The sequence below is a fragment of the Oncorhynchus kisutch genome, linkage group LG9 (genome assembly GCF_002021735.2).
Source record: "Oncorhynchus kisutch isolate 150728-3 linkage group LG9, Okis_V2, whole genome shotgun sequence".
NCBI lineage: Eukaryota > Metazoa > Chordata > Actinopteri > Salmoniformes > Salmonidae > Oncorhynchus > Oncorhynchus kisutch.
Window position 1 is genome coordinate 41783936 of NC_034182.2, and position 68557 is coordinate 41852492.

The window sequence follows — 68557 nt, forward strand, 5'->3', positions numbered from 1 at the left end:
GGTTAAAAAAAACTAACAATGACTAAATAGCTTGTAGCTAGTTAGCTGGTTAGCTTCTGGAGGTTCTTGAGTGTGTTCAAAAAATAAATAAAAAATAATAGCGATTCCGTATCACATTGGGTGAGGCAGGTTTCCGGAAGGTATAAACAAATTAAAAGTCAAAAGAGATAGAAAGTAAATATGGGTCCGGTGAGCGTTTGAGACGCGGCGATTCAGGCGGTTAGCAGGCCTGTGCTAACAAGCTAACAGTTTGTAGGCCCGGGCTAGACAAGGTAGCAGGATGAGCCATCCTATGGTTCAAAATGGCAACAGTTCGCCCACCGGACGGGCAGGGCAGCTGAATCAGCACTCCATCAGTGACATGAATAAGTCAACTCAGAAAAAAAAGAAATGTCCCTTTTTCAGGACCCTGTCTTTCATAACCCAAATAACTTCACAGATCTTCATTGCAAAGGGTTTAAACACTGTTTCCCATGCTTTTTCTATGAACCATAAACATTTCATGAATATGCACCTGTGAAACGGTCGTTAAGACACTAATAGCTTACAGACGGTAGGCAGTTAAGGTCACAGTTATGAATACTTAGGACACTAAAGAGGCCTTTCTACTGACTCTAAAAAACACCAAAAGAAAGATGCCCCTGCTCATCTGCGTGAACATGCCTTAGGCACGCTGCAAGGAGGCATGAGGATTCCAGATGTGGCCAGAGCAATAAATTGCAATGTCCGTACTGTGACACCTATGACAGCGCTACAGGGAGACAGGACGGACAGCTGATCATCCTCGCAGACCACGTGTAACAACACCTGCAAAGGATCGGTACAGCCTATGACAACAACAAGTGTCCGAGTTACACCAGGAATGCACAATCCCACCATCAGTGCTCAGACTGTCCCCAATAGGCTGAGAGAGGCTGGACTGAGGGCTTGTAGGCCTGTTGTAATGCAGGTCCTCACCAGACATCACCAGCAACAATGTTGCCTATGGGCACAAACCCACCGTCGCTGGACCAGACAGGACTGGAAAAAAGTGCTCTTCACTGATGAGTTGCGGTTTTATCTCACCAGGAGTGATGGTCAGATTCACATTTATCGTTGAAGGAATGAGCGTTATACGGAGGCCTGTACTCTGGAGCTGGATCGATTTGGAGGTGGAGGGTCCGTCATGGTCTGGGGTGGTGTGTCACCACATCATCGGACTGAGCTTGTTGTCATTGCAGGCAATCTCAACGCTGTGCGTTACAGGGAAGTCATCCTCCCTCACGTGGTACCCTTCCTGCAGGCTCATCCTGACATGACCCTCCAGCATGACAATGCCACCAGCCATACTGCTCGTTCTGTGCATGATTTCATGCAAGACAGAAATGTCAGTGTTCTGCCATGTCCAGCGAAGGTCAAAGGAAATGTCCGGAGAGCTCCAAGACAGGATTGTGTCAAGGCACAGATCTGGGGAAGGGCAACTACAGATGCCCATAAATCCACAGTAACTAGGGTTCTCACACCCAGTTCTGACGAAAATATGACAAGGCCTTTAGCCTGGACAAAAAAATACTGACTAGTCAACGCTTGTAAATGCCTCGGACACTACACAGGCAAGCAATGCCATCTTGACAGGAGGTGGTAGAATGAAAACACTGAACACTGCTGTTGTCAACGAAATGTCAGTGCAACTTTCCCGGCCCTTAGTATATATTTATTTCTATTTTTTTATAAATGTAACATTAAAACATACAATCTACCTGCAGTGAAGCCACTCAACATTTACACCACATTGTCATCCAACAGACTCCCATCCAACAGAACCAACAAGGGTCAACAGCCTGCTCAAAAATGGGGGCCCGAAACAACAACCTATCAGCCACCTGCCAAAGCTCCCAACCGCCAGGCCACCAGACATTCAAGATCCCACCCACAGTTCCCGAGAGCTGCCACTCTATCATTCAACCCCCCCCCCCACAGTCCCCAAACAATACAAAATGATACAATTAAATAATTCAACCCCCCCCAAGACCCCCACAAGCCCCCGCAAGCCCCCGCAAGCCCAAAATGCACCAACAACCAGCAAAATGAACCAAAAAGAAAATAGAAATAGACAAAGACAAAGACAAAGGAAAACCAAAAACAACATTGCAAGAAAAATAGACATCAAAGGAAAAAAAATCATAAAAGCAACCCCCCCCCCCCCCCTTTCTTCTTTGGACTGCAAGGCCTGGCACACTTCCGAATCATTTTGATAGCTCATGCTGACCAGTAGTGTGGTCCACAGAAAGTGAAGTTTATTACTGGCCACCCATTCCAAAATAGACCTCAACAGATTGTTAAGCGTTTTAGCGACTTCATAAGGAAAGTGAAGTAAGGAAATTTGAAGGAGGGGGGGGGTTCGGCAGGCAAGAAAATGGCCTTGCCGAAGCCCCCCTCCCCCCCTTCTAATTTCCTTAATTTTGTCCCTAGAGTGAAATACTTTATGTGGCACACATCAGAGTCAATTACTTTTTTTGTTATAGAACAAACTTCACGTTAGGATAGGCAACCAAAATTATATTATATATCAACACATACACCCTGAACCATGGAATCGGTACATGGAATCGGTACGCCAACTATTTTGCAAACTGTATGGCACAACTGTCAACATCCTAGTCCTCGTGTGAAACTGGATGCTATTTTTATTCCTCCACCAGTTTTGTTCCTTTAAATTATGCAGACAGACCAGTTTCCTACCTCCTCCCACTGCCAGCTGCCTCCTCCATTTATAAGCAATGCTGTAATCAATTGGTTGCAATCTTAGATTGATCAGACCTTCACATACAATTCTGATAACTCCATGAAAGACGTAACTTTTCCATTCCAATTTACATATTACACATTATAATTAAAAAACAAAATACCCTTTTCAAAAGTATTTTCCATAAATTGTCATCAACATTTAGCACACAGGCAACAAGAGAAGGATTTCCAATTGTTGGATTGGACAGTCCCTAATAACACATCAATTCATCAATTTGGCAACAGACACTGCCATATCTACAACCTCTGCTTTAAATTCCCAATATCTCACCGGAGTAAAATGTCATGGTGTTGTTGATTTTTAATCTGTTTTTCAGAAGTCAACTATAGATTTGATCAACTCAAAGTCCAAAACTGCAGACTCTGTGAACACATAAAAAAATACGGTCTCCAACATTTTTTGGTATTTTATTATGATCCCCATTAACTGTTGCAAATGTAGCAGCTACACTACCTGGGGTCTGCACACAAAACATGAAACATGACTTAATACAAAACATTGATACACAAGAACAGCTCAAGGCACACGTAGCCTACATATCAATACATACATACAAACTATCTTGATCAAATAGGGGAGAGGCGTTGTGCCGTGCGTGAGGTGTTGCTTTATTAGTTTTTTTTATTAAACCAGGTTTGCTGTTTACTTGAGAAATATGAGACGGTAGGGAGTTCCATACTGGCCACCCATTCCAAAACAGATCTCAACAGATTGTTAAGTGTTTTAGCGACTTCATTAGCTGTGGTTGCTGATGCATATATGGTTGAATCATCAGCATACATGGACACCCATGCTTTGTTTAATGTCAGTGGCAGGTCATTGGTAAAATCAGAAAAGAGTAGAAGACCTAGAGAGATGCCCTGTGGCACTCCACATTTTACATGTGTGACATTAGAGAAGCTTCCATTAAAGAATGAGCTGGCAGCAAGCTTATAGGTCTGCTTTTAGAACCAGTAAGGGCTGCTTTACCACTCTTGGGTAGCGGAATTACTTTTGTTTCCTTCCAGGACTCTGGACAAAGACATTCCTCTAGGCTCAGATTAAAGATCGCAGATAGGAGTGGCTGTAGAGTCAGCTACCATCCTCAGTAGCTTTCCATGTAAGTCATCAATGCCAGGAGGTTTGTAATTATTGATCGATAACAATAATTAGTCTACCTCTCCCACACTAACTTTACCAAATCCAAACCTGTGATGCTTTTCATTTGTTATTGGTGGCCTATAGCAACAACCCAAAAGAAAAGGCTTTAAATGTGCCAAGTGAACCTGCAACCACAACACTTCAAAACACTTAAAATAAGATCCCGCTCCTTATCAGACCTCAGGGTAAGACCCAGATAAAGACAGTTCGAAGTGACAAAAGTTTATTACAAAAACAGGGGGCAGGCAAATGACAGGTAAAGGGCAGGCAGAAGTCAGTAATCCAGAGCAGAGTCCGAAAGGTACAGAACAGTAGGCAGGTTCAGGGTCAGGGCAGGCAGGCAGAGCTCAGTACTCCAGGTCTGTGTCACAAGGTAGAGGCAGGCTCAGGATCAGGGCATGGAGAATGGTCAAAACCGGGGAAAACAGGGACTAGAGAGAAAACCAGGAGTACAGGAAAAATGCTGGTAGGCTTGATGAGACAAGACGAACTGGCAACAGACAAATCGAAAACACAGGAGATATAACTCCAAAACAGAGCAACACAGTGTCACACCCTGATCTGGTTCACCTGTCCATGTGATTGTCTCCACCCCCTCCAGGTGTCACTTATTATCCCCAGTGTATCCTTGTGTTTCCTGTCTCTCTGTGCCAGTTCGTCTTGTTTGCCAAGTCAACCAGCATTTTCCCTTTCTCCTATTTTTCCTAGTCTCTCATCATTTCTAGTCCTCCTGGTTTTTACCCTTGCCTGTCCTGACTATGAACTCGGCTCCCTGACTACCAGCCTGCCTATCCCCTTCTACTGTTTTTGGACTTGGATCTTGTTTCTGACACGTGCCTGGCCTGACCTCGAGGCTACCTATTGTCTGGTACTGTTTGGAGTCTGACCTAGTTTATGAACTCTGGCCTGTCCCCGACCTGCCTTTGCCTACTCACTTTGTTATAATAAATATCGGAGCTAACATCTGCCTCCTGTGTCTGTATTTGGGTTTCGTCTTGTGCCCTTATAGTACAAACTGGCCATGACAGACCCAGCAGACTTGGACCAGCTCCGTCTCGTTGTCTCCCTGTAGGGAGCCCCCATTGCGAGGCTTGAGGTGCTGCTTCTGGACCTTTTGGAAGGGCTTTGTTCCCTGACGGAACGCCACGACCAACGGTTCAAGGCGATAATGAAGCAAATCAGTGAAGACGCTCATAGGCAGCACGCCACATCTGAGACCTACCAACCACCCAGTAACCTTCCTACTAGTGGTGGATTGGTTCAACCTACCCCGGCTCCCTGAGAGCCCCGATTACCTCCTCCGGAACGTTATGCAGGTGATTGTGGTACCTGCCAGGCATTCCTTTCCCACTGCTCTCTCATCTTTCGAACTCCAGCCCTCTTCATTCCCATCGGACCGATCGAAGATAGTGTATTTAATCACGCTAATGTCTGGAAATGCGCTCTCCTGTGCAACAGCTGTGTGGGAGCAGTAATCCTCTGTGTGCCAGTGCTTGGAGGAATTCATGGTAGCAGTGAGGAAGATTTTCGATTCTCTGGTGCCCGGGAGGGAGGTGGCTTGAAAACTACTGAAGGTTTATCAGAACTCCCGTAGTGTGGCAGACTATGCAGTAGATTTTCGCACATTGGCCGCCGAGAGTTCCTGGAATCCGGAGGCTCTGTTCGACACCTTCCTCCATGGACTGTCGGAGTTGATCATGGCTGGACACATGCCAGTTATAGCTAGCCAATGAAGAGCTATGTTTTATAAAGATCCTGTCGTACTGCATTTTATTATTTTGTACAAAGTGTGCAAAACAGAAAACAATCCCATCTCCAGTTACAAATGACATGTCTAAAGCTGAAACAATCAGACAGTAAGGATTATACTTGTAACCCCAAAACATCTACCTCAGCCCCAGTGACAAATCCAAGTCCTGCTACAATTGCATCAGTTGAAGCTCCTGCTTTTATAGGTACAACTAAAACCAATCCAGAGCCCACAAGCCCATTCAGAGTTTCACTGTCTGTGGCCGAAACTCCATTGACTGAGAGAACAACAGTTACTTGCAACCCCTATTACCTCTTTGACAAAAATCTCTGCTTTGCCCAAAATGGGGGGGGGGGGGGGTACTAAGCTAAAATATGTAATTGTTTTAAGATGGTGAGACCATGTATCATTTAGCTATTTGATTTTGAATTGTAAAACCACTTCAAATATAATTCAACGCGAGCTGCCCAGTGACACGAGCCTACCAGATGGGCTAAATCACTTCTATGAGGGGTCCGAGGCAAGCAACACTGAAACATGCATGAGAGCACCAGCTGTTCTGGACGACTGTGTGATAACGCTTCCGTAGCCAATGTGAGTAAGCTCAACATTCACAAGGCCGCAGGACCAGACGTGTACTCCAACACCATAGTCCCCTCTAAGCTCATCACCAAGCTAAGAACCCTGGGACTAAACACCTCCCTCCCAACACATCTTCGACAGTGATCCTCAACACGGAACACCTTTAGGGGTGCATGCTCAGTCACCTACTCTACTCCCTGTTCACCCATGACTGCATGGCCAAGCAAAACTCCAACAACATCATTAAGTTTGCCGACGACACAACAATGGTAGGCCTGATCACCAACAACAACGAGACTATAGAGAGGTCAGAGACCTGGCAGTGTGGTGCAAGGATAACAACCTCTTCCTCAACATGATCAAGACAAAGGAGATGATCATGGACTACAGGAAAACGAGGGTCAAGCACGCCCCCATTCTCATTGACGGGGCTGTAGTGGAGCAGGTTGAAAGTTTCACATTCCTTGATGTGCACATCACCAACAAACTAACATGGTCCAAACACACCAAGACAGTCGTGAATAGGGCACAACAAAACCTATTCCCCATCGGGGGACTGAAAATATTTGGCATGGGTCCTCAGATCCTCAAAAGGTTCTACAGCTGCACCATCGAGAGCATCCTGACGGGTTGCATCACTGCCTGGTATAGCAACTGCTCGGCCTCTGACCGCAATACCCTACAAAGGGCAGTGTGTATGTCCCAGTACATCACTGGGCCATCCAGGACCTCTATACCAGGCGGTGTCACAGTCATAGACTGTTCTCTCTGCTACGCTACCTCAAGGCAAGTGGTACCCGAGCGCCAATTCTAGGTCCAAGAGGCTTCTAAAAAACATCTACCCCCAAGCCAAAAGACTCTTGAACCTCTAATCAAATGGCCACCCATATTATTTGCATTGATCCCCCCCTCCCTCTTTCATGCTCTTGCTACTCTCTGTTTATTATCTATGAATAGTCACTTTAATAACTTTACCTACATGTACATATTACCTCAATTACCTCGACTAACCTATGGCCTCGCAAATTGACTTTGTACCAGTACCCCCTGTATATAGCCTCGCTATTGTTATTTTACTGCTGCTCTTTAATTACTTATTTGTTACTTATTTTTTTTTTATTTTTTTTTTATTTTTTAGGAAAACTGCATTGTTTGGTTAAGGTCTTGTAAGTAAGCATTTCACTGTAAGGTCCTGATGCATTCGGCAGATATGACAAATACAATTTGGTTTGCTTTGATTGGTTTGATTTGGTCCTTCGGAGATTGTTGAATTTATACATCAGGTGATGAAGGAACTGAAAAGAAGACTGGAGAGACACATTAATTTAGATGCTGACAACTTTACGTTTGCAATTTTTACTGGATGAATTTGTATTGTAATTTAATATTCATGCCTGGATTCTAGGACATCTGATTTGATACAATAGGTGCAAACTAACTGTGACAAAAGTAGTGTTTTTCATGTGTTACTTTTATATTGTATTTATTGATTGACAACCCTAATGTCACAATATGCTTTCTGTTTTGCTCTAGCCTAATGACTTTGACATGGATGTAGATAACAGAATTTGTTCTTAACTGACTTGCCTGGTTAAATAAAGGTGTAAAAAAAAAAGGACAGATTTGTACCTTGTCAGCTCAGTGATTTGAACTTGCAACCTTCTGGTAACTAGTCCAACACTCTAACCACTAGGCTACCCTGCCGCCCCTCCACTCTAACCACTAGGCTACCCTGCCGCCCCTCCACTCTAACCACTAGGCTACCCTGCCGCCCCTCCACTCTAACCACTAGGCTACCCTGCCGCCCCTCCACTCTAACCACTAGGCTACCCTGCCGCCCCTCCACTCTAACCACTAGGCTACCCTGCCGCCCCTCCACTCTAACCACTAGGCTACCATGCCGCCCCTCCACTCTAACCACTAGGCTACCCTGCCGCCCCTCCACTCTAACCACTAGGCTACCCTGCCGCCCCTCCACTCTAACCACTAGGCTACCCTGCCGCCCCCACTCTAACCACTAGGCTACCCTGCCGCCCCCCACTCTAACCACTAGGCTACCCTGCCGCCCATCCACTCTAACCACTAGGCTACCCTGCCGCCCATCCACTCTAACCACTAGGCTACCCTGCCGCCCCTCCATTCTAACCACTAGGCTACCCTGCCACCCCTCCACTCTAACCACTAGGCTACCCTGCCGCCCATCCACTCTAACCACTAGGCTACCCTGCCACCCCTCCACTCTAACTACTAGGCTACCCTGCCACCCCTCCACTCTAACCACTAGGCTACCCTGCCGCCCCTCCACTCTAACCACTAGGCTACCCTGCCGCCCCTCCACTCTAACCACTAGGCTACCCTGCCGCCCCTACACTCTAACCACTAGGCTACCCTGCCACCCCTACACTCTAGCCACTAGGCTACCCTGCCGCCCCTCCACTCTAACCACTAGGCTACCAAATCAAATCAAATCAAATTTATTTATATAGCCCTTCGTACATCAGCTGATATCTCAAAGTGCTGTACAGAAACCCAGCCTAAAACCCCAAACAGCAAGCAATGCAGGTGGAGAAGCACGGTGGCTAGGAAAAACTCCCTAGAAAGGCCAATACCTAGGAAGAAACCTAGAGAGGAACCAGGCTATGTGGGGTGGCCAGTCCTCTTCTGGCTGTGCCGGGTGGAGATTATAACAGAACATGGTCAAGATGTTCAATGTTCATAAATGACCAGCATGGTCGAATAATAGTAAGGCAGAACAGTTGAAACTAGAGCAGCAGCACAGTCAGGTGGAAGTTGAAACTGGAGCAGCAGCATGGCCAGGTAGACTGGGGACAGCAAGGAGTCATCATGTCAGGTAGTCCTGGGGCATGGTCCTAGGGCTCAGGTCCTCCGAGAGAGAGAAAGAAAGAGAGAAGGAGAGAATTAGAGAACGCACACTTAGATTCACACAGGACACCGAATAGGACAGGAGAAGTACTCCAGATATAACAAACTGACCCCAGCCCCCCGACACATAAACTACTGCAGCATAAATACTGGAGGCTGAGACAGGAGGGGTCAGGAGACACTGTGGCCCCATCCGAGGACACCCCCGGACAGGGCCAAACAGGAAGGATATAACCCCACCCACTTTGCCAAAGCACAGCCCCCACACCACTAGAGGGATATCTTCAACCACCAACTTACCATCCTGAGACAAGGCTACCCTGCCACCCCTCCACTCTAACCACTAGGCTACCCTGCCGCCCCTCCACTCTAACCACTAGGCTACCCTGCCGCCCCTCCAATCTAACCACTAGGCTACCCTGCCGCCCATCCACTCTAACCACTAGGCTACCCTGCTGCCCCTCCACTCTAACCACTAGGCTACCCTGCAGCCCCTCCACTCTAACCACTAGGCTACCCTGCCGCCCCTCCACTCTAACCACTAGGCTACCCTGCCGCCCCTACACTCTAGCCACTAGGCTACCCTGCCGCCCCTCCAATCTAACCACTAGGCTACCCTGCCGCCCCTCCACTCTAACCACTAGGCTACCCTGCCGCCCTCCACTCTAACCACTAGGCTACCCTGCCGCCCCTCCAATCTAACCACTAGGCTACCCTGCCGCCCCTCCACTCTAACCACTAGGCTACCCTGCCGCCCTCCACTCTAACCACTAGGTTACCCTGCCGCCCCTCCACTCTAACCACTAGGCTACCCTGCCGCCCCTCCACTCTAACCACTAGGTTACCCTGCCGCCCCTCCACTCTAACCACTAGGCTACCCTGCCGCCCCCCCACTCTAACCACTAGGCTACCCTGCCACCCATCCACTCTAACCACTAGGCTACCCTGCCGCCCATCCACTCTAACCACTAGGCTACCCTGCCGCCCCTCCATTCTAACCACTAGGCTACCCTGCCACCCCTCCACTCTAACCACTAGGCTACCCTGCCGCCCATCCACTCTAACCACTAGGCTACCCTGCCACCCTTCCACTCTAACCACTAGGCTACCCTGCCACCCCTCCACTCTAACTACTAGGCTACCCTGCCACCCCTCCACTCTAACCACTAGGCTACCCTGCCGCCCCTCCACTCTAACCACTAGGCTACCCTGCCGCCCCTCCACTCTAACCACTAGGCTACCCTGCCGCCCCTACACTCTAACCACTAGGCTACCCTGCCGCCCCTACACTCTAGCCACTAGGCTACCCTGCCGCCCCTCCACTCTAACCACTAGGCTACCCTGCCGCCCCTCCACTCTAACCACTAGGCTACCCTGCCGCCCCTCCACTCTAACCACTAGGCTACCCTGCCGCCCCTCCACTCTAACCACTAGGCTACCCTGCCGCCCATCCACTCTAACCACTAGGCTACCCTGCTGCCCCTCCACTCTAACCACTAGGCTACCCTGCAGCCCCTCCACTCTAACCACTAGGCTACCCTGCCGCCCCTCCACTCTAACCACTAGGCTACCCTGCCACCCCTACACTCTAGCCACTAGGCTACCCTGCCGCCCCTCCAATCTAACCACTAGGCTACCCTGCCGCCCCTCCACTCTAACCACTAGGCTACCCTGCCGCCCTCCACTCTAACCACTAGGCTACCCTGCCGCCCCTCCAATCTAACCACTAGGCTACCCTGCCGCCCCTCCACTCTAACCACTAGGCTACCCTGCCGCCCTCCACTCTAACCACTAGGTTACCCTGCCGCCCCTCCACTCTAACCACTAGGCTACCCTGCCGCCCCTCCACTCTAACCACTAGGTTACCCTGCCGCCCCTCCACTCTAACCACTAGGCTACCCTGCCGCCCCCCCACTCTAACCACTAGGCTACCCTGCCACCCATCCACTCTAACCACTAGGCTACCCTGCCGCCCATCCACTCTAACCACTAGGCTACCCTGCCGCCCCTCCATTCTAACCACTAGGCTACCCTGCCACCCCTCCACTCTAACCACTAGGCTACCCTGCCGCCCATCCACTCTAACCACTAGGCTACCCTGCCACCCTTCCACTCTAACCACTAGGCTACCCTGCCACCCCTCCACTCTAACTACTAGGCTACCCTGCCACCCCTCCACTCTAACCACTAGGCTACCCTGCCGCCCCTCCACTCTAACCACTAGGCTACCCTGCCGCCCCTCCACTCTAACCACTAGGCTACCCTGCCGCCCCTACACTCTAACCACTAGGCTACCCTGCCGCCCCTACACTCTAGCCACTAGGCTACCCTGCCGCCCCTCCACTCTAACCACTAGGCTACCCTGCCGCCCCTCCACTCTAACCACTAGGCTACCCTGCCGCCCCTCCACTCTAACCACTAGGCTACCCTGCCGCCCCTCCACTCTAACCACTAGGCTACCCTGCCGCCCATCCACTCTAACCACTAGGCTACCCTGCTGCCCCTCCACTCTAACCACTAGGCTACCCTGCAGCCCCTCCACTCTAACCACTAGGCTACCCTGCCGCCCCTCCACTCTAACCACTAGGCTACCCTGCCACCCCTACACTCTAGCCACTAGGCTACCCTGCCGCCCCTCCACTCTAACCACTAGGCTACCCTGCCGCCCCTCCACTCTAACCACTAGGCTACCCTGCCGCCCCTCCACTCTAACCACTAGGCTACCCTGCCGCCCCTACACTCTAGCCACTAGGCTACCCTGCCGCCCCTCCACTCTAACCACTAGGCTACCCTGCCGCCCCTCCACTCTAACCACTAGGCTACCCTGCCGCCCCTCCACTCTAACCACTAGGCTACCCTGCCGCCCCTCCACTCTAACCACTAGGCTACCCTGCCGCCCATCCACTCTAACCACTAGGCTACCCTGCTGCCCCTCCACTCTAACCACTAGGCTACCCTGCAGCCCCTCCACTCTAACCACTAGGCTACCCTGCCGCCCCTCCACTCTAACCACTAGGCTACCCTGCCGCCCCTACACTCTAGCCACTAGGCTACCCTGCCGCCCCTCCAATCTAACCACTAGGCTACCCTGCCGCCCCTCCACTCTAACCACTAGGCTACCCTGCCGCCCCTCCACTCTAACCACTAGGCTACCCTGCCGCCCATCCACTCTAACCACTAAGCTACCCTGCTGCCCCTCCACTCTAACCACTAAGCTACCCTGCAGCCCCTCCACTCTAACCACTAGGCTACCCTGCTGCCCCTCCACTCTAACCACTAGGCTACCCTGCAGCCCCTCCACTCTAACCACTAGGCTACCCTGCCGCCCCTCCACTCTAACCACTAGGCTACCCTGCCGCCCCTACACTCTAGCCACTAGGCTACCCTGCCGCCCCTCCAATCTAACCACTAGGCTACCCTGCCGCCCCTCCAATCTAACCACTAGGCTACCCTGCCGCCCCTCCACTCTAACCACTAGGCTACCCTGCCGCCCTCCACTCTAACCACTAGGCTACCCTGCCGCCCCTCCACTCTAACCACTAGGCTACCCTGCCGCCCCTCCACTCTAACCACTAGGCTACCCTGCCGCCCCTCCACTCTAACCACTAGGCTACCCTGCCGCCCCTCCACTCTAACCACTAGGCTACCCTGCCGCCCCTCCACTCTAACCACTAGGCTACCCTGCCGCCCCTCCACTCTAACCACTAGGCTACCCTGCCGCCCCTCCACTCTAACCACTAGGCTACCCTGCCGCCCCTCCACTCTAACCACTAGGCTACCCTGCCGCCCCTCCACTCTAACCACTAGGCTACCCTGCCGCCCCTCCACTCTAACCACTAGGCTACCCTGCCGCCCCTCCACTCTAACCACTAGGCTACCCTGCCGCCCCTCCACTCTAACCACTAGGCTACCCTGCCGCCCCTCCACTCTAACCACTAGGCTACCCTGCCGCCCCTCCACTCTAACCACTAGGCTACCCTGCCGCCCCTCCACTCTAACCACTAGGCTACCCTGCCGCCCCTCCACTCTAACCACTAGGCTACCCTGCCGCCCCTCCACTCTAACCACTAGGCTACCCTGCCGCCCCTCCACTCTAACCACTAGGCTACCCTGCCGCCCCTCCACTCTAACCACTAGGCTACCCTGCCGCCCCTCCACTCTAACCACTAGGCTACCCTGCCGCCCCTCCACTCTAACCACTAGGCTACCCTGCCGCCCCTCCACTCTAACCACTAGGCTACCCTGCCGCCCCTCCACTCTAACCACTAGGCTACCCTGCCGCCCCTCCACTCTAACCACTAGGCTACCCTGCCGCCCCTCCACTCTAACCACTAGGCTACCCTGCCGCCCCTCCACTCTAACCACTAGGCTACCCTGCCGCCCCTCCACTCTAACCACTAGGCTACCCTGCCGCCCTCCACTCTAACCACTAGGCTACCCTGCCGCCCCTCCACTCTAACCACTAGGCTACCATGCCGCCCCTCCACTCTAACCACTAGGCTACCCTGCCGCCCCTCCACTCTAACCACTAGGCTACCCTGCCGCCCCTCCACTCTAACCACTAGGCTACCCTGCCGCCCTCCACTCTAACCACTAGGCTACCCTGCCGCCCCTCCACTCTAACCACTAGGCTACCCTGCCGCCCCTCCACTCTAACCACTAGGCTACCCTGCCGCCCCTCCACTCTAACCACTAGGCTACCCTGCCGCCCCTCCACTCTAACCACTAGGCTACCCTGCCGCCCCCAGTAATGGGTAAGTATTTGAATATTCATTATATTAAGCCATATTTGTACTATTTTTATTTTTTTTCTTCTGTAAACTCACTTTGAAATACATTTTCTGTCAATCATATAGAAAAGGTTCCTTATGCATTATTTCAGTACAATACCTTTGAAATGATGCATGGTTATTTCATAGAATATGGTTTACCAAGAAGGTAGTGGTGCTATTATAACAATCAGTTGTGCTTTGCAACTGTTCTCTATTGAATTTACAAGGCATATTCCTAAAGTCATGACTGAGACCACACAGCCACTAAAGGACCGAAAGGCAACTAATTGCAGCAGTCAGTCCTAAAACTCAAACCCTCACTCTGCAAAATCAACACAAACCTGCATGGTTCCTAGACAAAAACGTTTTTATTTATTTTGTCATATTTGAGTTAAGGTTACAGGTAAAATAATTAAATTCAGTTCATATATTCAGTTCATATCTCATTTCCATATAGTTATGTGTATCGTAGCCTACCTTCTCTAGAGGAGTAGGATATTCTATTTTATTCAATAATTCAGATTATTAGACATTTTCAAGATGGGAATTGTAGGTCTAGGCCTAAAAATGTATGGTTTAAACTTGAATATAAATCATTTACACAAAATGCATTGGGCGCATTGGGCGCAAAATGTCGATTAAGGCAGACCCCCGCACCTCTCTGATGGAGCGGGGTTGGGTTAAATGCGGGGGTGGGTCGACTTTAGTCAACAGTCGGCTTCGTTAGCCTCACTACTCAGACACAGTCTTCGAGCTATGAGTAAAATAATAATACCCAGCATTCCACTGCCGCCTGCCGGAAAAGGAAAACGCATGGATGTATGTGTTTACAATCTTTCTTAATTAACAAGCTTAAATTCGCAGGTGCTGTTCGTCATGAAACAAGTGTAGGCGATACCGGCAAGAGAAAGTAATGACACATTTATTATTTGCTAATACTCATTTAGTATGATATAACAGTATGTATTTGTTTTGTACTTGTACAACAGGCGGGGTAGCCAAATAATCTGTCGCATCGTCAGGCCACCCACCCACCACCATATGCAGCAGTGATTTTTAAGAAGTGGGACAAGCGAACAGATGGCGCATCTAGGCTGCGCGCGACAGGGACACCTACAGTGTTGGATATGAACAAGGCAGCTAGTAAAGGCGTGTTTTATGTAGTCTACATCTATGCCATTTCTGAGTGGATTGGATAATATTACATCGCAGGATTTCCTCCTGAATCGTTGCTTGAGCCTGCCTACTCTACTTTGGCGCGGGTATTGGAAAACACGCAGTGACAGGGCCATCGCCACCGGTAGCTATAATCAGAGAGGAAGAGGCGAAGTGAAGCTTTTGCTATAATCTCCTATTTGACGCCTCTCTCAGTTGGTAAACAATGGTTGACAACCGTTATGCCACGGCTTTGGTTATCAGCTGTGTGCTCAGCGTGCTGGCTACGGTGTACCTGTCTGTAGCGGTTGGGACGCAGCACTGGTACCAGTACACTAGTCCCCCAGTGCGCGGCGAGGCCAACATATCCGAACTGCGGTCGCTGCATGATGAATTCATGGAAGGGGAATTCGATGAGAAGACCTACAGCGACACGCTCTTCCGTCTCAACGGGACCATAGGCCTCTGGTGGCGCTGCGTTCTGGTGCCATCTCATACCCACTGGTACAAGGAGTCAGGTATGTACAACCTAATCTCCTCCCATAAACTCAGTCACCACGGATTTCCTCAAAACAATTTGTTGATCCAATCCATGGTTTTATCAGGGCATGATTTATGTTTTTTTCTATTTCTCAATTTCTCCTCTGTTTCAGATCCAAAGATGGTGATGAAATGTGTTAGCTTCACGTTAACACAGCAGTTTACCCCAAAGTACAAAGAGCCAGGGAACCACAACAGTGGAGAGGACATGCTGCGGACCTGTAAGCCTGTATTGATTTATTTTGCAAATTACAATGTATTGATCTGTTACCTCACCCAGCTTCTGTGATATGCTATGCTATGCTATGCTATGCTATGCTATGCTATGCTATGCTATGCTATGCTCAATGCCTTATGCTATGCTATGCTCAATGCCTTATGCTATGCATGCTCAATGCCTTGTGCCAGGGGTCACCAACTCCAGGCCTGGAAAGCAATCGGGGTGTGCAAGCTTTTGTTCCAACACAATATGAACACAATTGATTCACCCGGTATCTCTCCAGAACCGTAGTTGGATCACCCTGTATCTCTCCAGAACCGGAGTTGGATCACCCTGTATCTCTCCAGAACCGGAGTTGGATCACCCGGTATCTCTCCAGAACCGGAGTTGGATCACCCGGTATCTCTCCAGAACCGGAGTTGGATCACCCGGTATCTCTCCAGAACCGGAGTTGGATCACCCTGTATCTCTCCAGAACCGGAGTTGGATCACCCTGTATCTCTCCAGAACCGGAGTTGGATCACCCTGTATCTCTCCAGAACCGGAGTTGGATCACCCTGTATCTCTCCAGAACCGGAGTTGGATCACCCTGTATCTCTCCAGAACCGGAGTTGGTTCACCCTGGCTTATGCCCACATTGTGATTTGCATTATGCAATGCATAAATAACTTATACCTGGCGTCTGTGATATTCAATAATAGACACAGTATGATTGTATGCACTTGGCTATTGCCTATTGAGTTCTAACTTGGATCCCTATCTGTGTGCAGACCTGTGGAGGTGCCAGTTCCTACTGCCATTAATCTCCTTAGGTCTGGTGGTGCTGGCAGGCTTGATAGGGTTCTGTGCCTGCCTCTGCCACAGTCTCACCCCCACCCTGGGCATAGGAATGCTCCACCTACTGGCTGGTGAGAGATTTATTAAACATTGTGTTGTTCTTATCATTCTCTTAAGCAATAAGGCCCATGTGGGTGTTGTATATGGCCAATATACCACGGCTAAGGGCTGTTCTTAGATACGATGCAACGCGGAGCCTTTGCCGTGGTATATTGGCCGTATACGACAAACCCAGAGGTGCGTTATTGCTATTATAAAGTGGTTACCAATGTAATTAGTACAAATAAATGTTTTGTCATACCTGTGGTATACGGTCTGATATACCACAGCTGTCAGCCAATCAGCATTCAGGGCTTGGACCACCCAGTTTATAATAAGTTGTACTCTTCTTCATTGTTTCCAGAAGGACATTTCAGTGCTAGGCACCATGGCTATTGACCACAACTTTGTTCTACTATAGTGGAATAGTGAATTCTATAGCTGTCACATACACTAGTCCAGCTTTTCCCAAACTCGGTCCTGGGGACCACATTGTTGTGCACGTTTTGGTTTTTGCCTTTGCACTACACAGATGATTCATATAACTGACTGTTCATCATCTATTTCTAACAGAAATGTGTTTCCTGTGGCACTAATTCCAAAACGTTTTGGGACACTGTAAAGTCCATGGAGAATAAGAGCACCTCCTCCCAGCTGCCCACTGCACTGAGGACAGGAAACACTGTCACCACTGATAAATCTACGATTATCAATAATTTCAATTAGCATTTTTCTACGGCTGGCCATGCTTTCCACCTGACTACACCTACCCCAGCCAACATCTCAGCACTCCCTGCAGTAACTTGCTCAAGCCCCCCCCCCCGCTTCTCCTTCACCCAAATCCAGACAGCTGATGAGCTGCAAAATCTGGATCACTACAAATCAGCTGGGCTAGACTTTCTGGACCCTCTCTTTCTAAAATTATCTGCCGAAATTATTGCAACCCCTATTACTAGCCTATTCAACTTCTCTTTCGTCTCGTCTGAGATCCCCAAAGATTGGAAAGCTGCTCCCTCTTCAAAGGGGGAGACACTCTAGATCCAAACTTCTACAGACCTATATCCATCCTGCCCTGCCTTTCTAAAGTCTTCGAAAGCCAAGTTAACAAACAGATCACCGACCATTTCGAATCCCAGGGTACCTTCTACACTATGCAATCTGGTTTCCGAGCCGGTCATGGGTGCACCTCAGCCATGCTCAAGGTCCTAAACAATATCATAACCGCCATCAATAAAAGACAGTACTGTGCAGCCGTCTTCATCAACCTGGCCAAAGCTTTCCACTCTTATCAATCACTACATTCTTATCGGCAGACTCAATAGCCTTGGCTTCTCAAATGACTGCCTCGCCCGGTTCACCAACTACTTCTCAGATAGAGTTCAGTGTGTCAAATCAGAGGGCCTGTTGTCCGGACCTCTGGCAGTGTCTATGGAGGTGCCACAGGGTTCAATACTCGGGCCGACTCTTTTCTCTGTATATTTCAATGATGTCGCTCTTGCTGCTGGTGATTCTCTGATCCACCTTTACGCAGACGACACCATTCTCTATACTTCTGGCCCCTCTTTGGACACCGTGTTAACTAACCTCCAGATGAGCTTCAATGCCATACACCACTCCTCCAACTGTTTTTAAATGCAAGTAAAACTAAGTGCATGCTCTTCAACCGATTGCTGCCTGCACCCTCCCGCCCGACTAGCATCACTACTCTGGACGGTTCTGACCTAGAATATGTGGACAACTACAAATACCTAGGTGTCTGGTAAGACTGTAAATGCTCCTTTCAGACTCACATCACTCATGCTGCCAAACTTACCCTAGTAAAACTGACTATCCTACCGATCCTTGACTTCAGCGATGTCATTTACAAAATAGAACACTCTACTAAGCAAACTGGATGTAGTCTATCACAGTGCCATCCGTTTTGTCACCAAAGCCCCATATACTACCCACTACTGCGACCTGTATGCGCTCGTTGGCTGGCCCTCACTACATATTCGTCGCCAAACACACTGGCTCCAGGTCATCTAAAAGTCTTTGCTAGGTAAAGCTCCGCCTTGTCTCAGCTCACTGGTCACCATAGCAACACCCACCCGTAGCACATGCTCCAGCAGGTACAGTGCCTTGCGAAAGTTTTCGGCCCCCTTGAACTTTGCGACCTTTTGCCACATTTCAGGCTTCAAACATAAAGATATAAAACTGTATTTTTTTGTGAAGAATCAACAACAAGTGGGACACAATCATGAAGTGGAACGACATTTATTGGATATTTCAAACTTTTTTAACAAATCAAAAACTGAAAGATTGGGCATGCAAAATTATTCAGCCCCTTTACTTTCAGTGCAGCAAACTCTCTCCAGAAGTTCAGTGAGGATCTCTGAATGATCCAATGTTGACCTAAATGACTAATGATGATAAATACAATCCACCTGTGTGTAATCAAGTCTCCGTATAAATGCACCTGCACTGTGATAGTCTCAGAGGTCCGTTAAAAGCGCAGAGAGCATCATGAAGAACAAGGAACACACCAAGCAGGTCCGAGATACTGTTGTGAAGAAGTTTAAAAGCCGGATTTGGATACAAAAAGATTTCCCAAGCTTTAAACATCCCAAGGAGCACTGTGCAAGCGATAATATTGAAATGGAAGGAGTATCAGACCACTGCAAATCTACCAAGACCTGGCCGTCCCTCTAAACTTTCAGCTCATACAAGGAGAAGACTGATCAGAGATGCAGCCAAGAGGCCCATGATCACTCTGGATGAACTGCAGAGATCTACAGCTGAGGTGGGAGACTCTGTCCATAGGACAACAATCAGTCGTATATTGCACAAATCTGGCCTTTATGGAAGAGTGGCAAGAAGAAAGCCATTTCTTAAAGATATCCATAAAAAGTGTCATTTAAAGTTTGCCACAAGCCACCTGGGAGACACACCAAACATGTGGAAGAAGGTGCTCTGGTCAGATGAAACCAAAATTGAACTTTTTGGCAACAATGCAAAACGTTATGTTTGGCGTAAAAGCAACACAGCTCATCACCCTGAACACACCATACCCACTGTCAAATATGGTGGTGGTGGCAGCATCATGGTTTGGGCCTGCTTTTCTTCAGCAGGGACAGGGAAGATGGTTAAATTAAAATTGATGGGAAGATGGATGGAGCCAAATACAGGACCATTCTGGAAGAAAACCTGATGGAGTCTGCAAAAGACCTGAGACTGGGACGGAGATTTGTCTTCCAACAAGACAATGATCCAAAACATAAAGCAAAATCTACAATGGAATGGTTCAAAAATAAACATATCCAGGTGTTAGAATGGCCAAGTCAAAGTCCAGACCTGAATCCAATCGAGAATCTGTGGAAAGAACTGAAAACTGCTGTTCACAAATGCTCTCCATCCAACCTCACTGAGCTCGAGCTGTTTTGCAAGGAGGAATGGGAAAAATGTTCAGTCTCTCGATGTGCAAAACTGATAGAGACATGCCCCAAGCGACTTACAGCTGTAATCGCAGCAAAAGCTGGCGCTACAAAGTATTAACTTAAGGGGGCTGAATAATTTTGCAGGCCCAATTTTTCCGTTTTTGATTTGTTAAAAAAGTTTGAAATATCCAATAAATGTCGTTCCACTTCATGATTGTGTCCCACTTGTTGATTCTTCACAAAAAAATACAATTTTATATCTTTATGTTTGAAGCCTGAAATATGGCAAAAGGTCGCAAAGTTCAAGGGGGCCGAATACTTTCGCAAGGCACTGTATATTTCACTGGTCACCCCCAAAGCCAACTCTTCTTTTGGCCGCCTTTCCTTCCAGTTCTCTGCTGCCAATGACTGGAACTAATTTCAAAAATCACTGAAGCTGGAGTCTTATATCTCCCTCTCTAACTTTAAGCATCAGCTGTCTGAGCAGCTTACAGATCACTGAACCTGTACGCAACAAATTCTTATTTTCAATGACGGCCTAGGAACAGTGGGTAAACTGCCTGTTCAGGGGCAGAATGACAGATTTGTACCTTGTCAGCTCAGGGATTTGAACTTGCAACCTTCCGGTTACTAGTCTAACGCTCTAACCACTATGCTACCCTCTTGCATCCCAGTATATCTGCTTGCACATCATCATCTGCACATCCATCACTCCAGTGTTAAGTTGTAATTATTTCACCTCTATGGCCTACCTCCCTACTCTTCTAAATTTGCAAACACTGTACATATATTTTTCTGTAGTGTTATTGACGTTTGTTTTTGTTTATACTCTGTGTTGTTTTTGTGCTGCTTTGTTTTATCTTGGCCAGGTCGGTCGCAGTTGTAAATGAGAACTTGTTCTCAACTGGTTTAACCTGGTTAAATAAAAGTGGGGGGAAAAACAACATGCAGCTTTCCTTGAGATCATGTTTTAAGACTCACCATTAATGCAGCAATGGTTGAAGGAAAAAGTCATCCTTGATTTCTTTTAGAAATATACAACAATTGCATATACCTGACCCCCCCCCTCTCCCTCTCTTCCTCCTGCTCTCCCTGAAGGGCTGTGTACTCTAGCCACAGTGTGCTGTTACCTGGCAGGGATGGATCTCCTCCACAGGGTCTCTGTGCTGCCAGACAAGGTGGACGGCTCCCTGGGCTGGTCCCTCTACCTGGCCCTCATCTCGTCCCCACTGCACATGATGGCTGCCGCTCTCCTGGTGTGGGCGGCACGCAGCCACAGTCAGAACTACTACCGCATGACTGCCTACAGGGTAGCATAGAGACCAGGCCTGCTGGTGCCTGACTATCTGTTTTTATATAGGCACATTTCCAAATCAAAACCATAATTCCAACCACATGATACTTGTTGATCTTGAAATAACTGAATAAGAATATAGAAAATGCTAATCTTTGCCCTCTGATAGGCTACTGGGATTTTCACCCTATTGCTTTTTACACAGTTGCTTATCCAATCATTTCAGATCTATTAAAGTGCCTAGTGTACGGGTGAGGGAGTTGAAATTGGGAAACAGTGTGACCCAGAACAAAATGTACCATTGGTTAGACCAACAAGCATATCATTGTTTATAATAGACTTTCCAAACCGTAACCAGCCACAGTCAGAGATGCTTCCATTCGACTTTCATATGTATTAGCAAGAAATATTATTGGCCCATGTTTGGAAAATCAAACCGTTCTGAAAGAAATATGTTTATGGTGATTCAAGTTTTTGTCCAAACATTTGATTACAGTACCAGTCAAAAGTTTGGTCACACCGACTCATTCCAGGGTTTTCTTATTCTACATTGTAGAAAAATAATGAAGACATCAAAACTATCAAATAATACTTATGGAATCATGTAGTAACCAAAAAAGTGTTAAACCAAGCTAAATATATTTTCAATTTTAGATTCTCAAAAGTAGCCACCCTTTGCATTGATGACACCTTTGCACACTCTTGGCATTCTCTCAACCAGCTTCAGCTGGAATGCTTTTTAAACAGTCTTGAAGGAGTTCCCGCATATGCTGAGCACTTGTTGGGTGCTTTTCCTTCACTCTGCTGTCCAACTCATCCCAAACCATCTCAATTGGTTTGAGGTCAGGTGATTGTGGAGGTCAGGTCATCTGACGCAGCACTCCATCACACTCCGTCAAATAGCCCTTACACAGCCTGGAGGTTGTGTTGGGTCATTGTCCTGTTGAAAAACGAATTAGAGTCCTACTAAGCTCAGACCAGATGGGATGGCGTATCGCTTCATAATGCTGTGGTAGCCATGCTGGTTAAGTGTGCCTTGAATTCTAAATGAATCACAGTGTCACCAGCAAAGCACCACCACACCTCCTCCTCCATGCTTCACGGTGGGAACCACACATGCGGAGATCATCCGTTGACCTTCTCTGCGTCTCACAAAGACAAGGTGGTTTGCGCTTGGAACCAAAAACATTTGGACTCATCAGACCAAAGGACAGATTTCCACCGGTCTAATGTCCATTGCTCGTGTTTCTTGGCCCAAGCAAGTCTCTTCTTATTATTGGTGTCCTTTAGTAGTGGTTTCTTTGCAGCAATTCAACCATGAAAGCTTGATCCACATGGTCTCTGAACAGTTGATGTTGAGATGTATCTGTTACTTGAACTCTGTAAAGCATTTATTTGGGCTGCAATTTCTGAGGCTGGTAACTAATGAACTTATCCTCCACAGCAGAGGTAACTCTGGGTCTTCCTTTTCTGTGGTGGTCCTCATGAGAGCCAGGTTCATCATAGTGCTTGATGGTTTTTGGTTTTCGGATTTACTGACCCTCATATCTTAAAGTAATGATGGACTGTCAAAAATCAAATCAAATGTATTTATAAAGCCCTTCGTACATCAGCTGATATCTCAAAGTGCTGTACAGAAACCCAGCCTAAAACCCCAAACAGCAAGCAATGCAGGTGTAGAAGCACGGTGGCTAGGAAAAACTCCCTAGAAAGGCCAAAACCTAGGAAGAAACCTAGAGAGGAACCAGGCGATGTGGGGTGGCCAGTCCTCTTCTGGCTGTGCTGGGTGGAGATTATAACATAACATGGCCAAGATGTTCAAATGTTCATAAATGACCAGCATGGTCCAATAATAATAAGGCAGACCAGATGAACTGGAGCAGCAGCACGGCCAGGTGGACTGGGGACAGCAAGGAGTCATCATGTCAGGTAGTCCTGAGGCATAGTCCTAGGGCTCAGGTCCTCCGAGAGAGAGAAAGAAAGAGAGAATTAGAGAGAGCATACTTAAATTCACACAGGACACCGGATAAGACAGGAGAAGTACTCCAGATAAAACAAACTGACCCCAGCCCCCCGACACAAACTACTGCAGCATAAATACTGGAGGCTGAGACAGGAGGGGTCAGGAGACACTGTGGCCCCATCCGAGGACACCTCCGGACAGGGCCAAACAGGAAGGATATAACCCCACCCACTTTGCCAAAGCACAGCCTCCACACCACTAGAGGGATATCTTCAACCACCAACTTACCAACTTTTCTCTTTGCTTTTTTGAGCTGTTCTTTCCATAATATGGACCTGATCTTTTACCACATAGGGCTGTCTTCTGTATACGACCCCTACCTTGTCACAACTGATTGGCTCAAACACATTAATAAGAACAGAAATTCCTCAAACTTTTTAAGGCACACCTGTTAATTGAAATGCATTCCAGGTGACTACCTCATGATGCTGGTTGAGAGAATGCCAAGAGTGTGCAAAGCTGTCATCAAGCCAAAGGGTAGCTGCTTTGAAGAATATCAAATATGTTTTGATTTGTTCAACACTTTTTTGGTTACTACATGATTCCATATGTGTTATTTCATAGTTTTGATGTCTGCACTATTATTCTACAATGTAGAAAAATAGTACAAATAAATAAAAACCCTTGAATGAGTCGGTGTGTCCAAACTTTTGACTGGTACTGTATTTCAAATTGTATTTCGACCTTAGAAGAACCTGGACATAGCCAGGACAAATGGAAAAATATAAGCTACAAATATTTCCCTTTGAGTGACAATCTATAGGAAGATACATATTGTTTGTAGTGGTTGTGGTTGGTTATTTTGTATGTAATTGGTTTGTTTTTAAGAGATTTGTTTTGTTTAGTCTTATCAGGAGTATTATTTTTGATTGAATTGTAAGATTCTGCAGAACTTCGTAGGAATGTATTACCCCTACAGTACAGCTAGGTTAATAGTGGACAATGTCACTTTGTTACGAAGGTTCTGATTTGTACACATGACGTTACATTCCGTTGTAGAATATTTCTCACTATTGACTAGATGTGGTTGCTTTGATTTATGTTACACTTTACATAGTGTTACTTTTTTGGTTATTTATGTTTTTGTGGTTTTTACTTAATTTATTCATTTTTACATCACCTAAAAAATGCCACTTCTATGGCATGGGCTTGTATTAATAATCTCAAAGAAATGCGAAGATTAAACTGTGAACTGTTAATACTAATTTATTATGTCAAGAATGTATTTAATGTGGTCGTATGAAAAACATTAATGATCCTTTTTTCTTTGAATACTAGTTATTTTTGGATCCTATTTTTAAATGCTTTGCAACGAAGGCATTATTCGTAGGCCTGGGTATTTAATCTGTATTTAGTCTACAATGTACAATTAACTGTTCGCAAGTGAAGATTAATGTCTGACAAATACCCTGATCAACCCTTGACCGTCAAGAAGAATAGAGTAGTTGGAAACATGTTAATTTAAATTGTGTGTCCATAAGGTCTGCATGTATTCATATACATGATATGACAGCAGTCAATGTTTCATGAAAACGTATGCGTTATGAAAGGTAAGATTTATGAAAGAATGTGGACTTAAAGTAGCTGATGAGTCAAGCTTTTTCAAAATGATGTCGATTCTTATATATTTTTTTCAATATTTAAAACAAATGGTTCTAACCATATTTTCTGCCTGGCAAATGCAAATCAAACAAATGGTAGCCTCCCATCTTTCCTGCCTCAAATGTAGTTCATATGGCAAATTATATGGTATGTATGTGCTTCAGTAAATCTATTGTGAATGTATTTTATCTCCCAAGAGATATCCTGGAGTAGCGAGCAAGGAAAATGTTGAATTGTGAGCTGATGATGTCATACTATGTTAGTGTGTGTGTGTGTATTGAAGCGTTTTATCAGCAAATGCTGTCGTTTCAGTAAAGGATTTTATTTTTACACTTTTGAAGTTCATAACATTTGAACAATGTGTCTCACTTGACAACCTTATTCCTGAGGTGTGTTTTGAATCTACTGTTCATATCAAGAACTTGAAATTAGCTCTGATTTGTATTGTCCATTTAGTTAGTCACTCTCCTCTCCATATTCCATTAGCTTCTGATAGCCTTCGTCCATCTCCTCTTCCTCCTCAATTTCTTCCTCTTTCTTCTGGCGCACTTTTCCACTTTCCCTGTTCTATTTCACTCTCCAACCAGATGGACGGTATCCCCACACTTCTCTGTCTTGCCAGGGAGAGAGCTATGCCCTTCTCATACTACGCACATTCATTAATGAAGAATGGATAGAGAGGCTCAGTCCCTTGGTACTTTCATGTCTCTCCGGAAGAAATCTGGAACAAAAGGTCAAGTTAAACAATTTAAAGGCAATGCTACCGAATTCTAATTCTGTGTATGTAAACTTCTGACCCACTGGGAATGTGATGAAAGAAATAAAAGCTGAAAAAAACTGTTCTCTCTACTATTATTCTGACATTTCAGGTTCTTAAAATAAAGTGGGGATCCTAACTGACGTAAAACAAGGAATTTGTACTAGGATTAAATGTCAGGAATTGTGAAAAACTGGGTTTAAATGCATTTGGCTAAGGTGTATGTAAACTTCCGACTTCAACTGTAGCTCCAACAGTGCAGTAATACCTAACAATACAAGACGATACACACAAATTCCCCTCCCCCTTAAGAAATTAAGAAATACCAGAACGAGCTATCACAACATCGACTCACAGAGAGATGCCACCAGACCACTAAGGCTGTTTGACCATCATGGCAGTAAAGAAGGCCACCTCCTTATTTACTCACCAAAGCCGTCCTTGCCTACAGACGAGAGAGAGAGAGAGAGAGACAGAGCGAGAGAGAGAGACAGAGAGAGAGAGAGAGACAGAGAGAGAGACAGAGAGAGAGAGACAGAGAGAGAGAGAGACAGAGAGAGAGAGAGACAGAGAGAGAGAGAGACAGAGAGAGAGAGAGACAGAGAGAGAGAGAGAGAGAGACAGAGAGAGAGACAGAGAGAGAAGAGAGAGAGACAGAGAGAGAGACAGAGAGAGAGAGAGAGAGAGAGAGAGAGAGAGACAGAGAGAGAGAGACAGAGAGAGAGACAGAGAGAGAGACAGAGAGAGAGAGAGACAGAGAGAGAGAGAGAGAGACAGAGAGAGAGACAGAGAGAGAGAGAGAGAGAGAGAGAGAGAGAGAGAATACTCTTCCTTGAGGGTCGAAGTGAATGACATCTTTTTTTCCCTCTGTGAAAACAAAACTACCAACAAGTCAATCCCAACAGTGGTAAGCCTGATAGAAATCACCTCCGCATTACAATGTGGGTGAGATCATAGGAATCTCAGATCTTATTTCTACTGTGATTGTGTGTATCAACAAAATATATCTGGTTCAAAGCACAATGAAGGCTACTATCCCATAGAGTTAAGGGCCAACCTCATGTTCTACCCTACTGAGTTAAAATATCAAAAGTTGTACTATCCCTCGTCACCTTTCCTTTATCCATATTGATATTTTAGAATATATATATAACTATCCCCTCTTTTCAATCAGCGCAGATCTACTCCAATGAGAAAATGCATTACAAACTCCATCTGACTCCATCTCCTCTTTGAGTATCTGGTGAGGATCATTTGCTCTGATACCCTGCAGGTATCTGTAGATGTGAAGAAAGATCCAATCGCAGTCCGAGTAGGCGATGAGGCACAGGCCCATGTTAGCGGTAGTGTTGTGGAGGTCAAACACCAGGTCCATTGACTCTGGACTGCCTTTAGGACTTAGCAAGGAGTTCAGCTCCTAGGACCTCATAGGGGATTTTGTCTGTCACAGGGCCAGTAAGAGGGAGAGAAGCAGGATGAATCAGGGCCTAGCCTTTTGGGGCCCCAATGCAAAATGTGGTTGGCGGGCCCCCCACCTCGCAGCAAAACATAATTTTCAATGTTGATACCATTCCATTGACTCCCTTCCAGCCATTATTATGAGCTGTCCTCCCCTCAGCAGCCTCCACTGGTGTAGTTATATGTCTGTCATATTGAGGTATCTAGCTATAATTTACACCTGATCAATCAAATGGATAGGTGTAAGCAATTATGGTAATTCCAATTTCCCTTAATTAGTTAACTAGGTGTCTTCGCTAGACAGACACAGAGAGAGTGCTCTGAGTCGGAGGGGGACCAGCTATACCATTTTAAAATGTTGAAAAGTACATATCTTCCATTTACAACACTGCCCTAATCCATCCAATTTTCTCCCAGTAAAGTGTAACCTGTGTGTTTGCTTGTTTACGTCTCTGTCTCCTACCCTGTTCCCTTTAACTCTGCTCCTGTTCCCCAGGACCTAGGGGTTCTGCACAGCACCCAGACGTGGATCCACCTGATGTCCTCCATTACCTGTTCCCCAGGACCTAGTGGTTATGCCCAACACCCAGACGTGGATCCACCTGATGTCCTCAATTACCAACCACCCCCCAATTTTCATTACATCATCTACAGCTGCTGTTAATGTCATGTTGTCAATTTCTGTTCTAAGAACGTTTTCTTGATCTATCATACTGGGCACATGATATGTGAGATTAACTAAAACACTAGCACTGCAAACACTCAAAACAAAGTGGTGCCTGGACTTTGCAGTCTCCCTCTTCAACTGTGTGGGAGGTAGCCTAGTGGTTAGAGCATTGGATTAGTAACCGAAAGGTTGCAAGATTAAATCCCCGAGCTGATAAGGTAAAACAAATCTGTCTTTTTGCCCCTGAACAAGGCATTTAATTCACTGTTTCTGGGCTGTCATTGAAAATAAGAATTTGTTCTTAAGACTGGCTGCCTGTTGAGAGCAAGTGCCAAGCAGAATCATCACTCACCCACCTCCACTATATTCCACACACCAGAATTAGTATTTTAGTCTATGATTGCCATGTGAGTGATGAAAATAAATTAATGACATAACACTACCAAACAATATAAAAGTTTATGCACGAAAATGTGCCTTGTTTGAATAGCGATGATGAAAATAACGTAATTTAAGCTGTAATGACCTCCAAAATTCTTATCATTAGGTCATCACACCGTTGATATAGCAACAGACGCTAATAGTTTATTGAATCACATTGTGACTCAGAGGGGGACGCTTTTTGGCCGGGGGATCTTATTTGGCATGACTGGCCCTCTGGAGGTCAGGGCCTTTGTTATTTTCGGTCATGATTACTACAAGTTTAGATTGCTGGCAAGACTAACTACCAATCTAAAATTTTGAAGATGACTAATTGAGTGACTGACATAAGCAAGTGAAAAACTGCTGAGGCACAACCAATTTTTGAAATTGCACCTGGTGTATTCAGACCTGAGGGTCAGAGTCGTCAGACCTGACGGTCAGGGTCGTCAAGGGTCAGGGTCGTCAGACCTGAGGGTTAGAGTCGTCAGACCTGACGGTCAGGGTCATCAAGGGTCAGGGTCGTCAAGGATCAGGGTCATCAGACCTGAGGGTCAGGGTCATCAAGGGTCAGGGTCGTCAGACCTGAGGGTCAGGGTCATCAAGGGTCAGGGTCGTCAAGGGTTAGGGTCGTCAAGGGTCAGGGTTGTCAGACCTGAGGTTTGTGCTGGTGAAACAGAGGTTCAGATCTGTCTCCATGTATCTCTGACATTGCTGAACGGAGCGGGGGTTGTACATCACGGTCACTACAGACACATGATCGTCCTCCTCAACCTTCGTCTTCCTCTTTGGCCGCTGTCTCACCAGGTACACTCCTGACAGCTCGTTTGTAAGGCTACCACCACACACTGCAATGCGGGACACAGTCAGCAACGCCAACTCCCTTCCTTCCGTCTAAAGGATGGCAGAATTACATTATAACAAATTACTTAAAATATCATTTTAACAGCATCAACCACACTTAGAAATGTCACCTGTACTATCAGTATCCTGTTTCTTGATACTGTAGCTCACTAGTTTGGTGTTACAGTTACAGACTAGTGCAAATATATTCGGCTGCCTTGTACCCACACCCCACAGTGAATTCTAGTTCTGTCATTCCCGCCTGTTAGTTGTTCTCCAGTGGGAGGTATCAAAGACAACAGCTTGGTGATGTAGCAGGTAAACAATACCAACAAACACTATAGCGGCAGAAATCCATAAGAAATCATGGGTTCAAATTCTCACCTTGGCTTCCTTTCCTGTCCTGCGGCAAGGTGTTGGGCCATCTACTCTCACCGTGAATGTTTAACCTTTGAACTTTCCCTATAATTAAATCCCAAAACACACCCTCACTGAATGGTTTGAAATCAAGTGAATGTCTGGGAGGGCTGAATCTTGATTGAGATTTACAGATATTGATATATTGATATATATATTTACAGATATTGAAACCTTACATAATATGTAAACCGGTGTGTAGATCCGTCCTTCACAAAGATACATTTAACTATTCTTTTTTTTTAAGGATTTCACACTTCTTACCCTTGCTGTTATTTTTCCCTTCCCTCTCTCCTGTGGTTCACCACTCCCACCCTCTCTCTGGCTGTCATGCAGTTTCACTGATTCAGCACTCATCCCTCCCTCTCTCACTCTCCCTATCAATGGTAATGTACAGACTGCGCCGGCCTGTATTATGTTGTGAAATAAATTCATAAAAAATCCTACTATGTGATTTACTGGATTTTTTTCCCTCATTTTGTCTGTCATAGTTGAAGTGTACCTATGATGAAAATTACAGGCCTCTCTCATCTTTTTAAGTGGGAGAACTTGCACAATTGGTGGCTGACTAAATAGTTTTTTGCCCCATTGTATATTCTCACCCATCTACACACAATACCCCATAATGCCACAGTGAAAACATGTTATTTAATTTTTGGGGCAAATTTAGAGAAATTTGAACATAGAAATAACTAATTTAGATAAGCATTCTCACCCCTGAATCCATACATGTTAGAATCACCTTTGTCCAGCATTGAGTCTTTCTGGGTAAGTCTCTCAAAGCTTTGCACACCTGGATTGTACAATATTTGCACATTATTCTTAAAAAAATTCTAGATTGACATTTTCAAGTCTTGCCATAGATTGTCAAGACGGTTTAAACAGTGAGGTATCATCACCAAATTGACATTCTGAAATCAACCCCAATGAGCGGAACCAGAATACGTCACGTTCTGACCATAGTTCTTGTGTGTTTTCCTTGTTTTAGTGTTGGTCAGGACGTGAGCTGGGTGGGCATTCTATGTTGTATGTCTAGTTTGTCTTTTTCTTTGTTTGGCCTGATATGGTTCTCAATCAGAGGCAGGTGTTATTCATTGTCTCTGATTGGGAACCATATTTAGGTAGCCTGTTTTGTGTTGGGTTTTGTGGGTGGTTGTTTCCTGTCTTGTGTTCTCTGCACCAGATAGGACTGTTTTGGGTTTTGGCCACGTTTATTTTTTTGTAGTGTGTTCATGTTGAGTTGCTGTCATTAAATAACCATGGACACTTACCACGCTATGCTTTGGTCCTCTCCTTCCCAGGAAGAAAGCCGTTACAGAATCACTGCCTGGCCATCCCGATGTCATCGGGCCAGTCAATCAACTGAGCTATCAAAGGGTGACAATACAGTCAAACGCCATCCCCTAGATGGTCAGAGGTTCGGCAGAAGCATATGTTCCCTTTAAGAAATTAATCTGCTGAGTTTGGTGGTTTCTTGGAGCTGCTGAGGATTGCCCCCAGGTCTTCGTACGTTCAACTAATGCTCTATTCCTCTGAGCTACATCCCCTTAGATTGCAAGTAGTTGCATTTGGGAATAGACAAAAAGTGAGCCGAGGAATAAAATCGCTGTTTAGCCCCCTCACTGCGAAATGTCTTTTTCTCTCTCCCTTTTGGTCCAGTGGTTAGGATTCGGTTCTTTTACCACCGCGGCCTGGGTTTGATTCCCGCTCAGGGAATGACTTGCTTTTGGGGAAACACTAGGCATAAGTCAAAAACTTGGTACAACTGCAGAAAAAGTTATACTCTTCTGAGTCAGCGACCTAAGGACTGTTGCAATCTCGAGAACTCTCTGCTGCTCTACCAACATTCCTTTCAAAGGTCAACAAGTGAAGATTTCATTCTCTCAGGGAAAGATATTTGTTTGTCAAGCACATGTCAAGGTGCACTGCTGTCAAAAAGTTGGCGTAAGCCACAAGAAAAAGTACAATCCTTTGAGCCGGATTTGAACCAGCGACCTAAGGATTACAGCAATTTCACCTACAGTCCTCCGCTCTACCAACTGAGCTATCAAAGGGTGACAAATACAGTCAAACGCCATCCCTAGATGGTCAGAGGTTCGGCAGAAGCATATGTTCCCTTTAAGAAATTAATCTGCTGAGTTTGGTGGTTTCTTGGAGCTGCTGAGGATTGCCCCCAGGTCTTCGTACGTTCAACTAATGCTCTATTCCTCTGAGCTACATCCCCTTAGATTGCAAGTAGTTGCATTTGGGAATAGACAAAAAGTGAGCCGAGGAATAAAATCGCTGTTTAGCCCCCTCACTGCGAAATGTCTTTTTCTCTCTCCCTTTTGGTCCAGTGGTTAGGATTCGGTTCTTTTACCACCGCGGCCTGGGTTTGATTCCCGCTCAGGGAATGACTTGCTTTTGGGGAAACACTAGGCATAAGTCAAAAACTTGGTACAACTGCAGAAAAAGTTATACTCTTCTGAGTCAGCGACCTAAGGACTGTTGCAATCTCGAGAACTCTCTGCTGCTCTACCAACATTCCTTTCAAAGGTCAACAAGTGAAGATTTCTTCTCTCAGGGAAAGATATTTGTTTGTCAAGCACATGTCAAGGTGCACTGCTGTCAAAAAGTTGGCGTAAGCCACAAGAAAAGTACAATCCTTTGAGCCGGATTTGAACCAGCGACCTAAGGATTACAGCAATTTCACCTACAGTCCTCCGCTCTACCAACTGAGCTATCAAAGGGTGACAAATACAGTCAAACGCCATCCCCTAGATGGTCAGAGGTTCGGCAGAAGCATATGTTCCCTTTAAGAAATTAATCTGCTGAGTCTGGTGGTTTCTTGGAGCTGCTGAGGATTGCCCCCAGGTCTTCGTACGTTCAACTAATGCTCTATTCCTCTGAGCTACATCCCCTTAGATTGCAAGTAGTTGCATTTGGGAATAGACAAAAAGTGAGCCGAGGAATAAAATCGCTGTTTAGCCCCCTCACTGCGAAATGTCTTTTTCTCTCTCCCTTTTGGTCCAGTGGTTAGGATTCGGTTCTTTTACCACCGCGGCCTGGGTTTGATTCCCGCTCAGGGAATGACTTGCTTTTGGGGAAACACTAGGCATAAGTCAAAAACTTGGTACAACTGCAGAAAAAGTTATACTCTTCTGAGTCAGCGACCTAAGGACTGTTGCAATCTCGAGAACTCTCTGCTGCTCTACCAACATTCCTTTCAAAGGTCAACAAGTGAAGATTTCTTCTCTCAGGGAAAGATATTTGTTTGTCAAGCACATGTCAAGGTGCACTGCTGTCAAAAAGTTGGCGTAAGCCACAAGAAAAGTACAATCCTTTGAGCCGGATTTGAACCAGCGACCTAAGGATTACAGCAATTTCACCTACAGTCCTCCGCTCTACCAACTGAGCTATCAAAGGGTGACAAATACAGTCAAACGCCATCCCCTAGATGGTCAGAGGTTCGGCAGAAGCATATGTTCCCTTTAAGAAATTAATCTGCTGAGTCTGGTGGTTTCTTGGAGCTGCTGAGGATTGCCCCCAGGTCTTCGTACGTTCAACTAATGCTCTATTCCTCTGAGCTACATCCCCTTAGATTGCAAGTAGTTGCATTTGGGAATAGACAAAAAGTGAGCCGAGGAATAAAATCGCTGTTTAGCCCCCTCACTGCGAAATGTCTTTTTCTCTCTCCCTTTTGGTCCAGTGGTTAGGATTCGGTTCTTTTACCACCGCGGCCTGGGTTTGATTCCCGCTCAGGGAATGACTTGCTTTTGGGGAAACACTAGGCATAAGTCAAAAACTTGGTACAACTGCAGAAAAAGTTATACTCTTCTGAGTCAGCGACCTAAGGACTGTTGCAATCTCGAGAACTCTCTGCTGCTCTACCAACATTCCTTTCAAAGGTCAACAAGTGAAGATTTCTTCTCTCAGGGAAAGATATTTGTTTGTCAAGCACATGTCAAGGTGCACTGCTGTCAAAAAGTTGGCGTAAGCCACAAGAAAAGTACAATCCTTTGAGCCGGATTTGAACCAGCGACCTAAGGATTACAGCAATTTCACCTACAGTCCTCCGCTCTACCAACTGAGCTATCAAAGGGTGACAAATACAGTCAAACGCCATCCCCTAGATGGTCAGAGGTTCGGCAGAAGCATATGTTCCCTTTAAGAAATTAATCTGCTGAGTCTGGTGGTTTCTTGGAGCTGCTGAGGATTGCCCCCAGGTCTTCGTACGTTCAACTAATGCTCTATTCCTCTGAGCTACATCCCCTTAGATTGCAAGTAGTTGCATTTGGGAATAGACAAAAAGTGAGCCGAGGAATAAAATCGCTGTTTAGCCCCCTCACTGCGAAATGTCTTTTTCTCTCTCCCTTTTGGTCCAGTGGTTAGGATTCGGTTCTTTTACCACCGCGGCCTGGGTTTGATTCCCGCTCAGGGAATGACTTGCTTTTGGGGAAACACTAGGCATAAGTCAAAAACTTGGTACAACTGCAGAAAAAGTTATACTCTTCTGAGTCAGCGACCTAAGGACTGTTGCAATCTCGAGAACTCTCTGCTGCTCTACCAACATTCCTTTCAAAGGTCAACAAGTGAAGATTTCTTCTCTCAGGGAAAGATATTTGTTTGTCAAGCACATGTCAAGGTGCACTGCTGTCAAAAAGTTGGCGTAAGCCACAAGAAAAGTACAATCCTTTGAGCCGGATTTGAACCAGCGACCTAAGGATTACAGCAATTTCACCTACAGTCCTCCGCTCTACCAACTGAGCTATCAAAGGGTGACAATACAGTCAAACGCCATCCCCTAGATGGTCAGAGGTTCGGCAGAAGCATATGTTCCCTTTAAGAAATTAATCTGCTGAGTCTGGTGGTTTCTTGGAGCTGCTGAGGATTGCCCCCAGGTCTTCGTACGTTCAACTAATGCTCTATTCCTCTGAGCTACATCCCCTTAGATTGCAAGTAGTTGCATTTGGGAATAGACAAAAAGTGAGCCGAGGAATAAAATCGCTGTTTAGCCCCCTCACTGCGAAATGTCTTTTTCTCTCTCCCTTTTGGTCCAGTGGTTAGGATTCGGTTCTTTTACCACCGCGGCCTGGGTTTGATTCCCGCTCAGGGAATGACTTGCTTTTGGGGAAACACTAGGCATAAGTCAAAAACTTGGTACAACTGCAGAAAAAGTTATACTCTTCTGAGTCAGCGACCTAAGGACTGTTGCAATCTCGAGAACTCTCTGCTGCTCTACCAACATTCCTTTCAAAGGTCAACAAGTGAAGATTTCTTCTCTCAGGGAAAGATATTTGTTTGTCAAGCACATGTCAAGGTGCACTGCTGTCAAAAAGTTGGCGTAAGCCACAAGAAAAGTACAATCCTTTGAGCCGGATTTGAACCAGCGACCTAAGGATTACAGCAATTTCACCTACAGTCCTCCGCTCTACCAACTGAGCTATCAAAGGGTGACAAATACAGTCAAACGCCATCCCCTAGATGGTCAGAGGTTCGGCAGAAGCATATGTTCCCTTTAAGAAATTAATCTGCTGAGTCTGGTGGTTTCTTGGAGCTGCTGAGGATTGCCCCCAGGTCTTCGTACGTTCAACTAATGCTCTATTCCTCTGAGCTACATCCCCTTAGATTGCAAGTAGTTGCATTTGGGAATAGACAAAAAGTGAGCCGAGGAATAAAATCGCTGTTTAGCCCCCTCACTGCGAAATGTCTTTTTCTCTCTCCCTTTTGGTCCAGTGGTTAGGATTCGGTTCTTTTACCACCGCGGCCTGGGTTTGATTCCCGCTCAGGGAATGACTTGCTTTTGGGGAAACACTAGGCATAAGTCAAAAACTTGGTACAACTGCAGAAAAAGTTATACTCTTCTGAGTCAGCGACCTAAGGACTGTTGCAATCTCGAGAACTCTCTGCTGCTCTACCAACATTCCTTTCAAAGGTCAACAAGTGAAGATTTCTTCTCTCAGGGAAAGATATTTGTTTGTCAAGCACATGTCAAGGTGCACTGCTGTCAAAAAGTTGGCGTAAGCCACAAGAAAAGGTACAATCCTTTGAGCCGGATTTGAACCAGCGACCTAAGGATTACAGCAATTTCACCTACAGTCCTCCGCTCTACCAACTGAGCTATCAAAGGGTGACAAATACAGTCAAACGCCATCCCCTAGATGGTCAGAGGTTCGGCAGAAGCATATGTTCCCTTTAAGAAATTAATCTGCTGAGTTTGGTGGTTTCTTGGAGCTGCTGAGGATTGCCCCCAGGTCTTCGTACGTTCAACTAATGCTCTATTCCTCTGAGCTACATCCCCTTAGATTGCAAGTAGTTGCATTTGGGAATAGACAAAAAGTGAGCCGAGGAATAAAATCGCTGTTTAGCCCCCTCACTGCGAAATGTCTTTTTCTCTCTCCCTTTTGGTCCAGTGGTTAGGATTCGGTTCTTTTACCACCGCGGCCTGGGTTTGATTCCCGCTCAGGGAATGACTTGCTTTTGGGGAAACACTAGGCATAAGTCAAAAACTTGGTACAACTGCAGAAAAAGTTATACTCTTCTGAGTCAGCGACCTAAGGACTGTTGCAATCTCGAGAACTCTCTGCTGCTCTACCAACATTCCTTTCAAAGGTCAACAAGTGAAGATTTCTTCTCTCAGGGAAAGATATTTGTTTGTCAAGCACATGTCAAGGTGCACTGCTGTCAAAAAGTTGGCGTAAGCCACAAGAAAAGTACAATCCTTTGAGCCGGATTTGAACCAGCGACCTAAGGATTACAGCAATTTCACCTACAGTCCTCCGCTCTACCAACTGAGCTATCAAAGGGTGACAATACAGTCAAACGCCATCCCCTAGATGGTCAGAGGTTCGGCAGAAGCATATGTTCCCTTTAAGAAATTAATCTGCTGAGTTTGGTGGTTTCTTGGAGCTGCTGAGGATTGCCCCCAGGTCTTCGTACGTTCAACTAATGCTCTATTCCTCTGAGCTACATCCCCTTAGATTGCAAGTAGTTGCATTTGGGAATAGACAAAAAGTGAGCCGAGGAATAAAATCGCTGTTTAGCCCCCTCACTGCGAAATGTCTTTTTCTCTCTCCCTTTTGGTCCAGTGGTTAGGATTCGGTTCTTTTACCACCGCGGCCTGGGTTTGATTCCCGCTCAGGGAATGACTTGCTTTTGGGGAAACACTAGGCATAAGTCAAAAACTTGGTACAACTGCAGAAAAAGTTATACTCTTCTGAGTCAGCGACCTAAGGACTGTTGCAATCTCGAGAACTCTCTGCTGCTCTACCAACATTCCTTTCAAAGGTCAACAAGTGAAGATTTCTTCTCTCAGGGAAAGATATTTGTTTGTCAAGCACATGTCAAGGTGCACTGCTGTCAAAAAGTTGGCGTAAGCCACAAGAAAAGTACAATCCTTTGAGCCGGATTTGAACCAGCGACCTAAGGATTACAGCAATTTCACCTACAGTCCTCCGCTCTACCAACTGAGCTATCAAAGGGTGACAATACAGTCAAACGCCATCCCCTAGATGGTCAGAGGTTCGGCAGAAGCATATGTTCCCTTTAAGAAATTAATCTGCTGAGTTTGGTGGTTTCTTGGAGCTGCTGAGGATTGCCCCCAGGTCTTCGTACGTTCAACTAATGCTCTATTCCTCTGAGCTACATCCCCTTAGATTGCAAGTAGTTGCATTTGGGAATAGACAAAAAGTGAGCCGAGGAATAAATCGCTGTTTAGCCCCCTCACTGCGAAATGTCTTTTTCTCTCTCCCTTTTGGTCCAGTGGTTAGGATTCGGTTCTTTTACCACCGCGGCCTGGGTTTGATTCCCGCTCAGGGAATGACTTGCTTTTGGGGAAACACTAGGCATAAGTCAAAAACTTGGTACAACTGCAGAAAAAGTTATACTCTTCTGAGTCAGCGACCTAAGGACTGTTGCAATCTCGAGAACTCTCTGCTGCTCTACCAACATTCCTTTCAAAGGTCAACAAGTGAAGATTTCTTCTCTCAGGGAAAGATATTTGTTTGTCAAGCACATGTCAAGGTGCACTGCTGTCAAAAAGTTGGCGTAAGCCACAAGAAAAGTACAATCCTTTGAGCCGGATTTGAACCAGCGACCTAAGGATTACAGCAATTTCACCTACAGTCCTCCGCTCTACCAACTGAGCTATCAAAGGGTGACAAATACATTCAAACGCCATCCCCTAGATGGTCAGAGGTTCGGCAGAAGCATATGTTCCCTTTAAGAAATTAATCTGCTGAGTTTGGTGGTTTCTTGGAGCTGCTGAGGATTGCCCCCAGGTCTTCGTACGTTCAACTAATGCTCTATTCCTCTGAGCTACATCCCCTTAGATTGCAAGTAGTTGCATTTGGGAATAGACAAAAAGTGAGCCGAGGAATAAATCGCTGTTTAGCCCCCTCACTGCGAAATGTCTTTTTCTCTCTCCCTTTTGGTCCAGTGGTTAGGATTCGGTTCTTTTACCACCGCGGCCTGGGTTTGATTCCCGCTCAGGGAATGACTTGCTTTTGGGGAAACACTAGGCATAAGTCAAAAACTTGGTACAACTGCAGAAAAAGTTATACTCTTCTGAGTCAGCGACCTAAGGACTGTTGCAATCTCGAGAACTCTCTGCTGCTCTACCAACATTCCTTTCAAAGGTCAACAAGTGAAGATTTCTTCTCTCAGGGAAAGATATTTGTTTGTCAAGCACATGTCAAGGTGCACTGCTGTCAAAAAGTTGGCGTAAGCCACAAGAAAAAGTACAATCCTTTGAGCCGGATTTGAACCAGCGACCTAAGGATTACAGCAATTTCACCTACAGTCCTCCGCTCTACCAACTGAGCTATCAAAGGGTGACAAATACAGTCAAACGCCATCCCCTAGATGGTCAGAGGTTCGGCAGAAGCATATGTTCCCTTTAAGAAATTAATCTGCTGAGTTTGGTGGTTTCTTGGAGCTGCTGAGGATTGCCCCCAGGTCTTCGTACGTTCAACTAATGCTCTATTCCTCTGAGCTACATCCCCTTAGATTGCAAGTAGTTGCATTTGGGAATAGACAAAAAGTGAGCCGAGGAATAAAATCGCTGTTTAGCCCCCTCACTGCGAAATGTCTTTTTCTCTCTCCCTTTTGGTCCAGTGGTTAGGATTCGGTTCTTTTACCACCGCGGCCTGGGTTTGATTCCCGCTCAGGGAATGACTTGCTTTTGGGGAAACACTAGGCATAAGTCAAAAACTTGGTACAACTGCAGAAAAAGTTATACTCTTCTGAGTCAGCGACCTAAGGACTGTTGCAATCTCGAGAACTCTCTGCTGCTCTACCAACATTCCTTTCAAAGGTCAACAAGTGAAGATTTCTTCTCTCAGGGAAAGATATTTGTTTGTCAAGCACATGTCAAGGTGCACTGCTGTCAAAAAGTTGGCGTAAGCCACAAGAAAAGTACAATCCTTTGAGCCGGATTTGAACCAGCGACCTAAGGATTACAGCAATTTCACCTACAGTCCTCCGCTCTACCAACTGAGCTATCAAAGGGTGACAATACATTCAAACGCCATCCCCTAGATGGTCAGAGGTTCGGCAGAAGCATATGTTCCCTTTAAGAAATTAATCTGCTGAGTTTGGTGGTTTCTTGGAGCTGCTGAGGATTGCCCCCAGGTCTTCGTACGTTCAACTAATGCTCTATTCCTCTGAGCTACATCCCCTTAGATTGCAAGTAGTTGCATTTGGGAATAGACAAAAAGTGAGCCGAGGAATAAATCGCTGTTTAGCCCCCTCACTGCGAAATGTCTTTTTCTCTCTCCCTTTTGGTCCAGTGGTTAGGATTCGGTTCTTTTACCACCACGGCCTGGGTTTGATTCCCGCTCAGGGAATGACTTGCTTTTGGGGAAACACTAGGCATAAGTCAAAAACTTGGTACAACTGCAGAAAAAGTTATACTCTTCTGAGTCAGCGACCTAAGGACTGTTGCAATCTCGAGAACTCTCTGCTGCTCTACCAACATTCCTTTCAAAGGTCAACAAGTGAAGATTTCTTCTCTCAGGGAAAGATATTTGTTTGTCAAGCACATGTCAAGGTGCACTGCTGTCAAAAAGTTGGCGTAAGCCACAAGAAAAAGTACAATCCTTTGAGCCGGATTTGAACCAGCGACCTAAGGATTACAGCAATTTCACCTACAGTCCTCCGCTCTACCAACTGAGCTATCAAAGGGTGACAAATACAGTCAAACGCCATCCCCTAGATGGTCAGAGGTTCGGCAGAAGCATATGTTCCCTTTAAGAAATTAATCTGCTGAGTCTGGTGGTTTCTTGGAGCTGCTGAGGATTGCCCCCAGGTCTTCGTACGTTCAACTAATGCTCTATTCCTCTGAGCTACATCCCCTTAGATTGCAAGTAGTTGCATTTGGGAATAGACAAAAAGTGAGCCGAGGAATAAAATCGCTGTTTAGCCCCCTCACTGCGAAATGTCTTTTTCTCTCTCCCTTTTGGTCCAGTGGTTAGGATTCGGTTCTTTTACCACCGCGGCCTGGGTTTGATTCCCGCTCAGGGAATGACTTGCTTTTGGGGAAACACTAGGCATAAGTCAAAAACTTGGTACAACTGCAGAAAAAGTTATACTCTTCTGAGTCAGCGACCTAAGGACTGTTGCAATCTCGAGAACTCTCTGCTGCTCTACCAACATTCCTTTCAAAGGTCAACAAGTGAAGATTTCTTCTCTCAGGGAAAGATATTTGTTTGTCAAGCACATGTCAAGGTGCACTGCTGTCAAAAAGTTGGCGTAAGCCACAAGAAAAGTACAATCCTTTGAGCCGGATTTGAACCAGCGACCTAAGGATTACAGCAATTTCACCTACAGTCCTCCGCTCTACCAACTGAGCTATCAAAGGGTGACAAATACATTCAAACGCCATCCCCTAGATGGTCAGAGGTTCGGCAGAAGCATATGTTCCCTTTAAGAAATTAATCTGCTGAGTTTGGTGGTTTCTTGGAGCTGCTGAGGATTGCCCCCAGGTCTTCGTACGTTCAACTAATGCTCTATTCCTCTGAGCTACATCCCCTTAGATTGCAAGTAGTTGCATTTGGGAATAGACAAAAAGTGAGCCGAGGAATAAAATCGCTGTTTAGCCCCCTCACTGCGAAATGTCTTTTTCTCTCTCCCTTTTGGTCCAGTGGTTAGGATTCGGTTCTTTTACCACCACGGCCTGGGTTTGATTCCCGCTCAGGGAATGACTTGCTTTTGGGGAAACACTAGGCATAAGTCAAAAACTTGGTACAACTGCAGAAAAAGTTATACTCTTCTGAGTCAGCGACCTAAGGACTGTTGCAATCTCGAGAACTCTCTGCTGCTCTACCAACATTCCATTTCAAAGGTCAACAAGTGAAGATTACTTCTCTCAGGGAAAGATATTTGTTTGTCAAGCACATGTCAAGGTGCACTGCTGTCAAAAAGTTGGTGTAAGCCACCAGAAAAAGTACAATCCTTTGAACCGGATTTGAACCAGCGACCTAAGGATTACAGCAATTTCACCTACAGTCCTCCGCTCTACCAACTGAGCTATCAAAGGGTGACAAATACAGTCAAACGCCATTCCCTAGATGGTCAGAGGTTCGGCAGAAGCATATGTTCCCTTTAAGAAATTAATCTGCTGAGTCTGGTGGTTTCTTGGAGCTGCTGAGGATTGCCCCCAGGTCTTCGTACGTTCAACTAATGCTCTATTCCTCTGAGCTACATCCCCTTAGATTGCAAGTAGTTGCATTTGGGAATAGACAAAAAGTGAGCCAAGGAATAAAATCGCTGTTTAGCCCCCTCACTGCGAAATGTCTTTTTCTCTCTCCCTTTTGGTCCAGTGGTCAGGATTCGGTTCTTGGATTCGGTTCTTTACCACCACGGCCTGGGTTTGATTCCCGCTCAGGGAATGACTTGCTTTTGGGGAAACACTAGGCATAAGTCAAAAACTTGGTACAACTGCAGAAAAAGTTATACTCTTCTGAGTCAGCGACCTAAGGACTGTTGCAATCTCGAGAACTCTCTGCTGCTCTACCAACATTCCTTTCAAAGGTCAACAAGTGAAGATTTCTTCTCTCAGGGAAAGATATTTGTTTGTCAAGCACATGTCAAGGTGCACTGCTGTCAAAAAGTTGGCGTAAGCCACAAGAAAACGTACAATCCTTTGAACCGGATTTGAACCAGTGACCTTAGGATTACAGCAATTTCACCTACAGTCCTCCGCTCTACCAACAGAGCTATCAAAGGGTGACAAATATATTCACACGCCATCCCCTAGATGGTCAGAGGTTCGGCAGAAGCATATGTTCCCTTTAAGAAATTAATCTGCTGAGTTTGGTGGTTTCTTGGAGCTGCTGAGGATTGCCCCCAGGTCTTCGTACGTTCAACTAATGATCTATTCCTCTGAGCTACATCCCCTTAGATTGCAAGTAGTTGCATTTGGGAATAGACAAAAAGTGAGCCGAGGAATACAATCGCTGTTTAGCCCCCTCACTGCGAAATGTCTTTTTCTCTCTCCCTTTTGGTCCAGTGGTTAGGATTCGGTTCTTTTACCACCACGGCCTGGGTTTGATTCCCGCTCAGGGAATGACTTGCTTTTGGGGAAACACTAGGCATAAGTCAAAAACTTGGTACAACTGCAGAAAAAGTTATACTCTTCTGAGTCAGCGACCTAAGGACTGTTGCAATCTCGAGAACTCCCTGCTGCTCTACCAACATTCCATTCAAAGGTCAACAAGTAAAGATTACTTCTCTCAGGGAAAGATATTTGTTTGTCAACCACATGTCAAGGTGCACTGCTGTCAAAAAGTTGGTGTAAGCCACCAGAAAAAGTACAATCCTTTGAACCGGATTTGAACCAGCGACCTAAGGATTACAGCAATTTCACCTACAGTCCTCCGCTCTACAAACTGAGCTATCAAAGGGTGACAAATACAGTCAAACGCCATTCCCTAGATGGTCAGAGGTTCGCCATAAGCATATGTTCCCTTTAAGAAATTAATCTGCTGAGTCTGGTGGTTTCTTGGAGCTTCTGAGGATTGCCCCCAGGTCTTCGTACGTTCAACTAATGCTCTATTCCTCTGAGCTACATCCCCTTAGATTGCAAGTAGTTGCATTTGGAATAGACAAAAAGTGAGCCAAGGAATAAAATCGCTGTTTAGCCCCCTCACTGCGAAATTTCTTTTTCTCTCTCCCTTTTGGTCCAGTGGTCAGGATTCGGTTCTTGGATTCGGTTCTTTTACCACCACGGCCTGGGTTTGATTCCCGCTCAGGGAATGACTTGCTTTTGGGGAAACACTAGGCATAAGTCAAAAACTTGGTACAACTGCAGAAAAAGTTATACTCTTCTGAGTCAGCGACCTAAGGACTGTTGCAATCTCGAGAACTCTCTGCTGCTCTACCAACATTCCTTTCAAAGGTCAACAAGTGAAGATTTCTTCTCTCAGGGAAAGATATTTGTTTGTCAAGCACATGTCAAGGTGCACTGCTGTCAAAAAGTTGGCGTAAGCCACAAGAAAACGTACAATCCTTTGAACCGGATTTGAACCAGTGACCTTAGGATTACAGCAATTTCACCTACAGTCCTCCGCTCTACCAACAGAGCTATCAAAGGGTGACAAATATATTCACACGCCATCCCCTAGATGGTCAGAGGTTCGGCAGAAGCATATGTTCCCTTTAAGAAATTAATCTGCTGAGTTTGGTGGTTTCTTGGAGCTGCTGAGGATTGCCCCCAGGTCTTCGTACGTTCAACTAATGATCTATTCCTCTGAGCTACATCCCCTTAGATTGCAAGTAGTTGCATTTGGGAATAGACAAAAAGTGAGCCGAGGAATACAATCGCTGTTTAGCCCCCTCACTGCGAAATGTCTTTTTCTCTCTCCCTTTTGGTCCAGTGGTTAGGATTCGGTTCTTTTACCACCACGGCCTGGGTTTGATTCCCGCTCAGGGAATGACTTGCTTTTGGGGAAACACTAGGCATAAGTCAAAAACTTGGTACAACTGCAGAAAAAGTTATACTCTTCTGAGTCAGCGACCTAAGGACTGTTGCAATCTCGAGAACTCCCTGCTGCTCTACCAACATTCCATTCAAAGGTCAACAAGTAAAGATTACTTCTCTCAGGGAAAGATATTTGTTTGTCAAGCACATGTCAAGGTGCACTGCTGTCAAAAAGTTGGCATAAGCCACAAGAAAAATTACAATCCTTTGAGCCGGATTTGAACCAGCGACCTAAGGATTACAGCAATTTAACCTACAGTCCTCCACTCTACCAACTGAGCTATCAAAAGGTGACCATTACAGTCAAACGCCATCCCCTAGATGGTCAGAGGTTCGGCAGAAGCATATGTTCCCTTTAAGTAATTAATCTGCTGAGTTTGGTGGTTTCTTGGAGCTGCTGAGGATTGCCCCCAGGTCTTCCTACGTTCAACTAATGCTCTATTCCTCTGAGCTACATCCCCTTAGATTGCAAGTAGTTGCATTTGGGAATAGACAAAAAGTGAGCCGAGGAATAAAATCGCTGTTTAGCCCCCTCACTGCGAAATGTATTTTTCTCTCTCCCTTTTGGTCCAGTGGTTAGGATTCGGTTTTTTTACCACCGCGGCCTGGGTTTGATTCCCGCTCAGGGAATGACTTGCTTTTGGGGAAACACTAGGCATAAGTCAAAAACTTGGTACAACTGCAGAAAAAGTTATACTCTTCTGAGTCAGCGACCTAAGGACTGTTGCAATCTCGAGAACTCTCTGCTGCTCTACCAACATTCCTTTCAAAGGTCAACAAGTGAAGATTTCTTCTCTCAGGGAAAGATATTTGTTTGTCAACCACATGTCAAGGTGCACTGCTGTCAAAAAGTTGGCGTAAGCCACAAGAAAAGGTACAATCCTTTGAGCCGGATTTGAACCAGCGACCTAAGGATTACAGCAATTTCACCTACAGTCCTCCGCTCTACCAACTGAGCTATCAAAGGGTTACAAATATAGTCAAACGCCATCCCCTAGATGGTCAGAGGTTCGGCAGAAGCATATGTTCCCTTTAAGAAATTAATCTGCTGAGTTTGGTGGTTTCTTGGAGCTGCTGAGGATTGCCCCCAGGTCTTCCTACGTTCAACTAATGCTCTATTCATCTGAGCTACATCCCCTTAGATTGCAAGTAGTTGCATTTGAGAATAGTCAAAAAGTGAGCCGAGGAATAAAATCGCTGTTTAGACCCCTCACTGCGAAATGTCTTTTTCTCTCTCCCTTTTGTTCCAGTGGTTAGGATTCGGTTCTTTTTCCACCGCGGCCTGGGTTTGATTCCCACTCAGGGAATGACTTGCTTTTGGGGAAACACTAGGCATAAGTCAAAAACTTGGTACAACTGCTGAAAACGTTATACTCTTCTGAGTCAGCGATCTAAGGACTGTTGCAATCTCGAGAACTCTCTGCTGCTCTACCAACATTCCTTTCAAAGGTCATCAAGTGAAGATTTCTTCTCTCAGGGAAAGATATTTGTTTGTCAAGCACATGTCAAGGTGCACTGCTGTCAAAAAGTTGGCGTAAGCCACAAGAAAAGGTACAATCCTTTGAGCCGGATTTGAACCAGCGACCTAAGGATTACAGCAATTTCACCTACAGTCCTCCGCTCTACCAACTGAGCTATCAAAGGGTAACCATTTCAGTCAAACGCCATCCCCTAGATGGTCAGAGGTTCGGCAGAAGCATATGTTCCCTTTAGAAATTAATCTGCTGAGTTTGGTGGTTTCTTGGAGCTGCTGAGGATTGCCCCAAGGTCTTCGTACGTTCAACTAATGCTCTATTCCTCTGAACTACATCCCCTTAGATTGCAAGTAGTTGCATTTGGGAATAGACAAAAAGTGAGCCGAGGAATAAAATCGCTGTTTAGCCCGCTCACTGCGAAATGTCTTTTTCTCTCTCCATTTTGGTCCAGTGGTTAGGATTCGGTTCTTTTACCACCGCGGCCTGGGTTTGATTCCCGCTCAGGGAATGACTTGCTTTTGGGGAAACACTAGGCATTAGTCAAAAACTTGGTACAACTGCAGAAAAAGTTATACTCTTCTGAGTCAGCGATCTAAGGACTGTTGCAATCTCGAGAACTCTCTGCTGCTCTACCAACATTCCTTTCAAAGGTCATCAAGTGAAGATTTCTTCTCTCAGGGAAAGATATTTGTTTTTCAAGCACATGTCAAGGTGCACTGCTGTCAAAAAGTTGGCGTAAGCCACAAGAAAAGGTACAATCCTTTGAGCCGGATTTGAACCAGCGACCTAAGGATTACAGCAATTTAACCTACATTCCTCCACTCTACCAACTGAGCTATCAAAGGGTGACCAATACAGTCAAACGCCATCCCCTAGATGGTCAGAGGTTCGGCAGAAGCATATCTTCTGCTGAGTTTGGTGGTTTGTTGGAGCTGCTGAGGATTGCCCCCAGGTCTTCGTACGTTCAACTAATGCTCTATTCCTCTGAACTACATTCCCTTAGATTGCAAGTAGTTGCATTTGGGAATAGACAAAAAGTGAGCCGAGGAATAAAATCGCTGTTTAGCCCCCTCACTGCGAAATGTCTTTTTCTCTCTCCCTTTTGGTCCAGTGGTTAGGATTCGGTTCTTTTACCACCGCGGCCTGGGTTTGATTCCCGCTCAGGGAATGACTTGCTTTTGGGGAAACACTAGGCATAAGTCAAAAACCTGGTACAAATGCAGAAAAAGTTATACTCTTCTGAGTCAGCGACCTAAGGACTGTTGCAATCTCGAGAACTCTCTGCTGCTCTACCAACATTCCTTTCAAAGGTCAACAAGTGAAGATTTCTTCTCTCAGGGAAAGATATTTGTTTGTCAACCACATGTCAAGGTGCACTGCTGTCAAAAAGTTGGCGTAAGCCACAAGAAAAGGTACAATCCTTTGAGCCGGATTTGAACCAGCGACCTAAGGATTACAGCAATTTCACCTACAGTGCTCCGCTCTACCAACTGAGCTATCAAAGGGTTACAAATGTAGTCAAACGCCATCCCCTAGATGGTCAGAGGTTCGGCAGAAGCATATGTTGCCTTTAAGAAATTAATCTGCTGAGTTTGGTGGTTTCTTGGAGCTGCTGAGGATTGCCCCCAGGTCTTCCTACATTCAACTAATGCTCTATTCATCTGAGCTACATCCCCTTAGATTGGAAGTAGTAGCATTTGGGAATAGACAAAAAGTGAGCCGAGGAATAAAATCGCTGTTTAGACCCCTCACTGCGAAATGTCTTTTTCTCTCTCCCTTTTGGTCCAGTGGTTAGGATTCGGTTCTTTTACCACCGCGGCCTGGGTTTGATTCCCGCTCAGGGAATGACTTGCTTTTGGGGAAACACTAGGCATAAGTCAAAAACTTGGTACAACTGCTGAAAAAGTTATACTCTTCTGAGTCAGCGACCTAAGGACTGTTGCAATCTCGAGAACTCTCTGCTGCTCTACCAACATTCCTTTCAAAGGTCAACAAGTGAAGATTTCTTCTCTCATGGAAATATATTTGTTTGTCAAGCACATGTCAAGGTGCACTGCTGTCAAAAAGTTGGCGTATGCCACAAGAAAAGGTACATTCCTTTGAGCCAGAGTTGAACCAGCGACCTAAGGATTACAGGAATTTAACCTACAGTCCTCCGCTCTACCAACTGAGCTATCAAAGGGTGACCATTACAGTCAAACGCCATCCCCTAGATGGTCAGAGGTTCGGCAGAAGCATATGTTCCCTTTAAGAAATTAATCTGCTGAGTTTGGTGGTTTCTTGGAGCTGCTGAGGATTGCCCCCAGGTCTTCGTACGTTCAACTAATGCTCTATTCCTCTGAGCTACATCCCCTTAGATTGCAAGTAGTTGCATTTGGAATAGACAAAAAGTGAGCGAGGAATAAAATCGCTGTTTAGACCCCTCACTGCGAAATGTCTTTTTCTCTCTCCCTTTTGGTCCAGTGGTTAGGATTCGGTTTTTTTACCACCGCGGCCTGGGTTTGATTCCCGCTCAGGGAATGACTTGCTTTTGGGGAAAAACTAGGCATAAGTCAAAAACTTGGTACAACTGCAGAAAAAGTTATACTCAAATCAAATCAAATCAAATTGATTTATATAGCCCTTCGTACATCAGCTGATATCTCAAAGTGCTGCACAGAAACCCAGCCTAAAACCCCAAACAGCAAGCAATGCAGGTGTAGAAGCACGGGGGCTAGGAAAAACTCCCTAGAAAGGCCAAAACCTAGGAAGAAACCTAGAGAGGAACCAGGCTATGTGGGGTGGCCAGACCTCTGCTGGCTGTGCCGGGTAGAGATTATAACAGAACATGGCCAAGGCGTTCAAATGTTCATAAATGACCAGCATGGTCGAATAATAATAAGGCAGAACAGTTGAAACTGGAGCAGCAGCACGGTCAGGTGGACTGGGGACAGCAAGAAGTCATCATGTCAGGTAGTCCTGGGGCATAGAGAGAGAGAAAGAAAGAGAGAAGGAGAGAATTAGAGAACGCACACTTAGATTCACACAGGACACCGAATAGGACAGGAGAAGTACTCCAGATATAACAAACTGACCCTACCCCCCCACACATAAACTACTGCAGCATAAATACTGGAGGCTGAGACAGGAGGGGTCAGGAGACACTGTGGCCCCATCCGAGGACACCCCCGGACAGGGCCAAACAGGAAGGATATAACCCCACCCACTTTGCCAAAGCACAGCCCCTACACCACTAGAGGGATATCTTCAACCACCAACTTACCATCCTGAGACAAGGCTGAGTTTAGCCCACAAAGATCTCCGCAACGGCACAACCCAAGGGCGGGCGCCAACCCAGACAGGATGACCACATCCTACTCTCATACTCTTCTGAGTGAGCGACCTAAGGACTGTTGCAATTTCAATTACTCTCTGCTGCTCTACCAACCTTCCTATCGAAGGTCAACAAGTGAAGATTTCAGCTCTCAGGGAAAGATCATTTGTTTGTCAAGCACATGTCAAAGTGTACTGCTGTCAAAAAGTTAGCGTAAGCCACAAGAAAATATGCAATACTTCAAGAAGGATTTGAACTAGGAACCTAAGGATTACCACAATTTCACCTACTGTCCTCCACTTTACCAACTGAGCTATCAAAGGTTGACAAATGTTTCCTAACGCCATCACCTAGATGGTCAGAAGTTCAGCAGAAGCATATGTTCCCTTGAATAAATTAATCTGCAGAGTTTGGTGGTTTCGTGGAGATGTGGGAATTGAACCTGGTCTTCCTACCTGAAACGAAGGCTCTCTTCCATTAAACTACATCACCTGAGATTCCAAGTAGTTGCATTTGGAAATAGAGAAAAAGTGAGCCGAGTGTGACGAATGCTGTTTAGCCCCCTCACTGCAAGCTGGCTTTTGTTCTCTCCCTGGTGGTCTATTGGTTAGGATTTTATGTTCTGACTGCTGCACCACGGAATCGATTCCCGGTCAGGGAATGACTTGCTTTTGGGCAAACACAAGGCAAACGTCAAAATCTTGGCACAATTGCAGAAAAAGTTATCCTCGTGTGAGCCAGTGACCTAAAGATTGCTGCAATTTCAATTACTCTCTGCTGCTCTGCCAATCTTCCTATCGAAGGTCAACAAGTGAAGATTTCAGCTCTCAGGGAAAGATCATTTGTTTGTCAAGCACATGTCAAAGTGCACTGCTGTCAAAAAGTTAGCGTAAGCCACAAGAAGATATGCAATACTTCGAGAAGGATTTGAACCAGGAACCTAAGGATTACCACAATTTCACCTACTGTCCTCCGCTTTACCAACTGAGCTATCAAAGGTTGACAAATGTTTCCTAACGCCATCACCTAGATGGTCAGAAGTTCAGCAGAAGCATATGTTCCCTTGAATAAATTAATCTGCAGAGTTTGGTGGTTTCGTGGAGATGTGGGAATTGAACCTGGTCTTCCTACCTGAAACGAAGGCTCTCTTCCATAGCGTAAGCCACAAGAAAATATGCAATACTTTGAGGATTTGAACCAGCGACCTAAGGATTACCACATTTTCACCTACAGTCCTCCGCTCTACCAACTGAGCTATCGAAGGTTGACAAATTAGCATTTGATGTTGTGATGGAATCGATTCCCGGTCAGGGAATTAATTGCTTTAATATTATTTGTACAACAAATCCAGTCGTAAGAATCCTGTTCATTGACTATAGCTCAGCATTCAACACCATAGTACCCTCCAAGCTCATCACTAAGCTCGAGGCCCTGGGACTGAACCCCGCCCTGTGCAACTGGGTCCTGAACTTCCTGACGGGCCACCCCCAGGTGGTGAAGGTAGGAAACAACACCTCCACTTCGCTGATCCTCAACACTAGGGTTCGACAAGGGTACGTGTCAAGTCCCCTCCTGTACTCCCTGTTCACCCATGACTGCATGGTCAAACACGCCTCCAACTCAATCATCAAGTTTGCAGATGACACAACAGTAGTAGGCTTGATTACCAACAATGATGAGACAGCCAACAGGGAGGAGGTGAGGGCTCTGGGAGTGTGGTGCCAGGAAAATAACCTCTCACTCAACGTCAACAAAGGAAACAGCAGAGGGAGCATGCCTCTATCCACATCGACGGGACTGCAGTGGAGAAGATGGAAAGCTTCAAGTTCCTCGGGGTACAACTTACTGACAAACTGAAATGGTCCACTCACTCAGACAGTGTAGTGAAGAAGCTTCAACTGCGCCTCTTCAACCTCAGGAGGCTGAAGAAATGTGTCTTGCCACCTAAAACCCTAACAAACTTTTACCCATGCACAATCGAGAGCATACTGTCGGGCTGTATCATCGCTTGGTTCGACAACTGCACCGCAGTTGGGGTCAGTACAGGTGCATCAAAGCTGGGACCGAGAAACCGAAACAGCTTCTATCTCAAGGCCATCACTAGCACATAGAGGCTGCTGCCTATATAAACTCAGCAAAAAAAAGAAACATCCCTTTTTCATGACCCTGTCTTTCAAAGATAATTAGCAAAAATCCAAAGAACTTCACAGATCTTCATTGTAAAGGGTTTTAAAAATGAACATGCACCTGTGGAACGGTCGTTAAGACACTAACAGCTTACAGACGGTAGGCAAATAAGGTTACAGTTATGAAAACTTAGGACACTAAAGAGGCCTTTCTACTGATTCTGAAAAACACCAAAAGAAAGATTCCCAGGGTCCCTGCTCATCTGCGTAAACGTGCCTTAGGCATGCTGCAAAAATGCATGAGGACTGCAGATGTGGCCAAGACAGTACTACAGGGATACAGAAAGGACAGCTGATCATCCTCACAGTGGCAGACCACGTGTAACAACACCTGCAAAGGATCGGTACATCCGAACATCACACCTGCCGGATAGTTACAGGATGGCATCAACAACTGCCCGAGTTACACCAGGAACACAAAATCCCTCTATCAGTGCTCAGACTGTCCGCAATAGGAGGACAACAGGAGAGAGGCTGGACTGAGGGATTGTAGGCCAGGTGTAAGGCAGGTCCTCACCAGACATCCCCGGTAACAACGTAGCCTATGGGCACAAACCCACCGTCGCTGGATCAGACAGGACTGGCAAAAAATGCTCTTTACTGACGAGTCGCGGTTTTGTCTCACCAGGGGTGATGATCGGATTCGAGTTTATCATCGAAGGAATGAGTGTTACACCGAAGCCTGTACTCTGGAGCAGGATCGATTTGGAGGTGGAGGGTCCGTCATGGTCGGGGGCCGTGTGTCACAGCATTATCGGACTGAGCTTGTTGTCATTGCAGGCGATCTCAACGCTGTGTGTTACAGGGAAGACATCCTCCTCCCTCATGTGATACGCTTCCTGCAATTTCATCCTGACATGACCCTCCAGCATGACAATGCCACCAGCCATACTGCTCATTCTGTGCGTGATTTCCTGCAAGACAGGAATGACAGTGTTCTGCCATGGCCAGTGAAGAGTCCGGATCTCAATCACATTGAGCATGTCTGGGAGCTGTTGGATTGGAGGGTGAGGGCTAGGGCCATTCCCCCCAGAAATGTCAAGGAACTTACAGGTGCCTTGGTGGAAGAGTGGGGTAACATCTCACAGCAAGATCTGGCAAATCTGGAGCAGTCCATGAGGAAGAGAAGCACTGCAGTACTTATTGCGGCTGGTGGCCACACCAGATACTGACTGTTGCTTTTGATTTTGAACCCTGTATCATCGTTCAGGGACACATTGTTTAATTTCTGTTAGACACATGTCTGTGGAACTGGTTCAGTTTATGTCTCAGTTGTTGAATCTTGTTATGTTCATACAAATATTTACACATGTTAAATTTGCTGAAAATAAACGCAGTTGACAGTGAGAGGACGTTTATTTTAGCTAGCTAGCACAAGCCTTCTGGCTTTGGAAATTGTTTGACACTAACATCATGAATAGGGCACAAAAATCATAAGACACATTTTCAAAACGTTATAACAACCCTTCTACACTAAAATGTGTGACATATTAGACAACTGCAACCTTTTAAATGTTAAGATCTTATGGATAGCAAGTAGCAACTAACGTTAGCTAGCATACCTAATAACTTGAGTTTGCTTGCTATCAACTCGAAATCAGCTAGCTAATCAAATGTATGTTTATGATATAAATTAACTACAATAGTAATTTCATCAAAGAACATAGTTCTCCAAGCTTTGTGCCCCTGGTACAAGCCCCTGGTCCATGCCCCTAGTACAAGCCCCTAGTCTGTGGCTCTGGTCCAAAGCCCCTGGTCCAAGCCAGGATCATCTGCTGTCGGCGTGTGCAGGCTCTTCCTGATGTCCCACACCAGGCTCTTCCTGATGTCCCACACCAGACTCTTCCTGATGTCCCACACCAGACTCTTCCTGATGTCCCACACCAGACTCTTCCTGATGTCCCACACCAGGCTCTTCCTGATGTCCCACACCAGACTCTTCCTGATGTCCCACACCAGACTCTTCCTGATGTCCCACACCAGGCTCCTCCTGATGTCCCACACCAGACTCTTCCTAATGTCCCACACCAGGCCATTCCTCGCATCATCTGACATGGCCTCTCTTTAACCTTCATGCAGGTCACACAGATAAACAGGTCACACTGTCCCGGATGTCTGAATCACTGGATCAGCGTTCTCCAGCCAATCCTGGACGAGCTCCCAAGAATCTCCAGCCAATCCTGGACGAGCATCTGAATCAGAATCCCCAGGCATGAGATCCTCCTACAGATAATATAGTACTGTTTAAAAACAGGGAGAAAGAAGACACAGGAGATAAGGTTGTTTTTTAGTCAGGCAGTTTCTTCCTCTTTTTGGAGGCAGACACTATCCTCTAATGCTCCTGCAGCTCCCACTAGTGGTACACACTGGATAACATTGTTTCCATTGGAGGTATGTGAAAAACTTGTGTTTTTGTTTAAATATATACAGTTGAAGTCGGAAGTTGAAGTGAAGTTTACATACACCTTAGCCAAATACATTTAAACTCAGTTTTTCACAATTCCTGACATTTAATCCTACAAAAAAACTCCCTGTCTTAGGTCAGTTAGGATCATCACTTTATTTTATGAATGTGAAATGTCAGAATAATAGTAGAAAGATTCCCAGTGGGTCATAAGATAACATAGGGCTACATAAATACATTTGATTGATTCATATTTGGGGAGTTTCTCCCATTCTCCTCTACAGATCATCTTAAGCTCTGTCAGGTTGGATGGGGAGCGTCGCTGCACAGCTATTTTCAGGTCTCTCCAGAGGAGGTTATGTCTGGGTTCTGGCAGGGCCACTCAAGGACATTCAGGGTCTTGTCCCGAAGCCACTCCTGCGCTGTCTTGGCTGTGTACTTAGGGTCGTTGTCCTGTTGGAAGGTGAACCTTCGCCCCAGTCTGAGGTCCTGAGTGCTTTGGAGCAGGTTTTCATCAATGATCTCTCTGTACTTTCAGCCGTTCATCTTTCCCTCGAACCTGACTAGTCTTCCAGTCCCTGCCGCTGAAAAACATCCTCACAGCATGATGCTGCCACCACTATGCTTCACCGTAGGGATGGTGCCATGTTTCCTACAGATATGAGTTCAATCTTGGTTTCATCAGACCAGAGAATCTTGTTTCTCATGGTCTGAGAGTCTTTAGGTCCCTTTTGGCAAAAACCAAGCTGGGCTGTCATGTGCCTTTTACTGAGGAGTGGCTTCTGTCTGGCCACTCTACCATAAAGGCCTGATTGGTGGAGTGCTGCAGAGGTGGTTGTCCTTCTGGAAGGTTCTCGTATCTCCACAGAGAACCTCTGGAGCTTTTGACCATCGGGTTCTTGGTCACCTCCCTGACCCCCCCCAAAAAGAGAAGGGTTCTGAACACTTTTCAAATGCACTGTAGACCAATATATGGAGAAACATTCTAGCTAGGTAGATTAATAAAAGTAATAACATAATGATGGCACAATTGCCATAAAATAGCCTAACATTCTTTTTTTAAAGTTTGTCCAAGTGTTTCTTGCTCAGAGATTTTGAGATCCAACTTTCATTACTCAAGCTCTCATGTCAGATGTATCTATAGTTATGCACATGCGCAAAAGGGATTTATTTACAAAAATAAATGGGGTCCTGAATGCTGATTTGTTGAAAGCTGTGGTATATCAGACTGTATACCATGAGTATGACAAAAAAATAGCAATAAGGCACCCTGTGGGGTATGCGGTTTATGGCCAATATACCACGGCTAACGGCTGTATAAAGGCACTGTGTGCTGCTACGTTATGCTTAAGAACAGGCCTTAGCCGTGGTATATTAGCACTAATGTATTTTGCATTACTTATCACATATGTGATATACTGTATTCTATCCTATTCTACTGTATCTTAGTCTATACCATACCCCTTCGTGCATTATTGCTTAATCATTGCAGTCAAGCGAGTTAAGTCGACATCGTAATACGGGAAAATTATTTGTATTTTTTATATTTTCTCTTGCCCACATATTCAAATTAGTTTCTTACTTCATGTCATGGTCCGTCCGTCCGTCCCCTTTTAACGTAGTTACAAGTTATGGCAATATTACTTCTTAATAGGCTTAATAGGCAGGTTGTGAGTGGTCATTGGGCTAGAAATGTTTGCGAACCCTGATCACACATATCACAAAAAATACATCTCAACAAACAAATTTAGAACAACAAAAGGTCAAATAATCTTCAGTTCACAATTGATGGTACACCACACTCCTTTGGCCATATATATTTTTAATTGTGCTGTGATGTTTGACATACATTTTTAACCTTTCAAATCGCATAGTATCAAGTTGAGCAAGTGAGCTCAAGTTGAAAACCTATTGACTATGGCTTTCCAAATCGTCCAATCCTGCTATTTGTAATGTTCATTTTAAGGAAATGTTGTGATCTTAATAAATGGCAGAAAAAACAAGTTCTCTACCTTCTCCTCTTCCACTTGCCTCCTCCCTTTTTGTGGTAATGCTGCAATCAGTTGATTGGAACTTTGGTTTGAGCAGTCCTAACCGGTTTACTAATTGAGTAGAACTATAGCTGCTCCACGTCTACTCTAGAAGAGCCAATTTATGCTTGATTTTAAAATGTGTTCGGAGGAACCATATGGATGGTGTGATGGAATTGCGGAACCTCCGGAGGTTTAGCTCTTTACCGCATGTCGTGGAAATGTCCTGTATTTACCAAATCATGAGAGCAAACCACACACAAGTCAGAGTTATATCATAAAGTCCATATTTAATTATATGAGCTCCATCACAACCCTGTGACTCTCAGATCAATTCAGTGTCTATAAATGAATTCTCTGAGAGTCCTTACAAATTGCAACTGAGAGCCTTTATAGCAAAGACACACATAGCCAGACAGCATTGGCTATAAATTATCGTTCAGCTTTGTCTCCTATGTTCTTTTCTCACTCTCAGGACCATAAAACAAATCCTCATGAACAGGCATATATCAAATACACCCCTCCTTGACAAGATCACAGAGACACAGTGACTGGCACACAGACATTGTGGAGCCAAGAGATACACGCTTGACCTCTCCCCTCTCTGCGGACCAAGTAACTTAGTCCTGACAGAGAACAGATGACTGCAAATGGCGAACAGTATTATACAAAAATAAACACTCTGATGAGAAGTAACTCACAAGCATATAATGAATATAAAACATCTTAGCTATGTTACCCAACTAATTCTGATTATTCCCCAACATGCATCGCCGTGCCCTCTCAAATTGTGTAACAATGTGGAGGACTCTGTATAGCTCATGCATGGGCATGATTGGTTGACGGTAGGTGGGGAAGGGAGATCCTGTATAAACACAAACTCACTGCCTTGACAACAGGTCTGCGAAGCACAAGAAGTATGAATGCCCTGACTTCCGCAGAGGATGTATCGCCGTAAATGCTGCACGACCAATGCAGAGCCTTTAAAGCCGATTCAAACTCACATTAAACAGCTCTGCAAACGTTATAATGTCCACATTTGTTCTTTAGTTGAAGATAGCTTCTGAATCGGAGCTTCCTGGGCGATAGAGAGGAGACATTATACTAATCGTCAACATACTGGGGCAAACTATTGCTAGCTATCAGTATATCTATCTACATACAAACCTTTTCTACATAGTTTTATCTCTGGTGTGATCCGCAACAGTTTCCGTAGCCGATTATTCTCCTGGTACTCCACTACCGTTTTCTCAACTTCCCCGAAAATCACCACAATAGCCGAGGTTAAGCACTCATTTAAAAACACACGACACTACTGTAGTTTAGATTTTTTTGGTCGAATGAGAACTGGGTAGCTTATTCAGTTCGGTAGGGTTATCTTTACTCCGCAAAAATTTTCAAAATCCAAACACTTGTTTCTAATCCTGCTTCCGTGTTCTAGTCTGTGCCTCCCCAAAAACGATCATATATATACAGTGCCTTGCGAAAGTATTCGGCCCCCTTGAACTTTGCAACCTTTTGCCACATTTCAGGCTTCAAACATAAAGATATAAAACTGTATTTTTTTGGTGAAGAATCAACAACAAGTGGGACACAATCATGAAGTGGAACAACATTTATTGGATATTTCAAACTTTTTTAACATTTCAAAAACTGAAAAATTGGGCGTGCAACATTATTCAGCCCCCTTAAGTTAATACTTTGTAGCGCCACCTTTTGCTGCGATTACAGCTGTAAGTCGCTTGGGGTATGTCTCTATCAGTTTTGCACATCGAGAGACTGACATTTTTTCCCATTCCTCCTTGCAAAACAGCTTGAGCTCAGTGAGGTTGGATGGAGAGCATTTGTGAACAGCAGTTTTCAGTTCTTTCCACAGATTCTCGATTGGATTCAGGTCTGGACTTTGACTTGGCCATTCTAACACCTGGATATGTTTATTTTTGAACCATTCCATTGTAGATTTTGCTTTATGTTTTGGATCATTGTCTTGTTGGAAGACAAATCTCTGTCCCAGTCTCAGGTCTTTTGCAGACTCCATCAGGTTCTCTTCCAGAATGGTCCTGTATTTGGCTCCATCCATCTTCCCATCAATTTGAACCATCTTCCCTGTCCCTGCTGAAGAAAAGCAGGCCCAAACCATGATGCTGCCACCACCATGTTTGACAGTGGGGATGGTGTATATATATATATATATATATTCAAACATTTATTTAAGCAGGTAGTCATGCTGAGACCATGGTCTCTTTTGCCGATGAGTTGCGTGCAGTGGCGAGTTTAGCATGTAAATCTTGGTGGGGCAACAACAACAAAAAATATGGCATGCATACCAGCAAAGCCAATACACAACACTAAACAATACATTCAGTCCCAACACCTTATCACTGCTACACCTGGCTATCACCGAAGCCTTGTCTGGCAGCAAAACAGTTAATTCAGCCTCAATTACTGCCTTTTAAAATAACAAAGCTGATATGGCTGACTTGTTTAAGCAAATGTGGTTTCTACTGACAATTGAGATGTACAAACTACGGCATAAGGGGACGACAAGCGGATAAGAGACAATCCGTAATCAGCGAGCTAGGACGGACGTAGTCAATATAACTATTTGTTTAGCACTTTTGAAATGTACAGAGAAAGAATTCAGAACATGGGCCATTCTTACAGTGTTCTCCATGTACACCAAGTAAGAACCGTAGAATAAATAAAGGGGGCATATAAGCAGACAATGAAAGATCTTACAATATTTAATGATTACATTACTCTAAAACAGGTTATAGGCTATATGTGCACCACCAAGTCAGAACAGTAGGAAACATGAAGAGGGGAAAATATAACAAATTATTAGGGTGAGGCACAAGGGCTACTAACAGCTTACTACACAACATACACTTGGTATTAATTTCTTAGCTACAGTATACACATCTCCCTGGCATATTACATCATTTATGCAGCAGCATACAATATATTTTTGGACTCACCTTGTTGTGCTGTTCTCACTTGAACAGGAAGGTGGCACGGCGGTCCTTCTTAGGCAAATGTTGTCATCAAAGTCTGGCATTCTCTGGATTTATGGTGCTTTCAAGATAACTGGGCGGCAGGGTAGCATAGTGGTTAGAGTGGTGCACTAGTAACAGAAAGGTTGCAAGTTCAAATCCCTGAGCTGACAAGGTACTGAACCACTGTTCCTAGGCCATCATTGAAAAAAATAATTTGTTCTGAATTAATACTTGTTTTGAACACGACACAAATCATGCTTCATTGATAGCATGGCCAATGTTGAATGTTTATCATTTTAAACTTGGAAAACAGCCCCTTAATCCCAGATTCCTTCCAGACCACTCATCATTGAATTTGCGATTTCCAACTTGTTGTGTAATGTTTATGTCCAATGGCCGATGAGCACCGATACGTTTCATCTATAATTTCTCTTCGTATGACAAGGATTAAAAAGGATTTGCCAGTAGATTGTCGACTTGATTCATGATGATGACTGCTAGCTAACTTTTGAAAGTATGATGTTGACATGATCAGTCCATTCAAAGGTGCTGTACATATAAGGTGATTTTACGTCATTTTATCTGTGACCAATGACCTTGAGCTTTCTTGGATTGGCACTTTTAATGTAACTCTATGGCAGCACTTAAAGGACTAGACTTTTCGAGGTCTAGCCTTAGACTTGGCCTCATGAGTGACAGAACACTGAGCCAATCACAGCGCAATGCTCTGTATTTTCTGATGGCTTGCCCCACCACCACAGAAAGCACTGAGCTAGGCTGAAACAACTGCATTATGGAGCTGCTTTACTCAAGAAAACAAAAAAGAGACCATGTTTGTATGCGGCTTTATTAACTCAATGATATATATATGTATATTATTTTAACATTGTTGCACACTGATATGTGACACATATTAAATACCCCCATCAGCCCTATAGTTTTTTAATTAGCCATCTGATGTTAGCTCAACCGTCCCGTGCTTTAACCCTGTTATGGTGGGTTCATTTTTAAAGGGATACTGCAAGACTTTGAGATTTCGGTCGTTTTTCTACATACCCAGAGTCAGATGAAATCATGAATACCATTTTTGGCTCTGAATGTTGTTAGCTTAGCACAATTGCTGGAAGTCTACCGGTATAGTAGCCAGCTTATTGTAACATTGTACATCTCAATGGCTCTGCAGATGCTATCACAGATTCCACAGTGAGAGAGATAATACACTGCGATCTCTATGCGACAATGGGACAGAGACCGAGGACTTGGATAGAATCTTGTTTCTTATGATTCGTTTCTTATCAGTAAAATTAACAAATGTTCTTTGATGTTCTCCCGAGTGGCGCAGCAGTGATAGAGGTGTCATTACAGACCCTGGTTCGATCTCGGGCTGTATCACAACCAGCTGTGATCAGGAGTCAGAATAAGGCGGCCCACAATTGGCCCATCGTTGTCCAGATTTGGGGAAGGTTTAGCCGGGGTATGCCGTCATTGCAAAATAAGAATATATTCTTAACTGACTTGCCTAGTTAAATAAAGGGTTAAATAAATTACAAAATAAAAGACAACATATGGCCGTGTATTACTTTTCCGTATGGGGCTGTTGTCCCCGACGCAACCACTAGATGGCGCTTTAGGTCTACTTCATCTAGCCACAACGGTAGAAACATTAACAAACTGTCTGATATCATCAATATCAAACTGTTGTAAAAGGCGTGCACTTTGAAAACACACAACCCCTCCCGGTTTTTCAACTGGTCATTCAGTACAGCACCGTATCCATTCAATTGAACATTTTCTTATGTTTAAAAAAAATAATTATGTACTGAACGCAGCCCTGTTGTTCTTACGCGTATGTGCCCACTCATTGGCTGGAATGGTCCCAGCTGATCTTGCCTGCCTTCCATTGTTAGATCGGTCACGCGACCAGTGGTGAACCATTATTAAGGGCAGTGGCGACCCTGTTTTGAGCCCCAAATTTTTGCATATAAAGAATATATATATTTATTTATTTATTTATTTATTATTTTTGGGTGGGCGGCGGGGCTTACCTGTTTTGCATGTTATTTTGGTATTAAGTAAAAGTTCAATGTTTATGGCCAAATCCCCACAACGCTACGTAAACAACTCTGAATCATGGATTACAGTTTATCCTGGCCCATGGACTACTTTCAGGGTAAGGTGTAAAAAAAGTTAACTATCCCTTAATTGAATTTACAAATCAATCATTGCAATTAGGGCATTAATCAATCAATCAATTAGGGCATCAATCAATTAGGCCACCAATCAATCAATGAGGGCTTCAATCAATCAATGAGGGCATCAATCAATTAGGCCACCAATCAATCAATGAGGGCTTCAATCAATCAATTAGGGCATCAATCAATTAGGCCACCAATCAATCAATGAGGGCTTCAATCAATCAAGTATGGCACCAATCAATTCATTAGGGCACCAATCAATCAATTAGGGCATTATTAGGATTTATTATTAAACTGAATCTGATAAGCTTTTCACGTTGAGGATTTTCCCTTTTTTTTATATATATATTTTTTTAACTTTGAGCCCAAATCCAACCCCTGACTGTTCTATTCTTTATCTTCTAGTTGATGCTTTCCCTCCACAGATGCTGTCATGAAGCGCTTCCTGGGTGAAACACAGGAATAAGTGGGAACGGCTTAAAACAGTAAAATGGCTGAATTGAGAAGCGATAAAAAATATATATAATAATGAATAGGATCAAATTTAAGTTTAGTGCTTTGTGTCATTTGTTGTTTTAATACCATGACTACAAGTACACTATATACAGTATACAAAAGTATGTGGACACCCCTTCAAATGAGTGGATTCGGCTATTTTAGCCACACCGTAGCTGACAGGTGTATAAAATCGGGCACACAGCCATACAATCAGTATTTATGCTGCAATAGTTTATGTGTCGGGGGGCTAGGGTCAGTTTGTTATAGCTGGAGTACTTCTCCTGTCTTATCCAGTGTCCTGTGTGAATTTTTAAGTATGCTCTCTCTAATTCTCTCTTTCTCTCTTTCTTTCTCTCTCTCTCTCGGAGGACCTGAGCCCTAGGACCATGCCTCAGGACTACCTGGCTTGATGACTCCTTGCTGTCCCCAGTCCACCTGGCCGTGCAGCTGCTCCAGTTTCAACTGTTCTGCCTGTGATTATTATTATTTGACCATGCTGGTCATTTATGAACATTTGAACATCTTGGCCATGTTCTGTTATAATCTCCACCCGGCACAGACAGAAGAGGACTGGCCACCCCTCATAGCCTGGTTCCTCTCTAGGTTTCTTCCTAGGTTCTGGCCTTTCTAGCGAGTTTTTCCTAGCCAACGTGCTTCATCGCCTGCATTGCTTGCTGTTTGGGGTTTTAGGCTGGGTTTCTGTACAGCACTTTGAGATATCAGCTGATGTATCAAGGGCTATATAAATACATTTGATTTGATAATATAGAATTGAAGAGTCATTTGAATTTCATTGAATTTCACATAATTTAATTATTTTTCCTTTAATTCAAATTGCAAATCTGTATCCTGTTTACTACTTCAATTCAAATTTTATTCAAATTCAAGAATTGAATTTGAATTTAGGAGACATTCTCAATGGGCGGCAAGTACCCTCGTGGTTAGAGTGTTGGACTAGTTAACCGTAAAGGTTGCAAGATCAAATCCCCGAGCTGAGAAGGTAAACATGTCGTTCTGCCCCTGAATAAGGCAGCTAACCCACTGTTCCTAGGCCGTCATTGAAAATAAGAATGTGTTCTTAACTGACTTGCCTAGTTAAATAAAGATTACATTCTGAATTGAGCACAACCCTGTAGTCTAAACTGTTCCACCATTTCCTTGTTGTTGTGGTGAGCTGCCTCTGTGATTGTGGCTTCTCTGACACATACCGTGCTGCTAGATGTTAAGTGTTATGGTTTGTGTTCTGGTTATGGCTCATTAAAGATCTGTATCTGGTCAAAGTCCACTTGTAGGTGAAGGGGTTGACCGGTGGAGAAATGAGAAAGAGAGCGAGTGAGAGAGAAGTGCGAAGGTGAGAGAGAAACTGAGGTAGAATGGTTTGTTGTTTCATGACAAAGGTGAGGGTAGGGTGAGGGAGAAACTGAGGTAGAATGGTTTGTTGTTTCATGACAAAGGTGAGGGTAGGGTGAGAGAGAAACTGAGGTAGAATGGTTTGTTGTTTCATGACAAAGGTGAGGGTAGGGTGAGGGAGAAACTGAGGTAGAGTGGTTTGATGTTTGATGACAAAGGTGAGGGTAGGGTGAGGGAGAAACTGAGGTAGAATGGTTTGATGTTTGATGACAAAGGTGAGGGTAGGGTGAGGGAGAAACTGAGGTAGAGTGGTTTGATGTTTGATGACAAAGGTGAGGGTAGGGTGAGGGAGAAACTGAGGTAGAGTGGTTTGTTGTTTCATGACAAAGGTGAGGGTAGGGTGAGGGAGAAACTGAGGTAGAGTGGTTTGATGTTTGATGACAAAGGTGAGGGTAGGGTGAGGGAGAAACTGAGGTAGAATGGTTTGTTGTTTCATGACAAAGGTGAGGGTAGGGTGAGGGAGAAACTGAGGTAGAATGGTTTGTTGTTTCATGACAAAGGTGAGGGTAGGGTGAGGGAGAAACTGAGGTAGAGTGGTTTGATGTTTGATGACAAAGGTGAGGGTAGGGTGAGGGAGAAACTGAGGTAGAGTGGTTTGATGTTTGATGACAAAGGTGAGGGTAGGGTGAGGGAGAAACTGAGGTAGAGTGGTTTGATGTTTGATGACAAAGGTGAGGGTAGGGTGAGGGAGAAACTGAGGTAGAATGGTTTGATGTTTGATGACAAAGGTGAGGGTAGGGTGAGGGAGAAACTGAGGTAGAATGGTTTGTTGTTTCATGACAAAGGTGAGGGTAGGGTGAGAGAGAAACTGAGGTAGAATGGTTTGTTGTTTCATGACAAAGGTGAGGGTAGGGTGAGGGAGAAACTGAGGTAGAATGGTTTGATGTTTGATGACAAAGGTGAGGGTAGGGTGAGGGAGAAACTGAGGTAGAATGGTTTGTTGTTTCATGACAAAGGTGAGGGTAGGGTGAGGGAGAAACTGAGGTAGAGTGGTTTGATGTTTGATGACAAAGGTGAGGGTAGGGTGAGGGAGAAACTGAGGTAGAATGGTTTGTTGTTTCATGACAAAGGTGAGGGTAGGGTGAGGGAGAAACTGAGGTAGAGTGGTTTGATGTTTGATGACAAAGGTGAGGGTAGGGTGAGGGAGAAACTGAGGTAGAGTGGTTTGATGTTTGATGACAAAGGTGAGGGTAGGGTGAGGGAGAAACTGAGGTAGAATGGTTTGTTGTTTCATGACAAAGGTGAGGGTAGGGTGAGGGAGAAACTGAGGTAGAATGGTTTGTTGTTTCATGACAAAGGTGAGGGTAGGGTGAGGGAGAAACTGAGGTAGAGTGGTTTGATGTTTGATGACAAAGGTGAGGGTAGGGTGAGGGAGAAACTGAGGTAGAATGGTTTGTTGTTTCATGACAAAGGTGAGGGTAGGGTGAGAGAGAAACTGAGGTAGAATGGTTTGTTGTTTCATGACAAAGGTGAGGGTAGGGTGAGGGAGAAACTGAGGTAGAATGGTTTGATGTTTGATGACAAAGGTGAGGGTAGGGTGAGGGAGAAACTGAGGTAGAATGGTTTGTTGTTTCATGACAAAGGTGAGGGTAGGGTGAGGGAGAAACTGAGGTAGAGTGGTTTGATGTTTGATGACAAAGGTGAGGGTAGGGTGAGGGAGAAACTGAGGTAGAATGGTTTGTTGTTTCATGACAAAGGTGAGGGTAGGGTGAGGGAGAAACTGAGGTAGAGTGGTTTGATGTTTGATGACAAAGGTGAGGGTAGGGTGAGGGAGAAACTGAGGTAGAATGGTTTGTTGTTTCATGACAAAGGTGAGGGTAGGGTGAGGGAGAAACTGAGGTAGAATGGTTTGTTGTTTCATGACAAAGGTGAGGGTAGGGTGAGGGAGAAACTGAGGTAGAATGGTTTGTTGTTTCATGACAAAGGTGAGGGTAGGGTGAGGGAGAAACTGAGGTAGAGTGGTTTGTTGTTTCATGACAAAGGTGAGGGTAGGGTGAGGGAGAAACTGAGGTAGAATGGTTTGTTGTTTCATGACAAAGGTGAGGGTAGGGTGAGGGAGAAACTGAGGTAGAATGGTTTGTTGTTTCATGACAAAGGTGAGGGTAGGGTGAGGGAGAAACTGAGGTAGAGTGGTTTGTTGTTTCATGACAAAGGTGAGGGTAGGGTGAGGGAGAAACTGAGGTAGAGTGGTTTGTTGTTTCATGACAAAGGTGAGGGTAGGGTGAGGGAGAAACTGAGGTAGAATGGTTTGTTGTTTCATGACAAAGGTGAGGGTAGGGTGAGGGAGAAACTGAGGTAGAATGGTTTGTTGTTTCATGACAAAGGTGAGGGTAGGGTGAGGGAGAAACTGAGGTAGAATGGTTTGTTGTTTCATGACAAAGGTGAGGGTAGGGTGAGGGAGAAACTGAGGTAGAGTGGTTTGATGTTTGATGACAAAGGTGAGGGTAGGGTGAGGGAGAAACTGAGGTAGAGTGGTTTGATGTTTGATGACAAAGGTGAGGGTAGGGTGAGGGAGAAACTGAGGTAGAATGGTTTGTTGTTTCATGACAAAGGTGAGGGTAGGGTGAGGGAGAAACTGAGGTAGAGTGGTTTGATGTTTGATGACAAAGGTGAGGGTAGGGTGAGGGAGAAACTGAGGTAGAATGGTTTGATGTTTCATGACAAAGGTGAGGGTAGGGTGAGGGAGAAACTGAGGTAGAATGGTTTGATGTTTGATGACAAAGGTGAGGGTAGGGTGAGGGAGAAACTGAGGTAGAGTGGTTTGATGTTTGATGACAAAGGTGAGGGTAGGGTGAGGGAGAAACTGAGGTAGAGTGGTTTGATGTTTGATGACAAAGGTGAGGGTAGGGTGAGGGAGAAACTGAGGTAGAGTGGTTTGATGTTTGATGACAAAGGTGAGGGTAGGGTGAGGGAGAAACTGAGGTAGAGTGGTTTGATGTTTGATGACAAAGGTGAGGGTAGGGTGAGGGAGAAACTGAGGTAGAGTGGTTTGATGTTTGATGACAAAGGTGAGGGTAGGGTGAGGGAGAAACTGAGGTAGAGTGGTTTGATGTTTGATGACAAAGGTGAGGGTAGGGTGAGGGAGAAACTGAGGTAGAGTGGTTTGATGTTTGATGACAAAGGTGAGGGTAGGGTGAGGGAGAAACTGAGGTAGAATGGTTTGATGTTTGATGACAAAGGTGAGGGTAGGGTGAGGGAGAAACTGAGGTAGAATGGTTTGATGTTTGATGACAAAGGTGAGGGTAGGGTGAGGGAGAAACTGAGGTAGAATGGTTTGATGTTTGATGACAAAGGTGAGGGTAGGGTGAGGGAGAAACTGAGGTAGAATGGTTTGATGTTTGATGACAAAGGTGAGGGTAGGGTGAGGGAGAAACTGAGGTAGAGTGGTTTGATGTTTGATGACAAAGGTGAGGGTAGGGTGAGGGAGAAACTGAGGTAGAGTGGTTTGATGTTTGATGACAAAGGTGAGGGTAGGGTGAGGGAGAAACTGAGGTAGAATGGTTTGATGTTTGATGACAAAGGTGAGGGTAGGGTGAGGGAGAAACTGAGGTAGAATGGTTTGATGTTTGATGACAAAGGTGAGGGTAGGGTGAGGGAGAAACTGAGGTAGAATGGTTTGATGTTTGATGACAAAGGTGAGGGTAGGGTGAGGGAGAAACTGAGGTAGAATGGTTTGATGTTTGATGACAAAGGTGAGGGTAGGGTGAGGGAGAAACTGAGGTAGAATGGTTTGATGTTTGATGACAAAGGTGAGGGTAGGGTGAGGGAGAAACTGAGGTAGAGTGGTTTGATGTTTGATGACAAAGGTGAGGGTAGGGTGAGGGAGAAACTGAGGTAGAGTGGTTTGATGTTTGATGACAAAGGTGAGGGTAGGGTGAGGGAGAAACTGAGGTAGAATGGTTTGATGTTTGATGACAAAGGTGAGGGTAGGGTGAGGGAGAAACTGAGGTAGAGTGGTTTGATGTTTGATGACAAAGGTGAGGGTAGGGTGAGGGTAAGGTGAGGGTAGGGTGAGGGTAAGGTGAGGGTAGGGTGAGGGTAAGGTGAGGGTAGGGTGAGGGTAAGGTGAGGGTAGGGTGAGGGTAAGGTGAGGGTAGGGTGAGGGTAAGGTGAGGGTAGGGTGAGGGTAAGGTGAGGGTAGGGTGAGGGTAAGGTGAGGGTAGGGTGAGGGTAAGGTGAGGGTAGGGTGAGGGTAAGGTGAGGGTAGGGTGAGGGTAAGGTGAGGGTAGGGTGAGGGTAAGGTGAGGGTAGGGTGAGGGTAAGGTGAGGGTAGGGTGAGGGTAAGGTGAGGGTAGGGTGAGGGTAAGGTGAGGGTAGGGTGAGGGTAAGGTGAGGGTAGGGTGAGGGTAAGGTGAGGGTAGGGTGAGGGTAAGGTGAGGGTAGGATGAGGGTAAGGTGAGGGTAGGGTGAGGGAGAAAAGGCAATGTAAAAAGCTATATATAAATAACTGACACGTCTTTTCTTTCCTCTCTTTCTCTCTCTTCCTCTTTCTCTCTCTTCCTCTTTCTCTCAGGCACAGTGTCTTTGGTTTGTTGAGTTTCTGTTACCAACCTCAACACTGATGGGTTCACTTCCTGTCACACACACACACACACATTTACATGCACACACGCAGAGTCACACACAACACACACAAGCAGGAACATGGTGGTTTAGACCACAAATGCAAAAGCTCAGAGTTGGCTGGACAGACAAACAGACAAGGAGTACCGGTTTCTTTCTCTCTACAAGTTAACCCTTCTACAACTCAGGTACCTGTGCTTTTTTGTTTTTGTTTTTTTACATAATGTTCTCTAACACAACATTTTCTCACATAATGTTGTCTAACACATCACATTTTCTAACGTCACGATCTCCTATTGATACTGTGACAGGTGTTACAGAGGTTTATAATTCCCGAGACACAACAAGAATGTCAGCTATGAGGTAGTGTGACATTATACTCCGGTATAACAAAGACAGACAGAGAGAAAGACAAGGTTCTGAATCCTTTGGATCCATGTTTAAACACACCAGGCGAGTTACTAATACATTAACTGTTGAATATTAAAGAGCCTAGTTTTTTTGTTTGTTTTACATAACGTTTCACAATTGTGGAAGTTGTATCTCTCTCTAAGGGAATAATCTTTCCACAATAAAGTGTTCAGATGTGTGTAAACTAAGATATTCATTCTTCTCTGTTTTAGATACAGTACAGTGAACTATCACACAACTTCGCAAAAAAAATATATGTTCTTCCCTGTTTTCTTTTCTCCTAAAGATTAAGTTTAGTGTGAAATTAGATCATCGTTAATCTCATGTCTATAAACACGGTGACAAGTTGTCACCAGGAAGTGACAGTATCACACTTAAAGAGAAACTGCCCCTAAAAAAAAAAAATCGACTTCTTATTTTGAAAATGGCCTATTGTGACATCGATATGAGTCAGAAACATTGATTCTAGTGTCAAAATTGACTACAAAAATGTAAATAGGATCATTTTGGTCATAAAATCAGTCTCATGCAAAAACTGAGATTAGCAAAATGATTGGATAAAAGGGTCTGTCATAGAATGAAGGGAACCATAACAGTTTTCCTTCGGTTGGATTTATGTCTATCCTGCCCACAGCTGGCAACACCCAAGTAATCCTCAATTAGGAGTCTAGCTGCATGTGACCCCATTGTAATCCCCAGGGTCAATTTGGTTTGATATTGGATATCCCTATGGGGGCTGGTTAAGGACCCTTCGTAAATTACACAATATTACATGGGACAATATTTTAAAAGATCAATAACTCCAAATTTCAATGATTAAAAAAAAATCTCAAACCAACTACAGTTCATTCGGAAAGTATTCAGACCCCTTCACTTTTTCCCCATTTTATTACATTACATCCTTTATTCTAACATGGATTAAATCGTTTTTGCCCCCTCATCAATCTACACACTCATCAATCTACACACTAAACCCCATAATGACAAAACAACAACAACAAAAAATGTCATGTATAAAAGTATCAAAAAATTTGAAATATCACATTTACATAAGTATTCAGACCTTTTACTCAGTACTTTTTTAAGTATTCAGACCCTTTTACTCAGTACTTTGTTGAATCATTGGCAGTGAATACAACCTCGAGTATTGCCTGGTATGACGCCACAAGCTTGGTACACCTGTATTTGGGGAGTTTCTTCCATTCTTCTCTGCAGAACCTCTCAAACTCTGTCAGGTTGGATGGGGAGCGTCGCTGCACAACTATTTTCAGGTCTCTCAAGAGATGTTTGAATCAGGTTTAAGTCCGGGCTCAGGCTGGGCCACTCAAGGAAATTCAGAGACTTGTCCCGAAGCCACTCCTGTTTTGTCTTGGCTGTGTGCTTAGGGTCATTGTCCTGTTGGAAGGTAAACCTTCATCCCAGAGGTCCTGAGTGCTCTGGAGCACATTTTCATCAAGGATCTCTCTGTACTTTGCTCCGTTCATCTTTCCCTCGAACCTGACTAGTCTCCCAGTCC

General features: G+C 45.1%; 2 protein-coding genes and 24 non-coding genes across 30 annotated transcripts in view; 2 read left to right on the forward strand and 24 right to left on the reverse strand.

The window, feature by feature from the left end:
* The first annotated feature begins 14626 nt into the window (after positions 1-14626).
* On the forward strand, positions 14627-25877 carry LOC109884699 (claudin domain-containing protein 1). 2 transcript variants are annotated; one of them, XM_031832613.1, is made up of 5 exons: positions 14627-14734; positions 14905-15588; positions 15724-15831; positions 16601-16738; positions 21221-25877. In XM_031832613.1, the coding sequence occupies exons 2-5, from the start codon at positions 15297-15299 to the stop codon at positions 21439-21441; spliced, it is 759 nt and encodes a 252-aa protein (XP_031688473.1). In that variant the 5' UTR covers positions 14627-14734; positions 14905-15296; the 3' UTR covers positions 21442-25877. The 2 variants fall into 2 exon arrangements, with proteins under 2 accessions (XP_031688473.1, XP_031688472.1); XM_031832612.1 differs by lacking the exon at positions 14627-14734 and having other exon boundaries at positions 14745-15588.
* A 5693-nt stretch (positions 25878-31570) lies between these two features.
* On the reverse strand, positions 31571-31657 carry trnay-gua (transfer RNA tyrosine (anticodon GUA)). The gene is given in 2 exon segments: positions 31571-31606; positions 31621-31657. It is a non-coding gene; the product is annotated as a tRNA-Tyr (tRNA).
* Positions 31658-32245: 588 nt separating this feature from the next.
* On the reverse strand, positions 32246-32332 carry trnay-gua (transfer RNA tyrosine (anticodon GUA)). Its single transcript is given in 2 exon segments — positions 32246-32281; positions 32296-32332. It is a non-coding gene; the product is annotated as a tRNA-Tyr (tRNA).
* A 589-nt stretch (positions 32333-32921) lies between these two features.
* Positions 32922-33008, reverse strand: trnay-gua (transfer RNA tyrosine (anticodon GUA)). The gene is given in 2 exon segments: positions 32922-32957; positions 32972-33008. It is a non-coding gene; the product is annotated as a tRNA-Tyr (tRNA).
* A 589-nt stretch (positions 33009-33597) lies between these two features.
* On the reverse strand, positions 33598-33684 carry trnay-gua (transfer RNA tyrosine (anticodon GUA)). The gene is given in 2 exon segments: positions 33598-33633; positions 33648-33684. It is a non-coding gene; the product is annotated as a tRNA-Tyr (tRNA).
* Positions 33685-34273: 589 nt separating this feature from the next.
* trnay-gua (transfer RNA tyrosine (anticodon GUA)) lies at positions 34274-34360 on the reverse strand. The gene is given in 2 exon segments: positions 34274-34309; positions 34324-34360. It is a non-coding gene; the product is annotated as a tRNA-Tyr (tRNA).
* Positions 34361-34948: 588 nt separating this feature from the next.
* trnay-gua (transfer RNA tyrosine (anticodon GUA)) lies at positions 34949-35035 on the reverse strand. The gene is given in 2 exon segments: positions 34949-34984; positions 34999-35035. It is a non-coding gene; the product is annotated as a tRNA-Tyr (tRNA).
* A 590-nt stretch (positions 35036-35625) lies between these two features.
* Positions 35626-35712, reverse strand: trnay-gua (transfer RNA tyrosine (anticodon GUA)). Its single transcript is given in 2 exon segments — positions 35626-35661; positions 35676-35712. It is a non-coding gene; the product is annotated as a tRNA-Tyr (tRNA).
* Positions 35713-36301: 589 nt separating this feature from the next.
* trnay-gua (transfer RNA tyrosine (anticodon GUA)) lies at positions 36302-36388 on the reverse strand. Its single transcript is given in 2 exon segments — positions 36302-36337; positions 36352-36388. It is a non-coding gene; the product is annotated as a tRNA-Tyr (tRNA).
* Positions 36389-36976: 588 nt separating this feature from the next.
* Positions 36977-37063, reverse strand: trnay-gua (transfer RNA tyrosine (anticodon GUA)). Its single transcript is given in 2 exon segments — positions 36977-37012; positions 37027-37063. It is a non-coding gene; the product is annotated as a tRNA-Tyr (tRNA).
* A 587-nt stretch (positions 37064-37650) lies between these two features.
* trnay-gua (transfer RNA tyrosine (anticodon GUA)) lies at positions 37651-37737 on the reverse strand. The gene is given in 2 exon segments: positions 37651-37686; positions 37701-37737. It is a non-coding gene; the product is annotated as a tRNA-Tyr (tRNA).
* A 589-nt stretch (positions 37738-38326) lies between these two features.
* Positions 38327-38413, reverse strand: trnay-gua (transfer RNA tyrosine (anticodon GUA)). Its single transcript is given in 2 exon segments — positions 38327-38362; positions 38377-38413. It is a non-coding gene; the product is annotated as a tRNA-Tyr (tRNA).
* A 589-nt stretch (positions 38414-39002) lies between these two features.
* trnay-gua (transfer RNA tyrosine (anticodon GUA)) lies at positions 39003-39089 on the reverse strand. The gene is given in 2 exon segments: positions 39003-39038; positions 39053-39089. It is a non-coding gene; the product is annotated as a tRNA-Tyr (tRNA).
* Positions 39090-39677: 588 nt separating this feature from the next.
* Positions 39678-39764, reverse strand: trnay-gua (transfer RNA tyrosine (anticodon GUA)). Its single transcript is given in 2 exon segments — positions 39678-39713; positions 39728-39764. It is a non-coding gene; the product is annotated as a tRNA-Tyr (tRNA).
* Positions 39765-40353: 589 nt separating this feature from the next.
* Positions 40354-40440, reverse strand: trnay-gua (transfer RNA tyrosine (anticodon GUA)). The gene is given in 2 exon segments: positions 40354-40389; positions 40404-40440. It is a non-coding gene; the product is annotated as a tRNA-Tyr (tRNA).
* A 591-nt stretch (positions 40441-41031) lies between these two features.
* trnay-gua (transfer RNA tyrosine (anticodon GUA)) lies at positions 41032-41118 on the reverse strand. The gene is given in 2 exon segments: positions 41032-41067; positions 41082-41118. It is a non-coding gene; the product is annotated as a tRNA-Tyr (tRNA).
* A 602-nt stretch (positions 41119-41720) lies between these two features.
* trnay-gua (transfer RNA tyrosine (anticodon GUA)) lies at positions 41721-41807 on the reverse strand. Its single transcript is given in 2 exon segments — positions 41721-41756; positions 41771-41807. It is a non-coding gene; the product is annotated as a tRNA-Tyr (tRNA).
* Positions 41808-42397: 590 nt separating this feature from the next.
* On the reverse strand, positions 42398-42484 carry trnay-gua (transfer RNA tyrosine (anticodon GUA)). Its single transcript is given in 2 exon segments — positions 42398-42433; positions 42448-42484. It is a non-coding gene; the product is annotated as a tRNA-Tyr (tRNA).
* Positions 42485-43086: 602 nt separating this feature from the next.
* On the reverse strand, positions 43087-43173 carry trnay-gua (transfer RNA tyrosine (anticodon GUA)). The gene is given in 2 exon segments: positions 43087-43122; positions 43137-43173. It is a non-coding gene; the product is annotated as a tRNA-Tyr (tRNA).
* A 590-nt stretch (positions 43174-43763) lies between these two features.
* On the reverse strand, positions 43764-43850 carry trnay-gua (transfer RNA tyrosine (anticodon GUA)). The gene is given in 2 exon segments: positions 43764-43799; positions 43814-43850. It is a non-coding gene; the product is annotated as a tRNA-Tyr (tRNA).
* Positions 43851-44440: 590 nt separating this feature from the next.
* On the reverse strand, positions 44441-44527 carry trnay-gua (transfer RNA tyrosine (anticodon GUA)). Its single transcript is given in 2 exon segments — positions 44441-44476; positions 44491-44527. It is a non-coding gene; the product is annotated as a tRNA-Tyr (tRNA).
* Positions 44528-45117: 590 nt separating this feature from the next.
* Positions 45118-45204, reverse strand: trnay-gua (transfer RNA tyrosine (anticodon GUA)). The gene is given in 2 exon segments: positions 45118-45153; positions 45168-45204. It is a non-coding gene; the product is annotated as a tRNA-Tyr (tRNA).
* A 589-nt stretch (positions 45205-45793) lies between these two features.
* Positions 45794-45880, reverse strand: trnay-gua (transfer RNA tyrosine (anticodon GUA)). The gene is given in 2 exon segments: positions 45794-45829; positions 45844-45880. It is a non-coding gene; the product is annotated as a tRNA-Tyr (tRNA).
* Positions 45881-46453: 573 nt separating this feature from the next.
* Positions 46454-46540, reverse strand: trnay-gua (transfer RNA tyrosine (anticodon GUA)). Its single transcript is given in 2 exon segments — positions 46454-46489; positions 46504-46540. It is a non-coding gene; the product is annotated as a tRNA-Tyr (tRNA).
* Positions 46541-47130: 590 nt separating this feature from the next.
* On the reverse strand, positions 47131-47217 carry trnay-gua (transfer RNA tyrosine (anticodon GUA)). The gene is given in 2 exon segments: positions 47131-47166; positions 47181-47217. It is a non-coding gene; the product is annotated as a tRNA-Tyr (tRNA).
* A 19428-nt stretch (positions 47218-66645) lies between these two features.
* The window catches only part of LOC116375314 (circularly permutated Ras protein 1), a 41729-nt gene continuing 39817 nt past the window's right edge, over positions 66646-68557 (forward strand). For 2 of the 4 annotated variants that reach the window (XM_031832616.1, XM_031832617.1), the window contains exon 1: positions 66689-66818. Coding sequence is in view for 2 of the 4 variants with exons in the window: in XM_031832615.1 (XP_031688475.1) it covers positions 66669-66818 (150 nt within the window). In the remaining 2 variants the exon portion in view is untranslated. Of the gene's footprint in view, positions 66819-68557 lie in introns of all 4 variants that reach the window. The other 2 variants (XM_031832615.1, XM_031832614.1) reach the window with 2 other exon arrangements.

Coding starts and splice junctions, on each gene's coding strand:
- LOC109884699 (XM_031832613.1), top strand. CDS start 15,297: ATGGTTGACAACCGTTATGCCACGGCTTTGGTTATCAGCTGTGTGCTC. Junction 15,832..16,600: donor AGAGGACATGCTGCGGACCT/GTAAGCCTGTAT, acceptor ATCTGTGTGCAG/ACCTGTGGAGGTGCCAGTTC. Junction 16,739..21,220: donor AATGCTCCACCTACTGGCTG/GTGAGAGATTTA, acceptor CTCTCCCTGAAG/GGCTGTGTACTCTAGCCACA.